Here is a 72,089-nt window from a genome sequence, read left to right as displayed (position 1 = left end):
CGTTCTGGGCTTTTCTTTGTTGGGAGCTTTTTAAAAATTCTTTATTTAAATTCAATTTAATTAACATATACTGCATTATTAGTTTCAGGGGTAGAATTTTGATTACTGATTCAATCTCTTTACTCATTATTGGTCTGTTCAGAATTTCTGTTTCTTCATGATTCAGTCTTGGTAGGTTTTAGGTTTGTGGGAATTTTTTTCCATTTCTTCTAGATTATACGATTTGTTGACATATAATTATCCATAAAAGTTTCATAAAATCCTTTGGATTTCTGCAGTATTAATTTTATTGTCTCATCTTTTATTGCTGATTTTATTTGAGCCTTCTTTTTTTCTAAGTCTAAGTAAAGGTTTGTCAATTTTGTTTATCTTTTAAAAAAATCAACTCTTAGTTTCAGTGATCTTTTCTATTGTTTTTCTTTTTTTATACTACTCTATTTTATTTTTTTAGAGAGAGAGAGGTGCAGAGAGAGAAAGATAATCTTACGTGGGCTCCAAGCCTGATGCAGAGCTCGATCTCACAACCCTGAGATTTTGACCTTAGCCAAAATCGAGAGTCAGACATTTAACTGAGTGAGACACCTAGGCGCCCCTCTATTGTTTTTCTTTTTTTTATTTCACTAATTTCTGCACTTATTTGTTATTTCCTTGCCTCTACTAACTTTGGGTTCAGTTTGTCCTTCTTTTTCTAGTTCCTTGAGGTGTAAAGTTAGGGTTTTTCTTTTATTCAGGATATTTCTTTTTTCTTAATGTAGGCATTTATCACTATAAATTTCTCTATTAGAACTGATTACTGCATCTTATAAATCTTAGTATCTTGTGTTTCCATTTTCCTTTGCCTCAAGATTTTTTTTAATGTTTCAACCCATTGGTTGTTCAAGAGTGGGGAGAGTTTCAAGATGTCAGCATAAGAAGACCCTGAACTCACATCCTCCCATGGGTACAAGTTCACAGCCACATATGGAATAATTTTCCTCCAAAAAGGACCTGGTAACTAAATGAATAGTGCCTGGACAACAAAGATGAAAGATATGCATCAGGATAGGTAGGAGAGGCCAAGACTCAGTCTCACCAGGCACAGTGACCCACAATCAGAAAGAGATTCCAAAACTACAGAACTCCTTCTTCAAGGAGTATAGGGATTGTGCCCCACATGAGACACACCAACCCTTGGGTCTGCCACCAGAAAGATGAGCCCCCAAATGGTTTTAAAAATCAACAGGCATCAAGTCCAAGGGACCCACAGACCTGTAGAGAATAGAAAATGTATTACGGGAATCATGCACAGACCCATCCACTCTGGGATTCAGCACAAAAGCAAAAGTTTGAAACATGCCTAAACCATAATTGAGGGAGACACACTTACTAATCCTAAAACAGCTGCTGGACAGATAGGAAACTGCAGAGACTTTGTCCATGGAAGAAAGCACTGGTGCTCACCAGTTTTGCAATCTCATTCTAACTTGCTGGTTACAGAGCTGGCAGGCACTATTTTTGGAACCCTCCCTATAGCCTACTAGCACCACTGAGTGTGTTCTGCCCTGCACCCACCCTGCATAGCAGCTGTGTCACAATCAGACCAAGCAAGACTACAATGCCATGCCCTCCCCTATGTAGTACCTTGACACAACTAGGCTAGCGGAGCATCCTGAGTCCCACCTACCCAGGACAACAGCCATACTGTGACCAGCCTAGGTAAGTACCCATGACCAGCCCATTACATGTAGCAGTTACACTGCAAGAAAACTGCAATAGCTATAATTATATTACACAAAATAGAATATAAAGCAAAGACTATAATAAAAGACCAAAAAAGAACTACATAAAGGAGTCAATCCAGCAAGAAAATATAACATTTATTCATGTATATATATGCAACCAACAAAGGAGCACCATAATATATAAAGTAAACATAAATGGACATAAAAGAAATTGAAAGCTACACAATAATAGCAGGGAACATTAACACTCCACTTATAGCAATGCATAGATCATCAAGACAGAAAAACAATAAAGAAATATCAGCCTTAAATGACACATTAGACCAGATAAGCTTAATAGATACATACAGAATATTCCATCCAAAAGTAGCAGAATACACATTCTTCTCAGTGTGCATGAAACATTCCCCAGAATAGATCACATGTTGAGTCACAGAAAAAGTCTTAATAACTTCAAAGACATTGAAATCATACCAAGCATCTTCTCCGATCACAATGGTATAAAACTAAAATTCAAATACAGTAAGAAAACTGAAAAAAACCCACAAAAACATGAGAATTAAACAACATACTGCTGAGCAACCAATGTGAGATCAAAGAAATCAAAGAAGAAATTTAAAAAATTCTAAAGAAAAATGAAAACAGAAACACAACATGCCAAAATCTATGGAATTCAGCAAAAGCAGTTCTAAGAGGGAAGTTCATAGCAATACAGGCTTACATCAATAAAAAAGAAAAACCACAAATGAACAATCTAACTTTACACCTAAGGGAACTAGAAAAAGAACAAATGAAGTTATTAGAAGTAAGAAATAACAAAGATCAGATTGGAAATAAATGAATTATATAATAAAAAGATGTCAGAAAAGACCAATGAAAAAAAGAGATGGTTCTTTGAAAAGATAAATGAAACTAACAGACCTTTAAGGAAGCTAGCCAAGAAATTTTTTTAAAAAGAGAAGACTTAAGTAAATAAACTCCAAAATGAAAGAGAGGTTACAACTGATATCACAAAAATACAAGGATAATAAGAGAATACTGCAAACAACTATGTGGCAACAAATTGGACAACATACAAGAAATAGATATATTCCTAGAAACATAATCTTCAAAAACAGAATCAGGAAGAAATAGAAAATCTGAACAGATCAATTATTAGCAATGAGATTGAATTGAGAATTTAAAAAAATCCCCAATTCTTAGCTTCAGCAATCAGACAACAAAAAGAAGTAAAATGCATCCAAATCAACAAGGAAGAAGTCAAACATTCACTATTTGCAATCAGACAACAAAAAGAAGTAAAATGCATCCAAATCAACAAGGAAGAAGTCAAACATTCACTATTTGCAGATGACATGATACTCTATGTAGAAAACCCAAAAGACCACCAAAAAATTGCTAGAAATAATACATGAATTTAGTAAAGTCACAGGATATAAAATCAATGTAAAAAAATCTGTTGCACTTCTATACACCAATAATGAAACAGCAGAAAGAGAAATCCAGGAATTTATCTCATTTACAATTGCACCAACAATAGTAACATACCTGAGACTAAACCTAACCAAAGAGGTAAAAGATCTGTACTCTGAAAACTATAGAACACTGTGAAAGAAATTGAAGAGAACAAGAAATAGGAAAACATTCCATGCTCATGGATTAGAAGAACAAAACATTGTTAAAATGTCTATACTGTCCAAAGCAATCTACACATTTAATACAATCCCTATCAAAATACCACCAGCATTTTTCACAGAGCTAGAACAAACCTTCCTAAAATTTGTATGGAACAACAAAAGACCCTGAATAGCCAAAGCAATCCTGAAAAAGAAAAGGAAAGCTGGACACATCATGATTTGAAATTTCAAGTAACATTACAAGACTGTAGTCATCAAGACAGTATGGTACTGGCACAAATACAGACACATAGATCAATGGGATAGAATAGAAAACCCAGAAATGGACCCACAACTATATGGTCAACTAATCTTCGAAAGAGCAGGAAAGAATATCCAATGTAAAAAAGACAGTCTCTTCAAGAAACGGTGTTGGGAAAACTTGGCAGCTACATACAAAAAACAAAACAAAACAAAAAAAAACAAGACAGAAAGAAAAAGAAAGAAAGAAAGAAAGAAAGAAAGAAAGAAAGAAAGAAAGAAAGAAAAGAAAAGAAAAGAGACTGGAACACTTTCTTACACCATACAAAAAATAAATTCAAAATGTATGAAAGACCTAAATGTGAGACAGGAAACCATGAAAATCCTAGAGGAGAACGCAGGCAACAACCTCTTTGACCTCAGCTATAGCAACTTCTTACTAGGCATGTCTCCAAAGGCAAGAGAAACAAAAGCAAAAATGAATTATTGGACTTCATCAAGATAAAAGCTTCTGCACAGTGAAGGAAACAATGAACAAAACTAAAAGGCAGTCTACGGAATGGGAGAAGATATTTGCAAATTACATCTATGATAAAGGGTTACGATCTAAAATGTATGAAGAACTTACCAAACTCAACACCCAAGAAACAAATAATCCAGTTAAGAAATGGGTAGAAGACATGAATAGACATGCTTCCAAAGAAGACATGCAGATGAAGAACAGACACATGAAAAGATGCTCAGCATCCCTCATCAGGGAAATACAAATCAGAACAATGATGAGATATCACCTCACACCTGTGAGAATGGCTAAAAACACAGGAAACAACAGATTTTGAAAAAAAAGTTAATAGAGGAGAGAAAGATAGCAATGGAGTAGGTGAACCCTTGGCTCATCTTGTCCCACAAGCACAACTAGATAACTATCAAATCATCCTAAATATGACAAAAATCGACCTGAAGAATGACAGAACAAACTCCACAACTAAAGGGAGAGAAGAGACCACATCAAAAAAGGTAGGAAGTGTGGAGACATGATTTATGAGAGAAACAAATAATGGGTGCTGCAGAGGGGAGGGAGCCATGGTTATGGACAAGGGCAAGAGAGAGATAGGAGCACACAAGGGAACACACAAGGAGAATGTTTCCCCAAAGCCATTGGCTTGGAAAATGAAAAGGGCTGAATTTTGTGAGTTCTTCCAGCCAGGAAGGTTTCAAACTGGAGAATTTTAAAGGTCAGTGGGCTTGGTTGGGATAGAGACTGGCGGCACTACATTGTTCCTGGAGAGAAGACAGGAAAATAGCCCGGGGGAGGACAGAATGGAAACAGTGATCTGAAGAACACCTGGGGCACACAATGAGGAGATTATTTGCTCTTCTCACAGCATGTCATTGAGAAGCAATGTTTATAGAGACACCTTTCTGGGAACAAAGGAGTTGGCTGGTGCCATTACCCTCCCCCTCCCCTCAGCATAGACACATACACACCAGCAGGAAGGTGGAAACTGGCTGACTAACTTGCATACACAAAGCTCCACCCCAATGCCAGCACTCTTTTGGAATTGCCCTTTTCCATCATGTTTACCTCAGACCCAGCTCAGCAGGCCCCTTCCCCAGAGGACCAGCAAAAACCCCTGCCCACACCACATTGCCCAGAGGGTTTTCTGGGCTCTCAATTCCAGTGGAGGTGATGACATGTTTCATTTCAAAAGCACAGCAAAGCACACCTAGATAAAACTCATCAGGCCAAAGACAAAATGCTGCCCACTGCAGGCAAGAAGAGCCACAAGAAGTAGCCATCTGGCCTCTGTAGCCAGAACGCAACAGCAGAGTGCACAGAGCACCCACTGGACACACTCCCTGAAGCACCAGGCCCTGGGCACAAGGTAACCTCTTCTTCATAAAGCCATTACTGTCAGGAGCAGGAGACATAATTGGCTTTTCTAACACAGAGAAGAAGGCAGAGACTTAGAGAAAATGTGAAGACAGAGGAATTTATCCCAGATGAAAGAAGGTAAGGCCATGGCCAGAGGGCTAAGTGAAACAGATATATGTAACATGTCTGATGAAGAATTTAAAGCAATGATCATAAGGATACTCACTAGGCTTCAGAAGAGAGTGGAAGATGACACTGGAGAGGCTATGTGTTGTAATGAGCACTGGGTATTATATAAGATTGATGAATCATAGACCTGTACCCCTGAAACAAATAATACATTATAAGTTAATTAATTGAATTTAAATTAAAAATAAATAATAAATTTTTTAAAAAACAAGAAAAGAATGGAAGACATCGATGAGACCCTTACCACAAAGATGAAACAATTAAAAAAGAATAAATTGAAGATGAAGGCTGCATTAAACAAGATTAGAAATGCAATGAACAGCAGGCTGGAAGAAGCAGAGGAATAAATTAGTGACCTAGAAGACAAAGTAATGGAAAACAATGAAGGTGAACAAAAGAGAGAAAAAAAGAATTATGAAAAACAAAATAGACTTAGGGAAATCAGTGACTCCATCAAACATAACATTCATATTACAGGAGTCCCAGAAGAAGAAGAGAGAGAAAGGGGGACAGAAAATGTATTTGATGACACTACAGATAAAGGACTGGTATCCAAGATCTACAAAGAACTTCTCAAACTCAATACACGAGAAACAAATAAACAAATCAAAAAATGGGCAGAAGATATGAACAGACACTTTTCCAATGAAGACATACAAATGGCTAACAGACACATGAAAAAATGTTCAAAATCATTAGCCATCAAGGAAATTCAAATCAAAACCACACTGAGATACCACCTTACGCCAGTTAGAATGGCAAAAATAGACAAGGCAAGAAACAACAATTGTTGGAGAGGATGTGGAGAAAGGGGATCCCTCCTACATTGTTGGTGGGAATGCAAGTTGGTACAGCCACTCTGGAAAACCGTGTGGAGGTCCCTTAAAAAGTTAAAAATTGAGCTACCCTATGATCCAGCCATTGCACTACTGGGTGTTTACCCCAAAGATACAGACGTAGTGAAGAGAAGGGCCATATGCACCCCAATGTTCATAGCAGCAATGTCCACAATAGCTAAATCGTGGAAGGAGCCGAGATGCCCTTCAACAGATGACTGGATTAAGAAGTTGTGGTCCATATATACAATGGAATATTACTCAGCAATCAGAAAGAACGAGTTCTCAACATTTGCTACAACATGGACGGCACTGGAGGAGATAATGCTTAGTGAAATAAGTCAAGCAGAGAAAGACAACTATCATATGATTTCTCTCATCTATGGAACATAAGAACTAGAATGATCAGTAGGGGAAGAAAGGGATAAAGAAAGGGGGGGTAATCAGAAGGGGGAATGAAACATGAGAGACTATGGACTATGAGAAACAAACTGAGGGCTACAGAGGGGAGGGGGGTGGGGGAATGGGATAGACCGGTGATGGGTAGTAAGGAGGGCACATATTGCATGGTGCACTGGGTGTTATACACAACTAATGAATCATCGAGCCTTACATCGAAAACCGGGGATGTACTGTATGGTGACTAACATAATATAATAAAAAATCATTATTAATAAAATAAAAAAATAAAAAAAAATAAAAAAAAAAAAATAAAAAAAAAATAAAAAAAAATAAAAAAAAAAAAGAAAATGTATTTGAGGAAATAACAGTGGAAAAATTCCCTAATCTGGGGAAGGAAATGAATATCCAGATCCAGGAGGCACAGAGAACTCCCATCAAAATCAACGAAAGTAGGCCCACATGAAGACATATTGTAATTAAATTTGCAAAATATACTGATAAAGAAAAAAAAAATCTTCAAAGCAGCAAGACAAAGGAGCCAATAACTTACAAGGGAAAACCCATTTTGCTAGCAGACTTTTTTACAGAAATTTTGCAAGCCAGAATAGAGTGGCATCATATATTCAAAGTACTGAGTGGGAAGTATCTGCATCCAAGAATACTCTATCTAGCAAGGCTATCATTCAGAATAGCAGGAGAGATAGAATTTCCTAGACAAACAAAAACTAAAGGAGTTCGTGACCACTAAACCAGCCCTGCAAGAAATACTAAAGGTGATTGAGTGGAAAGGAAAGACTAAAAGTGACAGTATAAAAGTATAAAAGTAGAAAACACAAAAAACAGTATAAATGAATATTTTTTGTAAAAAAAATGATTCAAGGAACAAACTAAAAATGATATAAAATAGAATAACATATACCTAATACATGGGAATGAGAGGAGTCAAGAATGGGTCCAAACTTATACGACTATCAAGTTAATATACATTTCTATATGCAGAACAAGTTATATGCAAACCTAATGGTAACCATACACCAAAAGCCACCAATAAACATGCAAAGAATAAAAGAAAAGAAATCCAAATATATCACCAAATAAATTCAGCAAAACATGAAAGAAAGACAAGAAGTTATCAGAGAAAATCTCCAGAAACAAGCACAAAACAAATAAAAATGACACTAAATACATATCTATCAATAATTATTTTGAACATAAGTGGACTAAATGCTCCAGTCAGAAGACATAGGGTGACAGAGTGTATAAAAAGAAAAAAACCATCTATATGCTGCCTATAGGAGACTCTTTTCAGACCTAAAGACACCTGCAGATTGTAAGTGAGGGAATGGAGATGCAAAAGGATGTCAAAAAAGCTGGAGTAGCAATACTTATGTCAGACAAACTAGACTTTAAAGCAGAGACTTTAACAAAAGATGAAGAGAGAACTATATAATAATAAAGGGGACAATCCATCAAGAAGATGTAACAATTGTAACTATTTATGCAACCAACATGGTAACACACAAATACATAAAACAATAACAAACATAAAGGAGCTAATTGATAATAATACTAGGAGATATTAGCACTCCATTGACATCAATGGCCAGACCATCTAAACAGAAAATCACCAAGGAAACAATGGCTTTGAATGACACACTGCACCTGATGAACTTAACAAATATATTCAGAACATTCCTTCCTAAAGCAACAGAATACACATTCTTTTCAGGTGCACATAGAATATTCTCCAGAATATATCACATATTAGGCCAAAAAATAGGCTTCAATAAACTCAAGAGGATCAAAGTCATACAGAGCAGCTTTTCTAACCACAATGCTATGAATCTAGAAATCAACCACAGGAAAAAATCTGGAAAGAACACAAATACATGGAGGTTAAATAACATGCTACTAAATAATGAATGGGTCAACCAGGAACTCAAAGAAAAAATGAAACAAAAATACATGGAAAAAATGAAAATGAAAACCAAATGAAAATGAAATCCAAAACCTTTGGGATGCAGCAAAAACAGTTCTAATAGGGGAGTTTATAGGAATACAGGCCTATCTTAAGAAGCAAGAATAAAATAATCAACCTAACCTTATACCTAAAGGAGCTAGGAAAACAACAAACAAAACCTAATGTCAGCAGAAGGAAGGAAACAAATAAAGTTATAGCAGAAATAAAAGATACAGAACATAAAGAACAACAATAATAGAACAGATCAATGAAATGAGGAACTGATTCTTTGAAAAAAACTTAATGAAATTGATAAACCTCTAGCCAGACCTATCAAGGTAAAAAGGGAAGGGACTGAAATAAATAAAATCACAAATGAGAGAGGAGAAATAACAATCAATACCACAGAAATACAAATAATCATCACACAATATTATTTAAAACTATATGCTAACAAATTGGACAACCTAGAATAAATGGATAAATTATTAAAAACATATAAACTATCAAAACTGAAACAGAAAGAAATGAAAAACTTGAACTGACTGATAACAAGCAAAAAAAATTGAGTCAATAATGAAAAAGTTCCATCAAACAAAAGTCCAGTACCAGATGGCTTCACAGGTGAACTCTAACAAACATTTTACAAAGAGTTAATACCTATTCTTGTCGAACTATTGCAAAGAATAGAAGAGGAAAGAAAGCTTCCAAATTCATTCTACAAGGCCTGTATTACCCTGATACCAAAACCAGATAAAGACTCCACTAAAAAGAGAACTATAGTCCAATATCCATGATGAACACAGATGCAAAAATCTTCAACAAAATACTAGCAAACTGAATTCAACAATACATTAAAAAAATCATTCACCATAATCAAGTAAGATTTATTCCTGGGTTGCAAGAGTGGTTCAATACTCCCAAATCAACATGATATATCACACCAATAAAGAAAGGATAAGAACATTATGATCATTTCAGTAGGCAGAAAAAGCAATTCAAAAAGTACAACATCCATTCATGATAAAAACCCTCAACAAAGTAGCTTAGAGGGAACATACCTCAACCTAATAAAAGCCATATATGAAAAACACATAGCTAGCATGATCAATGGGGAAAAACTGAGAGCTTTTTCCCTAAGATCAGGAACAAGGCAAGGATGTCCACTACCTCCATTTTTATTGAACATAGTACTGGAAGTCCTAGTCACAGCAATTAGACAAAAAAAAAAGAAATAAAAGGCATACAAATTGGTAAGAAAGAAGTAAAATGTTCACTATTTGCAAATGGTGTAAAACTATATACAGGAAAACCTAAAAGACTCCACCAAAAATCTACTAGAACTGATACACAAATTCAGTAAATTTGCAGGATATAAAATCAACGTGCAGAAATCTGATGCATTTCTACACACCAATAATGAAGCAACAGAAAGAAAAATTAAGAAAACAATCCAATGTACAATTGCACAAAAAATAATAAGATACCTAGGAATAAACCTAATCAACAAGATGAAAGACCTTTATTGAACTATAGAACATTGATGAAAGAAATTGAAGAGGATACAAAGAAATGGAAAGATATTCCATGCTCATGGATTGTAAGAAAAAATATTTTTAAAATGTCTGTACTACCCAAAGCAATCTACACATTTAATGCAATCCCTATCAAAATGCCAACAGTGTTATTCACAAAGCTAGAACAAACCATCCTAAAATTTGTATGGAACCACAAAAGACCCTAAAGAGCTAAAGAAAATTGAAAAAGAAAGGGAAAACCGGAGGCATCACAATCCTGGACTTCAAGTTACATTACAAATCCATAATAATCAAAACATTATTGTACTTTCTTAACCAGGAAATTAAAGAAGAAATTAAAAAATACATGGAAGAAAATGAAAAGGAAAGCTCGACAGTCCAAAACCTTTGTGATGCAGCAAAGGTGATCATAAGAGGGAAGTGTATATAGCAATACAGGCCTTCCTCAAGAAGCAAGAAAAGTCTCAAATACAAAACCTTAATCTTACTCCAAAAGGTGCTGAGCAAAGAATAGCAAATAGTCTAAAACCAGCAGAGGAAGGGAAATAAGATCAGAACAGAAATAAATGATACAGAAATTAAAAAAAAAAACAGAACAGATCAATGAAACTGGGAGCTGGTTCTTTGAACGAATTAATAAGATCAATAAATGCCTTGATAGACTTATTGAACAGAAAAGAGAAAGAACCCAAATAAATAAAATCACAAATGAGAGAGGAGAGATCACAACCAACACGGCAGAAATACAAGCAATTATAAAAGCATGTTATGAGCAATTATATGTCAACAAACTGGGCAATCTGGAAGAAGTGGCTAAACTCCTAGAAACATATAAACTACCAAGACTGAAACAGGAAAAAACAGAAAATTTGAACAGACCTGTAACCAGCAAAGAAATTCAATCCGTATTTTTAATTTCTGCCAGATTCACTCTCATTTCCGCCCTTAGAGATTCTATATTCTCGTTAATATTTTCATTAATATTTTTTTCAAGCCTACACATCATCGTGACCATTCTTACTCTGAACTCCATTTCTGACAATTTGGTTATATCCATATCCGTCAGTTCTGTGGCAGAGGCCACAGACTCATTATCTTTTCTTTGTTGGGGGGGATTTCTCCTCCTTGTCATTCTGATGAGGAGAGGTTGCGGGGATGCCCAGAGCCCAAACTATGGACCAGGACCCAGGCAGTGTGCACTTGTTTTATAGGGACCTTAGGGATGTGGGCTTCTTGATTTTTCAGCCTGCCTTCTGGGGGAGGGGCCTGCCTCGCTGGTACTCAGGCAACCCTGTTTGGGTAGAGCCTCCCTGTCCCCTGCGAGGGGGGATGGGGATGGGCACAATGTGAGCTGGTATTTCCGGGCTTTTGTTCTCTGGTGGCTTTCCCTGGTGGTTTTCTGTGACTCTTCTGAGAGTCAGAGCAGCAGTGGCCGAATCCCAGCCTCTGTCTCAAAACAGAGAGATCGTAGTCCGCTCTCCACTGAGCTCTCTTGGCCCTTTTAACTCTGTTTCTGTTGGTGCTGCTAAAAACCCTGCAGCGTCCTGGGCTGTGCGCCTCACAGCCGCTCTCCCAGCCCTCACTGCCAGGGCCGGCACATCTCTGTCCTTTGTGCTTCTAACACCACCAGCCGCCCCCGGTTCCCGCGTGCGCTCCCGAGCTCCCTGTTTCAGGGTGGTTCGTGTGTGCTCCGGAGTGCCGGTTTTCAGTCTGGTCCCGCGCACACTCCTGAGCTCCCGGTATCAGTCTGGTTCCAGTGAGCGCTCTGGAGCTTCGGTTTTCAGTCTGGTTACATGGGCGTTCCCAGGCTCACAGTCTCAGTCTGCTCTCTCCCGGGTGGTCTGCGAGTCCAGCCCGCTCCCCAGTGCAAGTGGCTACTGCATCTAGGCGCCTGAGCACGGCGGCTCCCTCCCCCTTCCGTTTATCTTCCTACATCTGTGCATGGATTCACAGCACCCCATGTTCGTTTGTAGAGATCCAGATGTATCTTCCTGCATCTCAGGCTTATTTTGTGGGTGTTCAGGATGGTCTGGTAGATATCCAGCTTGATTCAGGGGACCAGCTGAGAAAGGGGTCCCCTACTCCTCTGCCATCTATTTAATATCTCATGAAATTGTCATGAGTGATATGGTTTTGGAATATAGGTGAGGTTCAGTGGGGTGGAGTCCGGAGCCAATGACCAAGAAAGAATTCTTGAGATGTCTTTGGTGCAAAATGGTGGTTTATTAAAGCACGGGGACAGGACATGATGAGGTTGTAGAATATAGGTGAGATTCAGTGGGGTGGAGTCTGGAGCCGATGACCGAGAAAGAATTCTTGAGGCATCTTTGGTGCAAAATTGATGGTTTATTAAAGCACGGGGTCAGGACCCATGGGCAGAAAGAACTGCTGCCCCAGGTTGTGAGGGGTGGCTGATTATATACTATGGCGTTGGGGGAAGGTAAGGAAAAAGGGAGGTTGAGAAAGGACTTTCATATGTTAAAGAATACTTACAGGATACGGGAGGCCTTGCCATTGTCAAGTTAAAGTTGTTTGCTCCTCTAGTAAGGCATTAACATGAAGATAGTTGGGAACTTCCTGGATTCGTAGAAGTATCTGTCTATGGTCTGCAGGCTATAAGACATTTAGTTGTATTTACATTCCCTTCTGGAAACTAGGTTAGTGATAGAAATGCCTTGTTCTTGTAAAATGCTAAGACATTTGCAAACTGAGGGAGACTCAAGTCTTGCAGGATTGTGGTATCTATAGGTTAACTGTTCCTTTGTCCTTTAGGGCAACCAGGAGTGCCTGAGGAATGTCAAGTACATCCCATGGGGGGGGCGTGTTGCAGGGTGTCAGTTTCTACTTTGTCCTCAACTTGCCTTCTGTTCCCTCATCAGGACCCATGGGCAGAAAGAGCTGCTGCCCCGGGTCGTCTATGCAGAGTTTTATTCAGGGTAACTTACTGACAGGGAGTATTGTTGGGTACAGACCATCCAAGCGGTGTTGGACTCATGGATCGGAAGAATAAACATAGTTAAAATGTCTATGCTACCCAGAGCAATCTACACTTTCAATGCCATCCCTATCAAAATATCAATGACATTTTTCAAAGAGCTGGAACAAACAGCCCTTAAATTTGTGTGGAACCAGAAAAGGCCTCGAATCGCCAAGGAATTCTTGAAAAGGAAAAACAACGCTGGGGGCATCACGTTGCCAGATTTCGAGCTATACTACAAAGCTGTGATCACAAAGACAGCATGGTACTGGCACAAAAACAGACACGTAGACCAATGGAACAGAATAGAGAACCCAGAAATGGACCCTCGGCTCTTTGGGCAACTAATCTTTGACAAAGCAGGAAAAAACATCCAGTGGAAAAAAGACAGTGTCTTCAATAAAATGGTGCTGGGAAAATTGGACAGCTATATGCAAAAGAATGAAACTTGACCACTCTCTCACACCATACACAAAGATGAATTCCAAATGGATGAAAGACCTCAATGTGAGACAGGAATCCATCAAAAGCCTAGAGGAGAACATAGGCTGCAACCTCTTTGACATCGGCCACAGCAACTTTTTTCATGACACATCTCCAAAGGCAAGAGAAACAAAGGAAAACATGAGCTTGTGGGACTTCATCAAAATAAAAAGCTTCTGCACAGCCAAGGAAACAGTCAAAAAACTAAGAGGCAGCCCACGGAATGGGAGAAGATATTTGCAAGTGACACTACAGATAAAAGATTGGTATCCAAGACCTACAAAGAACTTCTCAAACTCAATATGTAAGAAACAAATAAACAAATCAGAAAATGGGCAGAAGATATGAACAGACACTTTTCCAAGGAAGACATACAAATGGCTAACAGACTCATGAAAAAATGTTCAAAATCATTAGCCATCAGGGAAATTCAAATCAAAATCACATTGAGATACCACCTTACGCCAGTTAGAATGGCAAAAATTGAGAAGGCAGGAAACAACAAATGTTGGAGAGGATGTGGAGAAAGGGGATCCCTCATACACTGTTGGTGGGAATGCACATTGGTACAGCCACTTTGGAAAACAGTGTGAAGGTCCCCTAAAAAGTTAAAAATTGAGCTACCCTATGATCCAGCAATTGCACTACTGGGTATTTACCCCAAAGATACAGACAGTGAAGGGAAGGGCCATATGCACCCCAATGTTCATAGCAGCATTGTCCACAATAGCTAAATTGTGGAAGGAGCCGAGATGCCCTTCAACAGATGACTGGATTGAGAAGATGTGGTCCATATATACAATGGAATATTACTCAGCCATCAGAAAGAACGATTACCCAACATTTGCAGCAACATGGACGGGACTGGAGGAGATGATGCTAAGTGAAATAAGTCAAGCAGAGAAATACAATTATCATATGGTTTCACTCATTTATGGAACATAGGAAATAGGAAGATCGGTATGAGAAGAAAGGAAAGAATGAAGGGGGGTAAACAGAAGGGGGAATGAGCCATGAGAGACTGGACTCTGGGAAACAAACTGAGGGCTTCAGAGGGGAGGGGGTTGGGAGATTCAGATAGGCTGGTGATGGGTATTAAGGAGGGCACATATTGCATGGTGCACTGGGTGTTATATGCAAATAATGAATCATGGAACATTACATCAAAAACTAAAGATATACTGTATGGTGACTAACTTAACATAATAAAAAATTATTATAAATAAAAAAATCATTGTATGTTAACTATACTGGAATTAAAATTTAAAAAAGGTAAATTAGAATTGTTTGCGATTAGTAATCTTCTTTTAGTTTTATGGAAATAGATTTTCTTAGTTACTTTTCAAAGTATTTAAAAATAGTATTTTCTTTTTGATGGAAATTAAATATCTCTAAGATGTTTTATTCCTATTTTTAAGAAATTTTTCCATAAATAAATCAGAGCACACAATATGCTAACTGAAAAAAAAAAAAGAAATTGAATCAGTAATCAAAAATCTCACAACAAATAGTCCAGAGCTAGATGGGTTTTCAGGGGAATTCTACCAAACATTTAAAGAACTAATACCTATTCTGAAGCTGTTTCAAAAAATAGAAATGGAAGGAAAATTTCCAAACTCATTCTATGAGGTCAGCATTATGTTGATTCCCAAACCAGATGAAGACCTTACTAAAAAGGAGAATTATAGACCAACATCCCTGATGAATACGGAGGCAAAAATTCACAAGATTTTACCTAATAGAATCCAACAGTACATTAAAAGGATTATTCACCATGATCAAGTGGGATTTATTCCTGGGCTGCACAATCAACATGGTATATTTAAAATTTAAAAATAGAACTACCCTGCAATCCAGCAATTGCACTATTATGCATTCATCCAAAGAATACAAGAACACTAATTCAAAGGGATACATCCACCCCTATGTTTATACCCGCATTATTTACAATAGCTCAAATATGGAAGCATCCCAGTGTCCATTGACTGATGAATAGATAAAGAAGATGTGATATATGGAATATTACTCAGCCATAAAAAGAATGCAATCTTGCCATTTGCAATGACATGGATGGAGCTAGAGCTAATTGAAATAAGTCAGAGAAACACAAATATAGGATTTCACTCTTTTGTGGAATTTAAGAACCAAAAGAAATGAACAAAGAAAAACAAACAAACATAAAACCACACTTTTAAATACAGAGAACAAATGTGGTTGCCAGGGGAGAGGTAGGTGGGGGAATGGATGAAATAGGTGAAGGAGATTAAGAATACACTTATTGTGATGAGTGCTGAGTAATGCATAGAATTTTTGAACCATTATATTGTACACCTGAAACTAATATAAGACCACATGTTAATTGTACTTGAATTTTAAAAAGTAAATAAATTAATTTAAAAAATAAAACTATTTCTCATGTAAAAAAAAGCGGGGGGGGGGAGAGCGGCATTCTCATTTTCACCCACCCCAAATTTCTTCCCCAGTTTGGTATCCCAGGGCTCAAAATTGCTGACACCATGGAGGTGTTTCCTCCTAATTATTCTTAACCCCAGGAGGTTCCTTTTTTTAAAATGCAAGTAGGTCCTGTGAGATCACCTGGGCCCAGATTCTTACCTTTTGTCACATGCTCCAGGGTCTTATCTATCAACCATAAACAAATTCCATAGTTGTGCTACACACACCCCAAATGATATAGAGCAGCACATCTGAAAACCATTTGAATATTTCAAAGAGAAACGTAAAAGTAAAGGATCGTTATAATTCATTGCTAAAGGTGTTTTCAATCACACCCTGCATATTATTGCAAATGACTCCTGAGAAAAATAGAAGACTCTTTAGGTCCCAAAGAAACATCACTAATGGTGAAACTTCAGATTCCAAGATAACATGAAAGGTATTTGAGGTATGAGGGGACAATGCTTTCCCCAAGTGTTCAAAGCCCACTTCAGAGGTTACCACCCACTTAGCCAGTTTCTAGGCCAACTTTGACCACTGGTAGCTTGGGGGAGAAACTGGCATGACTGAGATGGAGATTTCCAGAATCTGAGAACCAGGAGACATCTTGGAAGTTCCTCATTTTACAGGTGAGAAAACTGAAGCCCAGAGGGAGGAAATTGCTCTCTCATTCAAAGTTGAGGAACCCAAGTAGAAAATTATGGTACGGTGGGGCTAAGTTTCAGCAGAGATCAGAAGGTGACAGAGGGGAGAATGATGAAACTATTTTAAGGACTCTGCCCTCTTGGCAGCATTGGCTCCTCAGGAAACTATTCCTGCACAAGCCCTACCTAATCAGACAGAAATGACTATTCATCCTTTCAGCTGGCTGGCCACCTTTCACAAGCCCAGTATACACCCTTCTTTACTGTAGCCACTCTGTCCAGGAGAGGCCTCTCCATCCCAGTCCCTTGACTCAGTGAAAGAAAGTCTAGAAATAACACTTTTAAACTGAAAACATTTTTGCTTTTCATCATAAAATATTAGCCATTAATAACCATGGATCTGGAGTAGAAATAAAATGTGAACCCCAGGCTGGAAGCATAGAAAAGGCATGAGGTAGTAAGGGAATTGAAGGAGGGGCAAGAGGTCTGAGGAGAATATCTTTCCAATATTATCCCCTCTGTTGTCTAACCCTAAAATTTCCTTGCTAATCTTCCTCCCAGGGACATGGGAAGGCTGCATCTTCCTTCATTTAAACCCAACTTAACTCCCACTTCATCGTGTCATGGGACTGCCAAAGGGTAATGAATGAACTGTAGTCTGCTGAAGTTTAATCTATTTCCTTTTTTAAATTTATGCCATTCTGCTCATTCTTAAAACATTTTTATCATGAACTAAGTATTATCAATTTTACCATAATATATTTGTAGTGCAATTTTTTCAAAGGAAAATAGTGGATTTTTTCAACAATATCTCATTTAGCTGCTTTACTAAATAGTCATTTCCATCAGTTATTTTTCTAGGATCCTCATATTCAATATCAAAGGCTCTTTTCAGAAATGCCTACATTTTCATAATAAGAATTGTGGTCTGCTAAAGTTTTATCTCATTATTTGGCCTTGTGGCATTACAAATTTAAAAAGTAAGGAGAGAGGCAGGTGGATGGTGGACAGGATAGAGGCAAACTTGGAGCAGCATTTGGAAGACACAATGAAGAATCCATCCATTGTTGGAATCCTGTGCACAGATTCCAAGGATCTAATCTAGGCTGCTGTGGGACCCTGTCCGATGAATATGCTGGAGTGATATTTGTTCTAGCCCAACAATCTGCTAAGCTAACCTCAGATCCCACTGATATTCCTAGGGTGTGTCTAGAATCAGATAATGGGAATATTATGATCCAGAAACATGACAATATCACAGTGGCAGTGCACAAAATGGCCTTTTGACATCTCATATCTGTTCTCCAGCAGCCTATCATAGGGGACTTATCCTGCCTATGTTAATTATCTTGCAGAATTATTAAAGTTCCAGTAGTTAAGCCATTTATTTAGTGTGCATTGGACATTTTTCTATTAATTTTAGAGTACGCTGCTTTTTGTTACTCAATGGACTGACTCATCAAATTATTAGTAAGAAAGGATCATGTTTTGAAGCAGCAGGTCCAGGTCACTTTGTACATAGAATTTTATTGTGTTCAATAAACCTGGTTGGAGGAAAGCTTGGCTCTTTTCTGGATTCATTAAAAAAAAAAAGTAAAGGGAATACAAAAGAGCCTTTATATGGGTTACATCTGCCAATATTTATTTTATTAATTGTTAAAGCTAAATTTTAAAAATGTTTTTGTTAATTCTTTTAAATAGTACCATAAATACCAATTATATCATGTAAACATAAATTGATAAATGAAAAATATGATGAAATGAGCAATTTTTATGTACTTAAAAATCTTTTTCATATCTGTCCTAATAGAAATTCCTATGTCTGCTTTGCACTAAATCCCTAGACGTATCATATATAATATATCTATGAAAATTCCCACCTTGTGGAGAATGAGATTAAAAAAGGTAAATACAGGGGCGCCTGGGTGGCTCAGTCATTAGGTGTCTGCCTTCCGCTCGGGTTGTGATCCTAGGGTCCTGGGATCAAGCCCCATGTCGCGATCCCTGCTCAGTAGGGAGCCTGCTTCTCCCTCTGCCTCTGCTGTTCCCTGTGCTTATGCTCTTTCTCTGTCTCTGTCAAATAAATAAAAATTCTTTAAAAAATAAAAATAAATAAAAAAGGTAAATACATTTATTATATAATTTACACCTTTCAGATCCTTCGAAAAGCTAACCTAGAAAGATCTCAGAACTGACCATTTAGTAACTTATTATTTAGCAAATCAATTAGGGAACAAACTCACTATTTCCTTTTGAGCAAATTGCACTACAGATACATTAAAGTTGATAATACTTAGTTCATGTAAAAACAGATATTTTAAAAATCAGCAGGCCATCACAAGTTCAAAAAATGAGGTAGATAAAACTCTACTGGGGGGCACCTGAGTGGCTCAGTCAGTTAAGTGTCCGCCTTCGGTTCAGGTCATGATCCCAGATCCCGGAATTGAGCCCCACCTCAGGCTCTCTGCTCAGCGGGGAACCTGCTTCTCCCTTTCCCTCTGCCTGCTGCTGCTCTCTCTCTCTGCCAAATAAATAAATAAAATCTCTTAAAAAAAAAAATCTCTGGGGCGCCTGGCTAGTGCAATCGTTAAGCGTCTGCCTTAGGCTCAGGGCATGATCCTGGCGTTCCGGGATCAAGTCCCACATCAGGCTCCTCCACTGGGAGCCTGCTTCTTCCTCTCCCACTCCCCTGCTGTGTTCCCTCTCTTGCTGGCTATCTCCCTGTCAAATAAATAAATAAATAAATAAATAATCTTAAAAAAAACCTCTACTGGGCTACAGTTCTTATTATGAAAACTTAGGTGACTCCAAAAATAGCTTTAGTTTCTGATGATCAGATCCTTCTGAATACAGCTCACTTGCAGCTGCTGTTCTTGGTGGTGGACTTTTTGCACTCAGATACAATGTGGTTGGCCAGCTCCCTGTACTTCAGCTGTTTGGACCCTAGACAGCTTTGAAGATGACAGTCAAAAGCCTTTGTAATGAGCCAACTGGGGAGACTTTTCTGAGATGCACTGAAAGATACCATTATATCATTATATACCTGGCCTTTTATAAAATACTGATCTCAGGATGCACCTGTCTCAGTGGCATGTATTTTTCTTCTACTCCTTCAAGCTTTTAAAGGCATTTTCACTATAGGCCTTGCATTCAAATGAAGTATTGAGTAAACTCAATATCTAACTAGATAAAATGCAATGCAACAAAGCGGGCCAATAAACCATACCACGTTAAATGTAATTGGGTAGTCTTCCTATCTGGCATGAACCAATTAGAAGACAAGGAATAATCAGACTGCTAGAAGCTTCCTGTGGCTTCTACTAAAGGCACTTTGAACAGGTTGCTGCCTACAGTACCAAATTAATGTAGAGATGTAACTAGCTCTACATATTGCTTGGGGGCTTCATTGCATTACTGGTCTGCATGAATCTTTTCCCAGACCTGTTCTATAAAGCCCCCTCCTCTGCAATGCATTTTTCTTTCGTATCTCTCTAAAAAGCTGCCTGTCTCTGTATTAAGCCCATGAGAATGGGAACACGTGTTTCCTCCATGGTCTGCTTAACTCAACCGAATTCTCCCAATAACCTTTTGTGGTATAGACTCTTTTTAGCCTCATTTTTAGATGAGGTAGGAGAAGACACAGAGAAACTAAGTAACCTATCCAAAGATGACACTGCTAATACATGGAAAATCATGGATTCAAATCTATGTCGGTCTGAGTCTATAGCCCAAGCACTTGAACACTGCCTCTGTCATATTCTGTTAGACTGGTGATGTTGTCTTCAATGAATGGATACCCAGGCAGTCTGAGGTGATCCCACCTTTACAGCAAGCCTTTCCATAGCCTGATCTTTTCTTCAAAGGCTTTATGAGCAGCTCAGAGGTATAAAAGCTAAAACCTCAAGCCAACCTCCCTGCAAAGGTGTATTCTTGTGCAATCACTGGAAAAGTTTGTTCAAGCAGTAGTTAACAAGTTCAACACTTCCTGTGTTCAATTCTTTATTTCAATAGCTGTCTCAAGCATATGCAAACCCATTCCATGTTTCATAACTGCATCCAATATACTGTGGGGGGGAAGGATGGAAAGCAGAGAGTGGAAAAAGATTTCATGTTGGAATAAAACAGCCATTACTTGATGACCCACATTAGTTCTCTACATTTAAACATTGTTGCAGAAACCTGAATGTTGTTCCCACATGTAGAATATCTAGTTATACACCAGAGGAACTGGTGATCCCATCAATCAATGCTTTTGCCTCTAATTAGTTACCAAATAGTTATGTTAGCATTCTTTCCTGCCTCTATTTAGAGATGTTTCCTTGCCATTTGATATTACTGGGAAGAACAAAATATTCAATAAAATAGTAAAGTTGAGGGCTTAATTATAATTATTACTGAAAAGGACAATTTCTTAAACATTGGAGCTCCATGTGAAACCTATTAAACAGAAAATATAATGAACCAGAACTTACACTACCTCTAATCTTGCCAGTTTATTACACTCCCTTTCCCTAACACCGTTATAGATTACACTCCTGTTTCAGTTGGTGTTGTTCAAACAAGGCATTGCTAAACTAATAAGAGTCACCATTGACTAAAAGATAACGATGTCAGGCACTCTACTATACACATTTTAGGAAATAATGTCAATTATCTTTCATGACATTCCTGCAAAGTAAATAGTATTATTATCTTCATTTTTATGGAGGAAGAAACTGAAACACAAAAGATCATCATTTGCCTAAGATTATACATATGTGAAGTTGGAAAGCCAATAATCAAATATATTTCAAAGTGTTTAAGAGTCCAAGGGCAGGAGGGAGGCAAGATGACAGAAGAGTAGGGGACCTCGTTTCATATGGTACCTTGAATTTAGCTAGATACCAATCAAATCATTCCGAACACCTATGAAGTCAACCTGAGATGCAAGAAAAGAGTTGCTGGAATTTCACAAATAGAAAAAACGACCACTTTTTGAAAGGTGGGAGGTGCAGAGAAGTGAATTTAAGGGGTTATATTAGAAGATAAATGGTGGGGTGAAAGGAGCCTCAGTAAGCAAGCTTTCAGGAAGTGATACAGCCCTAGAGCAAAAAATCAGGACTTTTGTAACTCTGCTCCAGTGAGACACATCCCTGACCAAAAGGTGCTCAGGTGGTGAGCCAGGGCAGAATCTTAGGTGGGACAAAGTGGTCTCAGGATCCCCAGGGTCATAAAAAGAAGGGGGGTGCCTGAGCTGGCAAAGTTCCCAAGTATTGGAATGGGGAAACCCGCTCTGGTCAGCAAGCCCGGGAGTGGGCTCTCAGCTCGGTTTGCCATAAACCTCAACCTCGGCACTATGGGGCCACCACCCTCCATGCGAGGGCCCTGCAAAGGGCAGAAATGTGGCGACCCTCCACCTTGCCCCAGGAGCAGTGGGGGTGTGCACACAAACTGGCGACTGCTCTCCATGCAGGAGCTCTGTAAGCAGCACGCCTGCAGTGACCCTCCTCCCTCTCCAGACAAGGTTGGTGCCAGTGCACACCACAGGAGTCTGCAGAGTTTGGTGCACACAAAAGTGAAGACTGCTTTTCCCTGAGGGTTTACTGAAGAGAGGGGGCCATGATCTTTCAGCTCCAGGGCTGGAGATTGGGGCGCGCCCATTTTTATTTTCATCCTCTAAAGTGGCAGGGAACAAAAGCCACATAGAACAACCCAAAGCAGCTTACACTGAGCCCGGCCCCCGGGCAAGGGGTGGTGCAATTCCACCCAGGCAAAGACACCTGAAGATCAATGCAGCAGGCCCATCCCCCCGAAGACCAGCTGGAACATCAGGGGAATAACCTCCCCTCTTTTTTTCTTCTTCTTTTCTTTTTTGGTTTCTGACCTCTTCACATTTGTCTAGTGTGTATTTTGCTTGGGTCGTGGTTGATATTTTTGATTTTGTTCTCTGGTTCATCCATTCTTCTCTGGGAAAAATGACTAGAAGGAGGAATTCACAACAAAGGAAAGAACCAGAGGTAATACTCTCTGCCACAGATCTAATTGATATGGACATAAGTAAAATGTCAGAGCTGGAATTCAGGATAATGAATATAAAATTACCAGCTGGGCTTGAAAAAAGCATAAAAGACACTAGAGAATCTCTTAGTGAAGAAATCTAATCAGGCCGAAATTAAAATGTTCTAATTGAGATGCAGTCTAAATTAGATGCTCTAACAACTAGGGTAAATGAGGCAGAAGAGAGAGTAAGTGACACAGAAGGCAAGATGATGGAAAGGAAGGAAGCTGAGGAAAAGAGACAAAAACAACTAAGGGACCATGAGGGGAGGCTCTGAGAAATCAGTGATACCATAAAGTGAAACAATATTAGAATTATTGGGGTTACAGAAGAAGAAGAAAGAGAGAGAGGGACAGAAGGTATATTTGAGCAAATCATAGCTGAGCACTTCCCGAATCTGGGGAAGGAAATAGGCATTCAAGGCCAGGAGGTAGAGAGAACCCCCCTCAAAATCAATAAAAATAGATCAACACCCTGACATATAATAGTGAAGCTTGCAAATTTCAGAGATAAAGAGAAAATACTGAAAGCAGCTTGAGACAAGAACTCCTTAACACACAATGGTAGAAACATTAGACTGGGAGCAGACCTATCCACAGACCTGGCAGGTGAGAAAGGGCTGGCATGATATAGTCAGGGAAGTAAATGAGAAAAACATGCAGCCAAGAATGCTTGACCCAGCAAGGCTGTCATTCAGAATGAAAGGAGATATAAAAAGCTTCCAGGACAAATGGAAACTAAAGGAGTTTGTGACTACTAAACAAGCCCTGCAAGAAATATTAAAGGGAAATCTTTGAGTGGGAAGGAAAGAACAAAAGTAAACAAGAGTCCAGGGCTGGATGGCTTCTGAGGGGGCAATTCTACCAAACATTTAAAGAAGAACTAATACCTATTTTTCTGAAGCTGTTTCAAAAAAACAGAAATGGAAAGAAAACTTCCAAACTCTTTCTATGAGGCCATCATTACCTTGACCTCAAAACCAGACAAAGACCCCACCAAAAAGAATTACAGACCAATATCCCCGATGAACATGGATGCCAAAATTCTTACCAAGATGCTAGCCAATAAGATCCAAAAGCACATAAAAAGTATTATTCACTATGACCAAGTATTCCCGGCCTGCAAGGGTGGTTCAACATTCCCAAATCAATCAGTGTGATATATCACATTAATAAAGGAAAGGACAAGAACCATAAGATCCTCTCAATTGATGCAGAAAAAGCATTTGACAAAGTATAGCATCCTTTCTTGATTAAAACTCTCCACGGTGTAAGGATAGAGGGAACATATCTCAATATCATAAAAGGCATCTGAGGAAAGTCCAGAGAATACCGTTCTCAGTGGGGAAAAACTGACACCTTTTCCCCTAAGATCAGGCACATGACAGGGATGCCCACACTCACCACTGTTCTTCAACATATACTGGAAGTCCTAGACTCAGCAATCAGACAACAAAAAGAAATAAGTCACTGAAATTGGCAAAGAAGAAGTCAAACTCTCACTCTTTGCAGATGACATGATACTCCACGTGGAAAACCCAAAAGCCTCCACCCCAAAATTGCTAGAACTCATACAGCAATTCAGCAATGTGGCAGGATACAAAATCAATGCACAGAAATCAGTTGCATTTCTATACACCAACAATGAGACAGAAGAAAGAGAAATTAAGGAATCGATCCCATTTACAATTGTACCAAAACCCATAAGATACCTAGGAATAAACCTAACCAAAGAGGTAAAGGATCTGTACTCTAAAAACTATTGAACACTTATGAAGGAAATTGAAAAGTCAGAAAAAAATGGAAAAATGTTCAATGCTCATGAGTTGGAAGAATAAATATTGTTAAAATATCTATGTTACCCAGAGCAATCTACACATTCAATGCAATCCCTATCAAAATACCATCAACATTCTTCACAGAGCTGGAACAAATAATCCTAAAATTTTTTTGGAACCAGAAAAGACCCCAAATATCCAGAGGAATGTTGAAAAAGAAAACCAACACCGGTGGCATCACAATGCCAGACTTCAAGCTCTGTTATAAAGCTGTAATCATCAAGACAGTATGGTACTGGCACAAAAACAGACACATAGATCAATGGAACAGAATAGAGAACCCAGAAATGGACACTCAACTTTATGGACAACTATTCTTTGACAAATCAAGAAAGAATATCCGATGGAAAAAAGAGAGTCTCTTCAACAAATGGTGTTGGGAAAATTGGACAGCCATATGTACAATAATGAAACTGGACCATTTTCTTACACCATATACAAAAATAGACTCAAAATGGATGAAAGACCTAAATGTGAGACAGGAATATATCAAAATTCTACAAGAGAACACAGGCAGCAACTTCTGTGACCTCGGCTGCAGCACCTTCTTGCTAGACACATCTCCAAAAGCAAGGGAAACAAAAGCAAAAATGAACTATTGGGACTTCATCCAGATTAAAAGCTTCTGCACAGCAAAGGAAACAGTCAACAAAATTAAAAGTCAACCTATGGAATGGTAGAAGATATTTGCAAATGACATACCAGAAAGAGGGCTACTATCCAAGACCTATAAAGAACTTCTCAAACTCAACACTCATAAAGCAAATAATCCAGTCAAGAAATGGGCAGAAGAAATGAACAGACATTTCTCCAAAGAAGACATACAAATGGCCAACAGACACATGAAAAAATGCTCCACATCACTAGCCATCAGGGAAATACAAATCAAAACCACAATGAGATACCACGTCACACCAGTCAGAATAGCTAAAATTAAAAACTCAGGAAACAACACATGTTGGGGAGGATGCGGAGAAAGAGGAACCCTCTAACACTGTTGGTGGGAATGCAAGCTGGTACAGCCACTCTGGAAAACAGTATGGAGGTTCCTCAAGAAGTTAACAATAGAGCTACCCTATGATCCAGCAATTGCACTACTAAGTATTTACTCCAAATATACAAATGTACTGATCTGAAGGGGCACCTGCACCCCAATGTTCATAGCATCAATGTCCACAATAGCCAAACTGTGGGAAGAGCTGAGATGTCCATTGACAGATGAATGGATAAATAAGATGTGGTATATATATGTACAATGGAATATTACTCAGCCATCAGAATGGACGAATACTTACCATTTACATTGACATGGATGGAATTGGAGGGTATTATGCTGAGTGAAATAAGTCAATCAGAGAAAGACAATTAACATATGGCTTCACTCATATATGGAATATAAGAAACAGCACATAGGATCATTGGGGAAGGGAGGGAAAACTGAATGAGAGGAAATCAGAGGGAGAAAAACCATGAGAGACTCAACTGTAGGAAAATTAACTGAGAATTGCTGGAGGGGAGCTGGGTGGGAGGATGGGGTAATTGGGTGATGGGCTTTAAGGAGGGCATGTGATGTGGTGAGCACTGGGCGTTATTCTCAACTGATGAGTTATTGAACATTACATCTGAAACTACTGATGTACTATATTTTGGCTAATTGAATTAAAAGAAAAAGAGTCCAGCAGCAAGATATTCTTTTTAGGTATGAATGTGCATTAATTAAATTTTAAGATATTTATAAAACTCATGTACCTGTGCCATTTCATAAGGATTTTAAGTCATGACACTAATTGAGATTTTTGATCTTTTGCAAAGGTGGAGCAGGAATGAAATTGTTTGACTGACTTTTCTCTCTTGATTGACTTCCAGCATATTTTTCCAGCATATATTATTTCTGTAAGACATTTTGCCCTTTTATATTCTTGGTAGCTAAGGCCATGTCTCTCTGTGTACACTAATGGGATAAATGTATAAAACCACCATCTGAGTAATTCAGCTACCTTTGCAAAGGATGTGGATGAGGAGACAACCATTTATCCTGTGGCAGTAGCTATAGATTACAAAGGTTAACTACAGAAGTAGAAGAGCTGAGCTGCAATCTGTCAAATGTACTATGCACAGATACAGTCTGAGCTGAGGCTGAGGGCAAGAGACTCTGGGTTCCAATTGTTGCTCCAATGCTGTCTCTAGGATCAGAGTAAACTAAACTTAAACTGTCATGTGTGCAACAAGATGACTACTGAATTAGAGTGAATTAGGTTCTAGTCACTGGAACAGCCAAGAGTCAAGAAAAACCATTTACATCAATGGGCAGCTGTCTTCTAAGAAAACCAACTTTAGATTGGGAAACATGGGGCTCTGAAGCAGGTGGAAAAGCTCAGCACTTGATTCAGAAGACAGAACTATATCATCCTCCAGCCCCATGAAAGCAAGAGATGAAAGGAAGAAATATTCACATTTTTTATTCATGTGGTAAAAATAATAATAATATAAATAAATAAATAAATAAATAAATAAATAAATAATAAATAATAAATAAAGCAGCTCCTTTCTATTCTCTCCCACATCAATTCCTGCCTCCACTATTTCTGTTTACTAACTGCTTGTCCTCTTACAATTCAGGTCCAACCTTTGTGAAAATACACCTGAATTCAAAACCTACTATATAGAAACCTGTGATGGTTGAAGCATGTGCAATATACATCTTCCCTTCTATGACTCACTAAATAGAGTTTATTATTTTTAACTTTTTTTCCCACCTCCAACAATGATACTCTGTCCATGGATCATTCGAGGTCAGTACATCTTGAAGAAGCAGGAAAATCTTGTAGCACAAGGACCCGTAAAAGCTGAATACGCACTCCAAGATATGGCTCCCCCTCTTTTTAACTCTCTTAAGATCTTCACACACTTTTAGTCACAAAGTCACTCATTTGCATTCTTACCTTATTCCTTCTATGAACCTGTAAGTCCCTGGAGGACAGAATTCTCTCTTCCTTGTCTCCCATATTCCCAATGCAGATCCTTAGACTTAACAGGCTCTTGACAAATGCTAGCTGAATTGGAGAAATGCTTTATCCTTTCCCAAGTGTCTGTCCTAGCCCAGTTTCAAAAGCATTTTCTTTGGTGAACCATCTTTCCTAAAGCAGTGATTCTTAAACTTGTTTATGCATCAGAATCATCTGGGAGGCATGTTAAAACAGAGTACTAGGCCACTCCCCCATGTTATAACTTAGTAGGTCTAAGATGGGGCCTGGAATTTGTATTTCTAAGTTCCTTGGTGAAGCTGATGCTGCTGACTCAGATACCACACTTGGAGAACAAATGATTTCAAGTAAAAGTCCTACAGACTAATTACTCCATCAAGACATCACTCCTCTAGAGACATCAATAATATTTACCCATATCCAGGAAACAAAGATCATACATAAAAGAGACCCAGAAGACAGATGTTGGAAATAAGACACTAAGTCACACACCATTAATAGAGAGAAGCAGTCATAGATACACCCTTACTTTTCAAGACTATGACATAAGAACATCTCTTGGCCTAACTGAATCTGAATCTCTGTGGGCAGGGCCCAGGAATACTCACTAATCACTAAGGGTGATCCTCAGCCTCATGACTCAAGGACCACACTTTAAAAGTCCACTGTACCTACTCACAAATAATTACCAAACACCTGAATAAAGTTCTGTATGTTGTCCTAAGTTACCTTCTTTTCTAAGTGGTACCTTCTCCTGTGTGACCAAAAAATGTTTCATTTCCTCTGAGTCTGTTTCTTCACATGCCAAGTGCAGCTCCACCATGCAGCATGCTCTAGTACTGCTCTAGGCGCTGCCATTAAGTCATCATTTTCCTTTCCCATAAAAGTAACTGCTTCAGTGAGAACTTAGTGATGTTGTTTTTTTTCCATTTTTCCAGGTTTATTGAGCTATAATTGACATATCACGTTGTATAAGTTTAAGGTTTACAACACAATCATTTGACATATCTGTATGTGGTGAAATAATTACCACAACAAGGTTAGTTAACACATTAACACCTCACATACTTACATTTTTTTATGGTGAGAACTTTTAACATCTGCATTCTCAGCAACTTTCAAATATACAATACAGTATTGTTAACTAGAGTCACCATACTGCATATTACATCCTCAGAACTCATTCATTTTATAAATGAAAGTTTGTATTCTCTGACCACCATTTCCCCCACATACTGCCTACCCCTGGGCCCTGGCAACCACCAATATGCTCTATTTCTATGAGTTTGGTTTTTTTTAGATTCCACATATAAGAGAGATCATACATTATTTGCCTTTCTCTGTGACTTATTTCACTTAGCATAATGCCCTTGAGGTTTGTCTTTGTTGTCCCAAATTGCAGGATTTCCTTCTTTTTTTATAACAAAAGAATACTCTATTATATATGTGTATTCTATGTGTATGTGTGTACAATATATACAATAAAATTTTCTTTATCCATTCATCTGTCAACAGACACTTAGGTTGTTTCCATGTCTTGGCCATTGTAAATAATGTTGCAATAAACATGAGGATGCAGGTAGCTCCTTGAAATTGTGATTTATTCCTCTGGATATATACCCAGGAATGGAATTGCTGGATCATATGTTTGTACCACTTTTAATTTGGGGGGAAACCTCCATGCTGTTTTCCATAGTAGCTATATCAGTTTACATTCCCACCAATGTGAACAATGGGTTCCCTTTTCCCCACATCCTCCACAGGGCTTGTTACCTCTTGTCTTTTTTTTTTATGTTCAGTTGGCCTATATATAGTATATCATTAGTTTTTGATGTAGTGTTCAACAATTCATTAGCTGTGTATAACACTCAGTGCTCATCACAACTTGTCTTTTTGATAATAGCCATTTTAACAGGAGTGAGGTGATTGCATTTCCCTAATAATTGGTGATGTTCACTTTTTTATGTACTTTTTAACCATTCAAATATCTTCTTTGGAAAAATGTCAATTCAGCTCCTTTGCCCGTTTTTATTTTTTATTTTTATTTTTTAAAGATTTTATTTATTTATTTGACAGAGAGAGAGACAGCCAGCGAGAGAGGGAACACAAGTAGGGGGAGTGGGAGAGGAAGAAGCCGGCTTCCAGCGGAGGAGCCCAATGTGGGGCTCGATCCCAGATCGCCGGGATCATGCCCTGAGCCAAAGGCAGACGTTTCATGACTGAGCCACCCAGGCGCCCCCTTTTGCCCATTTTTAATCAGATTATTTGCTTTTATGCTATTGAGTTGTATGAGCTCTCTATATATTTTGGATATTAACCCCTTATCAGATATGTACTTTGCACATACTTTTTTCCAATTTTGTAGATTCATTTCATTTTATTGATTATTTCTTTTGTTGTCCAGAAGTTTTTTAGTTTGATGTGTCCTTGTTCAGTTTTGCTTTTACTGCTTGTGCCTTGGGAGCATATCCATGAAATTATTGCCAAGGCCAATAAAAAGAAGCTTTTTCTTATATTTTAATTCTAGCAGTTTTATGGTTTCAGATTTTACATTTAAGGTTTAATTCATTTCAAGTTATATCTGTGAGTAGTATATGATATGGGTAAAATTTTACTCATTTACCTGGAATTATAAAATTTCCCAACACTATTTATTGAAGAGACTATTCCCTGTTTAGTATTCTTGGTTCCCTTGTCAAATATTAGTTGACATATACGTAGATTTATTTCTTGGATATCATTCTGTTCCACTGGTCTATGTGTCTATATTTATGTCAATACTAACTGTTTGGATTACATAGCTTTGTAATATAGTTTGAAATCAGGAAGTGTGATGTTTCCAGATTTGTTCTTCTTTCTCAGGATTGCTTTGGCTATTTGGGGTGTTTTATGGTTCCATACAAATTTTAGGACTTTTTTTCTATTTCTATGAAAAATGGTATTGGAATATTGACACAAAATGAATTGAATCTGTAGATGGCTTTAGGTAGTATGGGCATTTTAAGAATAATAATGCATACAATCCATGAACATAGGATATCTTTCTATTTATTTGTATCTTCAATTTCTTTCATCAATGTACTAAAGTATTAAATGTATGAATCTTTCACTGTCTTGGTTAAATTCATTCTTAAGTATTTTATTGTTTTTGATGCTATTGTAAATGGGATTATTTTGTTTATTTTTCAGGTATTTTACTGTTAGTGTGTAGAAACATAACTCACTTTTCCATGTTGATTTTGTATCCTAAAACTACTGAATTTGTTGATCAGTTTTAACAGGTTTTTTGGTGGATTTTTTAGGGGTTTCTATGTAGAAGATCATGTCATTTGTAAACAGGGACAGCTTTACTACTTTCTTTCCAATTTGGATGTCTTTCTTTTTCTTGCCTGACTTCTCTGGTTAGGACTTCTTGTTCTATGTTGAATAGAAGTGGTGAGAGTGGACGCCTTGTCTTATTCTTGACCGTAGAGGAAAATCTTTCAAACTTTCACCATTGAATATAATGCTTTGTGGGCTTGTCACAAATGGCCTTTATTATGAAGTACTTTCTCTATACCCAATTTGCTGAGAGATTTTATCATGAATAGATGTTGAATTTTGTCTGATGCTTTCTTGTGCATCTATTGCAATGATTATGTTATTTTTATCTTTCATTCTATTGATGTGATTCATTAGATTATTGATTTGCATATGATGAACCATCCTTACATCCCAGGAATGAATCCCCTTGATCATGGTGTATGATCCTTTTAATGTGCTAGTCCCTTGAGATGCAAAGTTAGGTTGTTTATTTGAGACTATTCTTTCTTCTTGATGTATGCCTTTATCTTTATCAACTTTCCTCTTAGAACTGCTTCGGCTGTATCCTGTATGCTTTGGTATGTTGTGTTTCCATTTTCATTTGTCTTAAAACAGTTTTTTATTTTTTAATTTTTTTGATCCATTGGTTGTTCAGTAATGTAAAGTTTAATTTCCATGTATTTGTGAATTCTACAGGTTTACTTCTGTTCTAGATTTCTAGTTTCATGCCATTGTGATTGCAAAAGTTACATAATTTCTTTCTTTTTGAATTTGTTGAGACTTGTTTTGTGACCTAACATATGATCTAATCTAGAAAATATTCCATGTGCACTTGAGAAGAATGTGTATTCTGCAGCTGTTGGATGGAATGTTCTATATATGTCTTTTAGGTCCATTTGGCTCAGCATGGAACCCAACAAGGGACTCAATCTCATGACCCTGAGATCATGACCTGTGCCACATTCAGGAGGCAGACGCTTAACTGAGCCACCCATGCATCCCAATGCATTGTTTTTCTTATGTTATTTTGTCTGTGTGTGTGTTCTTGTAGGTCACTAAACTTTTTTAAAATGATTATTCTGAATTCTTTTCAGACGATTCATAGTTCTGTTTCTTTAGGGTGAGTTATTGAATTGTTATTAGTTTCTTTTCGTGGTAGTACAGATACACAATTCTCTGTGATTCTTAATTTGTTACATTCGTATCTGCACAATTGGGTAAACTATCTCCTCTTCCAGACTTTACGGGTTCACTTTGCCAGGAAAAGACCTTCACCAGTCAGCTCAGCTTGGGGTACTGGATGGGTCAGCTGGTAGTATCAGTTGGAGAATGTCATAAAAAAGATATAACAACCAATTGACCCATAAGCCAGACCCAGGCATTCGGAGGCAACTCACCTCCTCCCCTGTCTTTGGACTGTGGGTTCTACTTATCTTTCCCACTCTCAGAGTCCACTCCAAAGACATATCTTGAGATTGTGATGTGATGTTGAGAATACCCACATGATATATGTGCCTGAACCTAGTTAGGGCTTCTTTACAAACTTTTAAGATTTGGCTGGCAGGTGTAGAGATCCATTTCTTACTGACACCCAGGGCAAACTCCATATGTAAGTTCCCTTTGCTTATTAAAACTCCCACCTACTAACCCGGAGTGGCCTGCCTTTTTCTTCAGTCTCTCCCTGCCCCAGTGTATGGGAAGTGGTTTAAAATTACACCAGGGAAGCTCATGGGAGGGATTACAAACAACAGCATCCATAAGCAGGAGGGCTTTGCTATCAGGGTCTCTCGTTGGGTGAGGCCACTGCCCATGCTCTGAGGCCAGGAGGATGACACTGGCTGGGTTCCACATATAAGTAATTCCACTGGACAGGCTTCCTGGTAAGATGGGGCTTCTGGCTATGTTCTGCAGCTACACGGGGCCACTAGCTGGGCTTTGAAATTACCTCTGTTTAGGTGAACTCACAGGCTGTGCTGCCTGACAGGGTGGTGCCATGGGGTTGGACTCTGCAATTGGGAAGGACTGCAGACTAGATTCCACAATCATTCCCGGTCAGGTGAGGTCTGTTTATCCAGTCATGCTCTCCAGCCAGATGGTGTCACTGGCTGAACTATGCGTAGGAATAGCCACAGGCAGGTCTTCATGGTTAGACAGAACTTCTGGCTGTGCTCCACTGTTGAGCAAGGTTGCTGGCTGGGCTTGCTGCCTGTTCAAGGCTATAGGCTGTGTTCAACAATCAGGCAGGGCCATAGGCTGGATTCTGCTGCAGGACAGGGCTGTAGACATGGCTCTGTAGCTAGGCAGTACCAAAAGCTGTGATCCAAAACCACCCAGGGTCACTGTTCACACTCCTTGGTTATGTGAGTCCAAAGGCTATATTTAATTTAACAATTTATATTTGACAATTGGGTGAGGTTGCCAGCTTGACTCCCTGCCTAAGCAGGGCTGTGGGATTGGCTCCACTGCTGTCCAGGTTCTCTGTCCAGGTGTCCTTCTCTATGGGACTAGAGGATATACTCAGTGGTTCGGTGGATCTGTGAATTTGCTGTCTGGGCCTGTGAATTTGCTTTCCTACCCAGGAAAAGCCATAGAAGGGGCTCAACAGCACATATGGCTCATTGGCCAGAGACCGAAATTAGGCAAAACTGCCAACCAAGTTCCTTGGCCAGATATGGCCACCAGTTCAGCTTTTGCACACAGGCAAAACTAACTGCTAAGATCTCTGTTCAGGCACCACTGCAAACAGGAATGTTGTCTGCCTAGATCTGAGCACTAGCTGTTGTAAGTCCTGCTCCCCCTTCTGTCTCTATCTGTTGTCTGGTGGTCAAGACCTGAAGATTTCCCCAGTGATCCCTGTGAAGTGAGACCCAAGTGGGCCTCCTAGGAAGTGTCCCGACAACACTAGGGAAGCTCTCGTCTTCCCAGTGGAGAAACCGTAAGCCGAGGGGGTACTTCTAAGTGCAGCGCTTAACCATCCTGGGGGAGGGGCAATGCAATCATGGTGTCACTGCTCTTCTTACCTTTTTAATATAGTCCTTGGTCTCTATGATCCCGGTGAGGCCTCAGCCTCAGCCCCAAGTCCTGGGATTTTCACAATGGTGTCTTGCCTATGGATAGTTGTTAGTTGGTCTTCTTGTGAGGGAAACTGAAGTCAGGAATGAACTATGTCACCATCTTGATGACATCACTCCTCCAGATTTGCAATAAATTGATTCAGGACCCTAGATTTCAATGCTTATAGTGGGCTTATTAGAAAAAAGTGAATCTAGTGACTAGAAGAGTACCCCTATATTATATATTTAAAAATCCAGGGTAAAACTACTCTAGATGGGCAAATGTTTTTCTCATCTTGTATCTATATGAGTATTCGCTTAGCAACTACAAGTCTTTCATCTCTTGCCATGTACTTCTCATCTGCTCCCACTCAGTTTAGCACTTACACTGCCCAGACTGGAATCAATACATTAATGTAAAGAATGGTTACCAGATGAAACTGAAAAATGGAAATTATTGTCTACCCCAGCTCACCTGACAATATTCATGCTTCCTTTAGACTCTTTGAAATGGGACTTAGTGGATTAGTGCACAAATGCAGAGGTTGCTGAATCTATCATGGATTTACAACATCTTTCTCAAATTTGCAAGTGGCAATACTGAAAAGAGAGCAAATGTGTTGGATGACAGAATCAGGATCCAGAGATCTGATAATGAGCAAATTTGAGCACATCAGCAAACAGTATGGTTCCCCATACATGAAACTTAGGTCCAAAGGATCTGAGAATTGTCATGAAGAAAAGACAGAGGTACAGGAGCAGGCATGCAACAGCTGACTTCAAATACTGGAACAGGTATTAAATATGCTGTGTGAGTCTCCAGCATACAGTCCTAGGAGTGTTGGCTAGAAGTTACAGGAAGGCAGATTTGGGCACAGTATAATCAGCAGGTCACTGCAAGGGGCTGAGTAACTCTATTGGACAATTGTTTCAGGCAAGAGGTAAAGCATTGGTGATCAACATGGTTACTTCTAAGTCTCAAATCCTCTGGCTACACTAAGGCCTGTGATTGTGTTACTTCACTGACACTTGATCAGAGTTGACCCACCTATTCTTTTGCTTATGGAAGTTTATGCTCTAGCAAAGAAAACAGCTTCCACTACCTGTGATTATTTAAATATGTAATCCATCAGAAAGGGGTGGTAACATAATACTTGAGGTTTCAAGTGGGTATGAACAGCATAATATTTTTTGTAGGAAAAGACATATGTATTAACAGACTATAGCCTGGATGGTTATACATCCAAACGCTAACAATCCTAATTGATGGGATGATAGGGATTGATTTTTACAGTTTGAAAGTTGATAAAAGTATTAAGGGCAGGGAATGGAACACTCTAATTTATATGTATTCCTTGTGCTCACCATGAACACCAAAAGTAATTGGTTCATAAGACAGTGAATTCTGTTCCAGACAAGAACAAGAACAGAGATTCAGAGTTGCAGGTCATTAGCAGGTATTAGATATCTGAATTTATGTTCAATAGATGTGATGTGCTTAGCACGATCTGTGCTAGCACATGCCTCCTTCCTCTTTCTCCCATCCAACACTAGGGTCGGGTGTCTCCTCCTATTAAGTTGAAAAGTACATTCCAGAAAGCAAGACAGCCCAGTTTAAATATCCCAGCCATTATTTGCCTTAGATCACTTCAGACCCTGTGTTTTCATTTTCTCACTTCTAAGATAAGGAGTCTAGTCCATGTTACCTCCTCTCCCAAGGTTCTCCTGGGAGAACCATGATTCCCACTCTATGGAAAAGTACCTAGCATTCCCAAGTCAGAATCCACTGCACATGGACAAAGGAGGGCCTTTTCCCTGTGACTAATCTCCTAAAGTGGCTTTCCTTAAACCATTTTGTTTGGCTAAAAAGAGTACCTTTGTTGTACTTTCATTCCTTATAAGACCACCAAGAATGGACCACCACAGTCTCAAAACAATGACTATATTTATTATTTTATCACTACATTAGAAATGAAAATAAACTGGGAAGTTGCAAATGCATGCCACTTCATGAATGTTGTGGAACAACAGATACATCCACTGTAGAAAGTTAAAAGTGGCTTAACTTTGGGGGATGCAAGGACTACACAAAGGTCATCAATGGTAAGATTGACAGCACCTGCCAGATGGAATGTACATATCAATGGAAAATTTTAAAAAGGGAACATTGGCTGGGAACACAGGTGGGAAGAAATCAGAAGATGCCTAAAATCTCTACAAATACACAGGTTTATAAAAAAAAAACAAGCCCCAAACTAAGACACTAAAGCAACATTGAAATTTGCTGTTTGGAGGAGATCCCCATTTTACGATGTTTGAACACACTCTTTCTCTTGTTGGATAGCTGGGGGGGGAAACAAACACAAAAAACCATTAGGATTAAGTTCAGTTTTCTTCTAAGAGTTCTTTGCCAAGTTATTGAAGCCTGCCATATCTGCTTTAAATTTAGAAGGCTAAGGCACTAACCATAAATCCCCAGTCGAGTGTTGTGTGTGCAGGCACACGCGTGTATGTAGCATGTGCATGCACGTTAACCACCTGAACATTTATGAGAACCTGCATGGTTTTTTTTTCTATTTGAGAGGCAGATTTATGTTGTTGCCATTTTTTCCATAGATTATTCTGAGACTGAGGAGGAAGCGAAGCATTTTCCTCAGATTTATCTATCACTATATACTTAGGAAGTTATACCCTTTCAGATAATTCTAACTGTGGAACTCAAATAACAATGACATGACAAAAAGTGCCCCTCAGGTTTGTGAATATGCTTGGAGTTTTTCTTTTAGGCTATAACTCCCAAGGCCAAATCTGATCCTTTGGAGTCTGGGAACCTTGAGTGCCCCCAAGATCTAAACTTTTTCTCTGCCTTATCTTGTCATCAGGTAGAGAAAGCCAACACTACAGCTTGTGTGGTTCTTTAGGAACGAAATCGTGGACCCAGATTGCTAGATGCAGAAATGCCTAATAACCATAAAGTGGAAAAAACTAAGATTTTTCTAGCACTAAGTCTAATATTCCAAGATTGGTTATAATGAGATTTTTAGTAATTTTCCAACAAGAAACTAGTTTCTTATTCTCCCATTACTTCTTGGGTCTGTCATGTGAGAACCACTTACATAACTCAAGTAAGGAAACAACGATTTGATATTTTTAACTGTTGCATTAAATACAATGGTACTGTAATTATTGCTTAGTTAGTGGCAAAATTTACTGGAAGAGTTTATTTACTGAGCCTATAAATGTTCATCATTGTTTTTCTCCACCAGAAACCCCCAGCCCCATGACTTACTTTCCTGTGAAGGGAGAGTATTTTTTTCTTCAGTATTGGTTTTCTTCAGTTTTGACCTGTCAAACTTCTCCACTTCAGATAAGTCTGGCTTATCACTCATCTTGACTAAAAGAAAGACTGAAAAAAACTTTAATTTAAAATCGGCAGAACTATTGTCATACTAAGGTATCACAGCCAAAAATTCTCATATTTAATATCAAAGCATATTTTACCTGCTGATTTTCAACAAGAAAACAGCACACATCTTAGAAAAGTCATGTTTTTATTAGAATACTTTGAATTACACATCACTGCCCCATTTCTGATAAGCAGTAAAAGCCTGAATCAGAATGCACTAAAAACCAAGATGCTCTAAAATCCAGTCAATATGTCTGACTCTTTCACAATCATAGCTGAGGTCAAATGGAGGTGACAGAAGCACAAGAAGAGATAGAGATAGAAGAAAAATAAGGACTGTGTTTAACCAGCTAATGACTTTGTAACAAGAGATAGCATTTATTTGAGCGAATTCACATTGCATTCAATTAACTTGGGGCATTTTTCTGGGGGAGTAGGAAGCAGCACACAAAAAAGGGTGGCATAACTTGTACTAGTTTCTTTCCATTTTATCTGCCCAAAGATAGATTCGGGAGCCGCAGTAAGAGAGGGAGGGGATTTAATCCAGTCATAACTAATTACATGTCTCCTACTAGCTCGTTATGGCACCAATTTGTAAACGCTGTACGAAAACACAGCTAATTAGAATCAGACCAAGGACTTCAGCAGAATGGGATAAACCAAATAGAGCTGATTTTTATTTCATCATGTCTTCTCTGCAAAAGGAGAGGTTAGATGAGGTGCCCTGTGACCATTCTGGATTTACTGGAGCAGAGACAACAGAAGACCCCAGAGACCGGAAAACAGAGCTGTCCCGCTCATGCCTGGCCCCACCGTGGTAGAGGTAAGACGCGTCTAGTGCCCAGAGTAGAATGGAGAGGCCCCCCAAGCAGCCAGAAGTCCCGAGTATGCCTCCCTTTCGTCGAGGTCACCCTAAGACCTCCTTTGACGACCGACCAGTCGCCAATCTCCAGAGGTAGGAAAACAGGAACTAACAAATAAATCATGAAAGGCTGGGCGCGTGGGCCATTTTGTCAGGAGCAGTTTGCTTACATTTTAAAATAACCATCATCTCTGTCGGGCGCGCAGCCCACCTTTTGGCCACAGGAAGGGAAAGCGCGAAGGGCCGGCCCCCGAGGGCCCATTCCGGGTGGCACCCAAACTCCTCTTCCTCTCAGCCTCGGGCCTACAGCCACAGCGGACCTGCCGCTCTGAGGGGCCGCCCCTCGGGCCTTCAAGGACCCACCCGGGGAGGACTCGGCAACGCGCAGAAGGCGGCGCCACAGAAGACAAAGGCGCGGGCTCTCCAGGAGGCGCGGTTACAAAACGCCAGTCCCAACCCGCCCCACCAGTTCCCGAAAGACCGACCCCCTCCGCCCCGCAGCCACTGCGCCCCCCGTCCCTATAGTCTTCTGGCTCCGCCGGGACCGCAGGCCCTCACCTGGTGGCTTGAAGACGGGTGAAAGGCTAACGGCTGGACCAACGGCAACCCACACACCGGACGCGGTTAGCCTTCCCGCGCGCAACGCTGCGGTTATAAGTCGCGGAGCAGGCCCCGCCCCAGACCCCCCAGCCATCGCTGATTGGCTGAGAGATCCCAGGCCCGCCTCTTCGCCCCTCCCCCTCCCTCCCTCCGCTTTCTTCTGGTAGGCTTGAGCCCGCTGTCTCCCCTCAGGACTTCTGGGCTCTTCAGTGCTTGATGACGTCATACAGGAGCCGCCTCCCCAGACCCTGTCGAAGCCCTCTCTGATTCGCCGAGGGATTGCCCGCCCGTTTACCAGGTCTCTCCGACACTACTTTTGCGCTGAGGATCCACTTCCTTCCTTCCCAAGTTAACTCTCTCCGCCAAGATAATTGGGACCTCTACAATAAGCAAGCACTTCTTTCTTGCCCAGTTAGGCTCCAACGTCTGGAACTGGCTTTTTATAGCCGTAGAGCCTAAGTACGCCGTGATAACCAAACAATGGTTCGGAAGCAATGCTCAGTGGTGTCTAATCCTTGGCCAGGTCATGGAGGAGGGGAGCTCATTGAGAGGGTGGGCAGTTCAGAGTCATTCACCCCCACAGCTGAGCATTTCTATGCCAGTGGTGCTCTCCTATGTAAAAGTCACATTTTCAATTTTCTCAGCCACTGAACATGGTAGTAGTCAGTTTAGGGTAATCACAGGAGGATCTACTGAGGCTATTCATCTTTATCTCCCCAATCCCTAGCACTTTGCTTGGCCCACAGGAGACACTAAATACCTGTGTATAGACTGAAGTACTACATCTATGATAGAGCAGAAATTTTGGACAGCAGCACCACCATGTTAGGGGAGAAAAGTGAGGATCCAGTAGTTACTTGAAAGGACTGTATGTTCAAAGTCATTTCTGGATACTCACCCAGAACCTTAGAGCATTAAGGTAAGATGGAGATAGGACTATGTCTTTAGCTTGTATCCCATATTTGCCATATGGTTCATGTATGGTGGTAAAGATACTCTACATAGATTAGCACCCACTCTCTCCACAAGGATTTCTCAAGCCCTCCCCACTTCTCTCCATTCATTCCCTTTCTATGTTCTTGTAGCTCTTTGTGTTAATCTTAGAATTTTGTATGTTTATTGGAGAAATTTTTAAAGTAGAAAGCCACCCTCATTCAACAAATAATATTTATTGAGTACCTACAATGTCTCAGGCACTAAATATAATAAACACCAATGTTTCCATGGCTCAGAGTTGAATGTTTTTAACATTTGGGTTTATTTACTGTCTTTTTTTAAAGAATAAAAATAGTACAGAAAAATTGAGGTTCCCTTGACCCTTGCCCCGTATCCATTTACTCTCCCACTTCCCCAGAGGTAGTTCAATCTTGAATGTAAAGTATAGTTTCTAGACCATTTTTCTATCATTATAGATTTATGCAATCTCTGTTTCCAGGAATGACATGGTATATTGTATGGACCAGTGCTCCAGGTGTAAGACTGAATTTCCACATTACTTGGGGTCAACAGGAAGTTCCAGATACCCACCCACCCCACCATAGCCCAAAATTCAAAATCTGCCTTGAATCTATCTGCCTTAAATCCATCAGAACTCACCTAATGACGATGTTTATCCTCATTTTTGCCAGTTACCACAAGAACCCCGTGATGTTCCATGATACCCCTCAACTCCCTCATTTTAACCTCCATAAGGCTGTGACCACATCCCCTCTCTAGTTTACTTCTCACACCCCTTCCCTATTCCTAAAACATAATGCACCCTCAGTAATTCCCCTATATCCTCAACCTCTTCTCTCAATGTGTCCTTTATTGTCATCCCCTAACAGAAACCAGGCTCTCCCCCTGAGGACTCTGTGTCCCTTGAAGCCCACTCAAGAGGAGCGTATGATTTTTTCTCTCCTACCACCATTGTACCACAGAACCTGAAGGCTGAATAAACGTCTTTCTTGCTTCTCTTTCTTGCTTTCTTGCTGCCTTAGATAATTCCTCTCCCACATCCTTGAAAACTGTCAGCTTTTGGCAGTTTGTCACCAACTAGCTTTTATTGTTGTCATCTACCAAACTTCAGTTTCCCATCTCTCCTTATTTCTCGAAGATTTTAGCTCCTGGAACATGGTCACTCTCAATGAAGTAGTACTGTCTTAATTCCTGGTGGGCTCAAGAACCACCATTCTGACACACTGACTCCCTCAGTTCCTTGAACATTCTCTTTCATGACATTGTCTTTGACCCTATCTCAGCTACTCACTCACATGGCCATACCCTAGGCTCTGTCATAGCAATTTTAGCAACTCCTCCATAATCTCAATTTCAAAGATCCCTCTAACTATCACCTCCTCTCTTTTCAGCTCACTCAGAACCCCACATTCTTTCAAACTCACCAAAATCTCTACCGCATAGATCTTACCAGATTTCATCATCTCTTGCTCCCTTATAGTTTTCTCTCCCTTCTTTCCCCAGCTCAAATATTATGTTCAGTCTTCATTAACACTTGTTTACATATACCCTGTACTCTCCTTCCCCTCTCTCACTTTGTATTGTTTCCCTGGCAAAATCATAACCCTGACTAAACCCAAATACACCTCAAGGAGCTTGAACCCATACAGCTAACCCTGGCTGGAGGAAAATGCACAACCACATGACTAACTTGAACTTGACTAATATGAATTTCAATCTGGCCCCTTAATGCTGCCCGTCAATTACTCAATAGGCCTCCTCTCCCTTAACTTTCCAAATGTTTTAGGTTATGATTTTATACCTTTTCTCACCTCAAATTCCCAACACCACCTCACCACCACAACTTTTCTGTTACTTTCTATTTTACTAGAAAATTGTAGCTATCAAAAGAGAACTTTCACTGACTTCTACCACCACATCACTCCACCTACCCACACCTGCATCTGCATACATAGCCTTCTTGTTGATACCTTCATTAGCCAGAGTTCTCCGGAGAAACAGAATCAATAAGATGATAGATGATAGATAGATAGATAGATAGATAGATAGATAGATAGATAGATAATGTAGGGGATTTATTATAAGGGATTGACTTACTTATGTGATTATGAATGCTGAGAAGTTCCACCATCTACTAAATGCAAGCTGGAGGCCCAGAAAAGCCAGTGATGAACTTCTAGTCAAAGCCTAAAAGCCCAAGAACCCAGGGCCAGGGGGTGGCCATAGGGGATGGGGGGCAGGCAATGGTATAAGTCCCAGTCCGAGTTCAGAGGCCTGAGAACCAGGAGCACTGATGCCAAGGCCAGGAGAAGAAGAATGTCTTAGCTTAAGCAGAGAGAATAAATTTGACCTTTCTCTGCATTTTTTTTTCTATTTGAGTCCTCAAAAGATTGGATGAAGCCTACTCACATTGGTGAGGACAATTATTTTTACTCAGTCTACTGATTAAAATTCTAATCTCTCCTGAAAACACCCTTGCAGACACACCCAGAAATAATATTTTACCAGTTATCTGGGCATACCTAAGCCCAGTCAAGCTGACACACAAAATTAACCATCACAGAAATTGTCTAATATAAATTAGCCAAAAAATCTTTAATATGAGTGAAATAGAAAAGAATATGCTTGAAAGGATGCCAAAAAAATATCGAGGACCTTTAAAATGTGCTAATATATATAGAATGCTGCTAAATTTTAAATGCTTTTTACAAATAAGAAAACAGTTGTGTCCTAAAATTGACTAAAGACATTTCTGGATTATTTGGGTTGTGAAAATATAAAAAAGAAAACTAAAAAAGATATTTTAAAATCTCAGGAGGAATTAAACTAAGCTACCATAAATAAATTTTGGTAAAGTGGATTTTAGATAACAATGTCATTAAATGAATTAATAAAGAAATAAGTCAATATATGGCATGAAGTAAGTCAAATATTTAAAAGACTGGAGAGAGAATATCATTTCAAAAAGACTGTAAAGGTCTGTAGTACATATTACCCTATTAAGTGTTAAGCCAAGGACTTGTGTAAGTCAGGGTTCTCCAGAGAAACAGAACCAGTAGGATATATTTCTTTCAAAGAATTTTATTTATTTACATTTATTTCAAGGAATTGGCTTATGCAACTGTGGGGACTGGCAAGCCTGAAGTCCACAGAGCAGGCCAGCAGGCTCATGCAGGAATTAATGCTGCAGTCTTGCAACAGAATTTCTTCTTCCTTTGGGAAACCCTAGTTTTTGCCCTTAAGAACTTTCAGGGAAAAAAGTGGGGCACCTGAGTGGCTCAGTTAGTTGAGCATCCTACTCGGTTTTGGCTCAGGTCCACCTCAGGGGCATGGAATTGAGCCCAGCGTTTAGCAACCCACCCTTCCCGCTGCTGAGCCCCCTGTTGGGCTCCATGTTCAGCCAGGAGTCTGCTTGCTTGGGATTCTCTCTCTCCCTCTCCCTTTTCCCCCTACCCCCCCACACACGCTCACGTGTTGTGTTGTCTCTCTCTCTCTCTCTCTCTCTAAAAATAAATAGATGAATCTTAAAAAAAAAAAGAACTTTTAGTAGATTGGATGAGGCCCATCCACACCATCGAGAATAATCTTTATTTAAAGTCAACTGATTTCAGATATTAACCACATCTACAAATACCACCATGCGAATGTCTAGATGGATGTTTAATAAATAACTGAGTACTATAACCTAGCCCAGTTGACACATCACTTTAAAACACCTTCATCAAGAACCCTCTCTGGAAGACCAACTAAATTCCTTTTGAAATTTTTACTCAAACAATCTTAAGTCTGCTCTAGTGATTTTCAATATACAGATTGCCACACACCATTCTTCCAGTTCAATAAGAATTTATTGAATATCTACAACGTGGTAGGTACTATTGGAGTGTCTGTCCCCAAGAGGCTCCATAAATCTGAGGTTTTGCAGGCAGTAAGTTTATTTGATCTATCATTACCACTTATTACCTTTAAGCAAATGTGTCGGCATTCAAAGGATGCATCTGAATAGACTACTGAAAAAGTTTCACCAATAAGATTTGATAGGTTTCTTGGGGCGCCTGGGTGGCGCAGTCGTTAAGCGTCTGCCTTTGGCTCAGGACGTGATCCCAGCGTTCTGGGATCAAGCCCCACATCAGGCTTCTCCGCTAGGAGCCTGCTTCTTCCTCTCCCACTCCCCCTGCTTGTGTTCCCTCTCTTGCTGGCTGTCTCTCTCTCTGTCAAATAAATAAATAAAATCTTAAAAAAAAAAGATTTGATAGGTTTCTTGTCTATCAACATATCTTTTAGAGTTCAGCATTAGCAGTCCCTTTACAGTCTCAAAAGTTTCCTCTACTGTGTTGATTGTAAATTTAAGAATGACTTCATTATTATATGAACACAATGAGGCCATATCAGCCCCTCTATATCCTGGCTTTTATATGATATATATTTCTTATCTTTCAAGTCTATACTGTTCTGTTTTTACCTACCCTTTCTTATTTATTTATTCACTTTTACTATACTCATTGGTCTTTGCTAAAAATCACGAAGTGAGACCAAAATAAGGATGTTTGCTGCGTAAAAGCCAAAGTGTAATGGGGATGGTGCAGCCTCATTTTGTTGACCATTTGTAGTGGCATTTTCTTTACGATCTATGTAAGTGAAGTTGCACCTTAAGGTAAAACTATAATTGTTGGTGTATCACAATTGCTGACCTGAGGTTATATGTAACAAACTTTGTAGCCACTCTCTTTCCACGTAATTTTAGTGCTGGTAGCCATGTTTTAAAAAATACTGATACCTGGCCTCTACCCAGCAGTCTGCTGCTAAATATTTAATAACTGCCCTGTAGAAGAGGCTGATATATAGACTTTGTTGATTTTCATGGTATAAATACTCTCATGATGGCCTATTTTATTTTCTTTTTCCTCTTTCTTTTCTTTTTTCCCCATTTTTTATTTAAATTCAATTAATTAACATATAATGTATTATTAGTTTCAGAGGTAGAAGTCAGTGATTCATCAGTCTTATATAACACCCAGTGCTCATAATGCCATCCCCTCACCCTCCTCCCCTCCAGCAACCCTGTTTGCTTCCTGTGATTAAGAGTCTCATATGGTTTGTCTCCCCCTCTGATCTCCTCTTGTTTTATTTTTTCCTCTCTTCCTCTATGATCCTCTGTCTTGTTTCTTAAATTCCACATATGAGTGAGCTCATTAATTGTCTTTCTCTGATTGACTTATTTTGCTTAGCATAATACCCACTAGTTCCCTCCACATCGTTACAAATGGCAAGATTTCATTTTTTTGATGGCTGGGTAATATTTCACTCTCTATATATACAGCATTTTCTTTATTCATTCATCTGTTGATGGATATCTGAGATCTTTCCATAGTTTGGCTATTGTGGACATTCCTGCTATAAACATTGGGGTGCAGGTATCTGATGGCCAGTTTTAACCTATCAATGTGAAATAATGAATTCAATCAGCTGGTAAAATTCCTGAAATTTTTCTAACCAGATCTCATGAGCCGGTAGGAGTTGACTTCAGTGGACCACTGCCTCTACCCTGATCCTATTTCACAATAATTGAATCAAGATAAATTTGTCTCACACAGAGCTTTTGTAAAGTAGTATTTGACCCCAAGGTTTATAACTAGACTGTACTATTTCATAGCAGTGAAACCTTGGGAAACTACCTCACCTTTCTTCATTTGTAACATGGGGATATTAATTGTACTTACTTCCTAGGATAATTATGAGGGTTAAAAGAATTTGTGGGGGTGCCTGAGTGGCTCAGCTATTAAGCTTCTGCCTTCGGCTCAGGTCATGATCCCAGGGTCCTGGGATCGAACCCCGCATCAGGCTCCCTGCTTAGCGGGAAGCCTGCTTCTCCCTCTCACACTCCCCTTGCTTGTGTTCCCTCTCGCTGTCTTTCTCTGTCCAATAAATAAATAAAATATTTAAAAAAAGAATTTGTGTATGACACAGCAGTGTCTAGTATGTTAGTTATTGTTATTCTCTCTTAATTCACTTTCTTCATCTCAGCTGAACTTCTTTGAGAGGATTGTCCAAATTTGACTCTGGCTACCATTTTAATGTTAATCTTTGACTGATTGGTTATCCAAAGCACCCCAGGAATTCTGTGTAGGAAAGAATTTAAGATGATCTTAGATTAAGAATTCAGACTGAGAACAAATAAGAATTTTAATTAAAACAACACGTAAAAGTCATAGAGCATTGCATTTCATTCCTTATCCTAGGCTGGGGTGCGAGGGGGTAGTGAACATTTGATCAGCTAGAAACATTTCCTATTCATCAATATTGTGAACCTAAATTAAAAATGCTAATGACAGGGGCACCTGGGTGGCTCAGTTGGTTAAGCGCCTGCCTTCAGCTGGGGCATTGATCCTGGGGTTCTGGAATCGAGTCCCGTGTTGGGGGGGGTCTCTACTCAGCAGGGAGTCTGCATCTCCCTCTCCTGCTACTCTCTTCCTCTCTCTCTCTCTCTGTCAAATAAATAAATAAGATTTTTTAAATGCTAATGACACACTCCTCAAAAGATGCTTTACTCCATGGATTAGGTACAGGTGTGGACTTAATGGATACTGAAGACATAAATAAATACCTTAAAATGAATTTCTGAAGGATAGATTACAATTTCATATTCACTGTCCATATTATTGAAAAGCTTAATCTCTTAAGAAAACCCTATTTACTTAAAATAAAATTTTAGAGCCCAAAGTCACCTTTGAGATTATTCTTTAATCACTTAAAAGGGAAGGACTTTTGCTAATTACGTCTTAGGTATAAGCAAGTTCTGAATGAGCCCATGGAATTTTCTCAAATATTCTTTGGCTCCCAGTTTTTTAATGGATTTTTAAAATTTGCTGAGAATTTCTGCTAATCAGACTCTAAACAAGAAGAGACTTAGTTAACAGGAAAATAAAGAAAAAATAATACAAGTTTATTTTCTAAATAACATCATTAGACCAGCTTGGAAATGCCCTCCTACAGCAACAAAGCTTATAAAATCTATGTGGTTTATTTAGATAAATGATCCATACCCCCACTTACTGTGTAGGCTACTTAACAGAGTAGCAATTAGGCTCCCAGCTTTGAACATTTTACTCTGTGGCTCACAAATCAGGACTTTCATCTTCTTAAAAGTGTTTCTAAATTACAAAATTTATGTGAAATATCAGGGAGAGAAAGGAAAAGAACCAACTTTTTTTTAAGTTCTATTTTCACACAAGGTACTGTGGGTAGTAATTTCCATATGCTCTCACATGAAGCCCCATGCCAACGATTGACGTTAGGTTATGTAATTCATTAAAGCCTTAGGATTAATACCTCATGAAACTGTTTTTACACACTTCAGTCTGACTCCCAAACTCTTGGCTAATGTTATTAGACCCATGCTGCTTATGAAAATGCAGGATAAAAAGAAAAGAAAATGCAGGATGAATGCAGTATATCTATAAGGGCATTATGTGTTTAGGTATCTGCCTTGTGCATGCTTTTGTGAGCTCCACCAAGAGTAGAAATCAAATATTAGTCATTTTTATATCTGTCACCAAACATTATTCCCCAAACGTAAAAATGCCCATTAAAGTTCTATTGACTGAACTAGTGGCATCAAAAGAAAGTGTTAAGTCTGGAATAACTAGAAATATTTTGACATTACTATATAATTGTATAATTACAAGCCCTATCGGCTTTCTAAAAACTGGCTTTTCAAAACCCATACCAAATTAAGTATAACTTAATATACTATACCATCTCAGAACTTAGTAGATGCGAAATAAGTGTTAGTCTTTTTATGGTGTGTATTTTACACGTAAAACACATTTAATCCATATAAAATGCATTTCAAATAATCAATAGCTACATGTGACTAGTGGCTATCTTACTGGAAAGTGTGGTTCTATATTATTCGGTGTATGTTAAATTTTTCATAATAAGATTTTTATTAATAAAACTCAGAAAATAAGAATTTATGTATGATGAATTCCTATAAATATTTCTGCAAGTTTGGAGGCCTGTAAATTATATGAAATTTAAGTGGAGGAGTATTTTTCAAACATAATTTATATTACGAAATTTAAATACAATAAACTTTTAAAATTTAAAAGTGAATAAAAATATAAAGAAGCCAATCATGATTACTCCCCTACTCGGCAATATCAGCAGTCTTCTATGTCTTTATGACTACACAAACACTCACATACACACAAATATAGTAGTATGTGTTGTCTGTCCTGTGTAAGACTGGAGGACATGAGAGGGAAAGGGTTCTATGTCCTGTAAAAAGAAATAGGTCTGGTTTTCACCCCAGTGCTCTCTCTATGCAGACTCACACCTACCATTTATTCTGCTGAATACATTTCTTAATCAGCCTCCAGAGAAATCAAGACACTATTTTCCTTGACATTGCCACAGTTCCTCAGAGGTCAAAGAATAGGGAAGAGGAGGGAAGGAGTACACCAGTGAAATGCAGAAGAAAGAGATATTTGTCTCCAAGGCCTTAGATGGTAACTATCACTCTAATTCTTCTTCCCCAAAAGCTGTTGTCATTTAACTTGTGAAACAACAAACCATACCAGTTGGGTGGCCTGTCCGATATTATACAGATGGCCCACACAATCAAGATTCTAAACTTCTCTAAAAGTGAGGTCAGAAGAGAAAGTCAGATCGAAATTGGGTTGAGAGTTGGTGGTAGTGCTCATCAGAGTGACAGGTGAGGAGGTCACCCAAAGTCAGAACTGCTGATTGGGTCTTTGAAATCTCATTTGGGTTCCAGACCATGGAGATAGACTGTCCTCATTACTCCCCCACAATTACTACTTGATCCATGACTCTGGTCATGGGCCATGTGACTTCCCACCAGACAGTGTGGGAAATACCTATACTGGCCAGACCATCACTTTCTGTTCCTTTTTCTTTCATAGAAGCAGTTTGTGTGAGTACTTCAAAGGTAGCAGGAATATGAATGGGTTCAAGGACCCCTGTGTGTGTGTGAGTGTGTGATGGGCAAGACTGAGTGGGGAAAGAGGTCAATCTTAGGGCCCAGGGTGTTGCAACCCCTGACCTTTGCTTGCTTCTTCTCCCCCCATGGTCCTGCAGATTCAGCTGCTGAAGCAGATAAAACATGACATTATGGGATCCTTCTGTGTGCTGTGCAAAACTCAGCATGACCTCAGCTCCTTCATGGTAGACCTGTGGCTCCAGATGGTGAGTACCTGCTTCCTCCCTCGGCAGCCCCAAAAAGCCACAGTTGGGTAGGGGGTTTAGGTGGTGACTGAGCACTTGGGCTCTTCCCTTTCAGGAAATGCTGTTCTGCTTCTGTGTCAATGGAGTGTTCAAGGAAGGTGAATGTGCAGGGAGCCCCATCCTCTGATGCCCTCCTGCTCCCTCCCCTGCTGGGACCCCTCTGAGAACCCTCCCAGCATCTCTGATCCCTTCCCTTCTCTTCCTATTCCCTCTGTGTTTTTCAGTCCCCACTTACCCCCCCATGACCTGTGTCATTTTAAAACCATCAATTCAATTAAAATTTAGAAGCACTTTCTATAGTTCCAAAAGAAAAAAATTAAAATGTGAGAAGCAAGGAGAACATATATGCAAATAATATCGCAGGCTTTGTACTAATATGCTTACACATAAAGGACTTTGTCTAATCAGGAGTGAGAGAGACAAAGATATCAATAGTTAATTTAATTAAAAAGCAAAATGATTGTCCAATAGATGTCTGCAGAGGCTAAACCACATTGTCTAAAGATATGAAAATCCAGAGATGTCTCAATGAGTGAAAAATCCAATGTATATATTTTTAAATTTTGCAATCACATGAATCACTGAATATATACATATATGTTTATGTGTGTGTATATACATGTATATATGTTTGTGTGTATATATATATAAGACTTAAATATTTTAAGATAGGTAAATACCTATTTTATGCATCTAGAAAATATGCACCAATCTATTTACAGTGAGTATCTTTGGGTCATGGTGAGGAGATCATATAGATGAAAGATGCAGGATGATTTTATTTTCTAAGTACATACTTAATATTATTTAATATTTTGTAAGTAGACAAATTTATTGAGAGAAACACTTAAAAATACAGCTTGGCACTTTATGTATGTGTATATGTTTTTGTCCTAATACTTCCCTCACCCCAAATGTCTACATTATTAAGTACTTATTTCTCTTCAGCTCACTCAGAAGTTGGATGTCTTCTCTCAGGGCATAGAAACCCAGGAAGAGACTGCTGCAAGGAGGGTGAAAAATACTAGAAAGTTCTGGCTGATGCTCTAGAGTCCAGGCCCTTGTCTCTCTTCTCTCCCTTTACAAAGTCTTTTGGTCAGACCTTCAGAGCTACAATTCTGGTCCTGACCACCAGGGGGAATGTTTCTACATAACTTTTTTCCCCCCAAAAGGAAAAGGCATGATTTTTTTTTTCCTACTCTCATTCCAGTATCCCACCAAACTCTGTTTGCTATTTCTTTATAAATTACTGGTCAGACTCTAGTGTGACCTCTCTGAGATAAACTGGAGTTATTTCCTGCGTGTGACTATTTTCAGATCTTTAACTTTGCTCTTTCTTAAGTAAATCTGAAATCATCATCATCATCATCATCATCATCATCACAGAAAGCTTATTAAAGCTGTGCATGGTGGGATCATGCCCATTCTATAAAGCTCAGTTCCAGTGTCTACATCCCCACGTAACGTCTGAATTACTCCAGAAAATTTTCTACATTTTCTTAAGCCTTAGCAACTTCAAGGAGGGCGAAGAGTGGTAATTCTACAGATAAGAGCCTTTTTGTGAGGAATTCTTGAAGGAACAATGTAATGCAGCCCACACAGAGCTTGGCCGCAGCTGACCCTCAGAGTTCTCTTGCTTTGCAGCTACAAATATCTGTGATCCAGTCCTCTTACCTCTACTTACTGCCTCTGTGGAGATCCCTAGGTTGGCAACAGTTCCCTGAGTATTAGGCTGGTAGCCAATTCAGGGAGGCAGTAAGAACAGGAAGTTAAGTCTCCTCTGGCTGCCAGGACTCTCCTCTCTATGTCCTTGGGGAAGGAATTATCTGTAAGAACTCCATCTTACTTGTGTGGCCTTGATAAGGATTTAGGGCCTGTTCCTACTTTCTTAAAGAACTGTAATAAGATCTGCCACAAACTCCCAGCTCCAGACCCCACAGTGTCTCTTCACAAACACCCTTTGAAGACAGTGGTGACAGGTCACTGCCTTCAGGTCACACCATAGGTGAGCTGATCAACATGAGGCATTGGCCTCAGATCCTCATAGAGCTGGAAGGATTCTAGGCAACCTCCCCCACCCTAAGCCACAGCACACCCAGCCAAGCCCTCTTTAGGTGGCCTGGCAGGGGAGTAGCGAGGGCCCAGGCTATTTTTCACTCTTTTGAAGAAATGGGCTGAGTTGGCACTAACACACCCATCCTGGTTCCACATGGAAAACCTCCACTCCTGTGGCTATACTGATACAGCTATGCTGTGACTAAGCTGAGATGTTCCCTTTGGTTGAGGGGAAGTCCTGAGTCATATAATCCTCTCTGGTCCAGGATTTGAGGTCTGAGGAGGATCACTTGGGGAGAAGTATTAGAAATTAACATAATTGGGATGCATACTAGAGGAAGGGAAGGGGCAGAGAACCCACTATTACCCTTGAATTTTCACATCAACCATTCAGGGTATATTGTATTATCCCCATAGAGGTTTCTCTGGGTTTGGTTTATGGCCCATTTTATGATATATTCTGGAATGTTGCATGGGTTGTCATATACAGTGTTTTATGTAAATTAAGGAAATTTTGCTATTCATGTTGTTTAAACCTTCTGTCACTCAGTGAAGTGTATTAAAATTTCCCACCTGGACTGTGGATTTGTCCATTTCAACTTTTACTTCTGTTATTTTTTTACTGTGTATATTTTCTCCATTTATTTCTATCAGTTTTTGCTATGTATATTTGGCTCTATATTAAAAGGTGCATACAAATTTAAAATTATTTTATTAATTTTTTTGTTGAACTAAACATTTTATCATTTGCAATCTCCCCTTTTCTCTAGTAATGTTTTTACTTGAAGTATATTTTTACTCTTATGAATTGTAATACCAGCTTTCAGACACTCTGTGTTTAAGTGGCATATCTTTTGCCATCTTTTTTCTTTCAAATTTTTTATATTTTACATATGTCCCTTTTAAGGAACATCTGATTGAATGATTTTTTTAAAAAACTAGATTCTGGGTCACCTGGGTGGCTCAGTCCTTAAGCGTCTACCTTCGGGTCAGGTCATGATCCCAGGGTCCTGGGATCAAGCCCCGCATTGTGCTCCCTGTTCAGTGGGAAGCCTGCTTCTCCCTCTCACATTCCCCTTGCTTGTGTTCCCTCTCTCGCTGTCTCTCTCTGTCAAATAAATAAATAAAATCTTAATAAATAAATAAATAAATAAATAAATAAATAAATAAATAAATAAATAAACTAGATTCTTTTTAAAGATTTATTTAATTACATGAGAGAGAGAGAGTGGAGGTGGAGAGGGGCAGAGGGAGATAAAGAATCTCAAGCAGCCTTCCCGCTGAGCATGGAGCCTGACTCAGTGTTTGATCTCATGACCCTGAAATCATGACCTGAGCCAAAATCAAGAGTGGAACACTTAACTGACAGAGCTACACAGGTGTCCCTAATCTAGATTTATGATCTCTGCCTTTTAATTTGAAACCTTCAGGCCATTTACATATAACATAATTCCAGATATAATTTAGTTTAAATTATCTTACTGTTTAGCCTACATTTATTTTCCTGTTCTAATTTCCTTTTCCTCTATTTTATGTGTTCAATATTATTATTTTTTAATTATTCAATTTTTACCCATTTGGCTTGGTAGTTTAACATTCTTTTGTCATTTTTGTAGAGTTTACTCTTTGGATTACAACATATACTTTTGCTTTATTACAGTTAAATATAAATTAGTTCTTTTGCATTTCATGGGATAACACTAGTACTTTTCATAGTTCAACTCTATTAATGCCCCTACTAATTTATTGTTATACATTTTAATTATATAATGTAATATATTTGTATAATATAATTATATATATAAATTCTTCAAAGAAATTATCACTATATTATACAGCCAATACTTACTTAGATTTTCCTCCATATTTTGAAATGTCATTATTTTTCATTCTTCTTGCATCTGTGTACCTTCAACTCAGATCATATTTTTTGACTCGAGCATAAATCTTTAGTTGAGTTGGCTGGTGACAGATTTGCTTAGCTTTTGTTTGCATTAAAATGTCTACTTATTTAACTTCCATTTCCAAAAGATAAGTTTTTTATAGACACAAAATTCTAAGTATGTAGTTATTTTACTTCAACACTATGAAGGTAGAATTTTACTTTCTTTGAGCTGTCATTATTTCTGTTTAAACATCATATGTCAGTCTTAATTTTGCTCATTTTAAGATAGTCTGTTGTTTCTCTCTGTCCTCTTTAAATATTTTCTCTCTTTATTTGGGTTTCAACAGCTTTACTATGAGGGACCTGGGTTTGGTTTTCCTCATACCCCATTATCCTTGGCATATATACTGCTTCTCACATCTGTGACTTGATGTCTTATGTTATTTTTCAAAATTTGTCGAACGTTATATCTTGAAATACTATTCTGCACTGTTCTGTCTCCTTTATAGGACTCCAATTAAACATGTTTGATATATTTACTGCATCCCTTTTAAATTTGTTCCATTTCTTTCTATAAAATTCATCATTCTGTCTCTCCATCCTTCATTCTGGATATTTTCTTCAGACCCTTCATTTATTTCTCTAACTCTCCCTTCAGTGTGTCTCATATGCTTCTAATACCATAATTGTTCTTAATTCCAGGTATTGTGTATTTGAGTTCTAGAATTTTCATTCATTTTTTATATTTTTTATATTTTTAAATTCTTGGCTAAAATTTTCAAATTTTATATATTCTTGACAATTATAAGTATGATTATTTAAAGTTTATATCTAATAATGCCATTATCTGAATTTCACGTGGATGGTTTTTAATGTCTTTTTTCATTCTTTGATTAAAAATCATATTATCTCTTTTTAAAACTAGTTATTCTAATTTTTTTCGGGGAACTATATGTAATACATTGTAGATGTATTTACTTCAGTCCTAGAATGAAGTTATCTTTCTTCATGAAAAAGATTTTTGTTTGTTTTTCCTGATGAACTGCCAGACAGAAACAAACAACCCCCAATCCCTTTAATCCCACTGGTGGTTGAGATTATTAATCTGGACTTCAGTCCCTTGGGGAACTGATCTAGTTCTAGTTTGCCCTTACTTGCCTGGCATAGTTCTTGGAGGTCCCTGTGTAAGCCTGAGTGGTGTGCCGGGATCTCCTCCCCTTGGAAACTCCACTTTCAACATTTATGTACTTAGCCCTATGACTCTGTAGAAAATCTGTCACAAATCTGCCAGCATTTAAGCATTTTACGTGTCTCCTTAGGAATCATCAATTGCTGCTAAAAGAAATGTAGCCCCAAACATTGAGATTGCCTTCTGGATTTTTTTTCCCTCTGATCTTTGCTCTGTAGCATCTTATGGCATGGCTAGCTCTTTGATACCTTCAAATAATATTTTACTTTAAATGGTTTTTCACACTTTGCTAGTTGTTGTTAGTTGGAAGTTTGGCCCAATTTAGCTCATCTGTCAGTGCTGAAAGCAAAATTCTAAATTTATTTCTTTTTCATGCTTAGTTTGGCATAGTTGTTATTATAATTGCTATCTTCTGCATTGTGCTTTTTCTAATATCTAGAATATAAGGTAACAAGAACAGGAAAACTCATGTAATATGCATTTTATTAAGTTTTCCAGATGGATGTGTCTGGCCAGCGCAGAGTCAGTACCTTAGATATTTTTCTTGTTTTATTGTATTACAAGTGCACGTCATCATCTTATCCTCCCATTTTGACTACTTGCTCCTTTTTCTGAGGCCCTCAGGTCAGTTCCAGCCTTAAGCCACTCTCATATTTCAACCATTCCACTGACAATAGATTCTGGATCCCCACTCCACTGTATCTTCCTGTTCTATATGAATATATTTTTATTAGAGGCAACGCTATTCCAAATATAAATTCAAAAGATAATTGTTTAATCAACATGTAAACTTTTTAAATTTGTGGTGAGCTGGTGAGTAAATAGCCTCATTCCCTCACTCTTGAATAGCATAAAAATAGGTATATATATATATATATATATATATATATATATATTTATAAATGTCACTTATAAAAATTTCTTAAAATTGAAAATATTCATATTTTGACCAAAATAACCTACTTATGGGAATTATTACATGGAAAACTATAAAATAAACAGAATGTGTGTATAATCTTTTTCATAATAGTTTATTATAGCAAAACCTTGAATTTGTTGAAATTTGCAACTGTACTGGTAGGTTAAAGTTTGTGACAATTAAGATTTCAACTGAAATGATAATCTAAAGTACAAATTATATGAAAATAATAAATAATTATTTTTATATTTTTAAAATATAAAAAAGATATGTTTCAGATTAATCCTAGTTATTTTTTCCTGAGTTTCCAGCTCAATGAAATTCAACCCTCAGTTCTTGCTTTGGTGAATAAGTGACCTTAGCTTAAATTTCTACAATGTCTTTAAAGAAAAAGCATATTAATTTGGCAAGTGATAAAAATCTATTAAATATTTCTAAACATGCAATGACATCAAAAATTTGTTAAATAAAAAGTGCAGGTTACACATATTTTTACTGTATGATTATATTTAATATATATCTATATGTATAAATGCATAATATGTCTCATAACATACAAACATACAATACCAAATATATTAACATATCTTTCCCCCTCATTTGTTTGTTGAAGAAACTGGTTCATTGCATCCCAATGCTGAAACGAGAACTTAAAAGACTTCATCAGATTCAGGTTTGATGCTTTTGACAAGACTTCTTCACAGACAGTGCCTATAACATTGCTCATGATGTCTGATTGTTGTGTGTGTGTGATATTTACCAGCCATTTATCACCATTGTATAGGTTCCTTACTTAATTATGAGTTTTAAAATGATGATGCTCAAATTCTGTCATGCCTTCTTATATTAGCTAGAATACACTTATAAAGAGAAACTCCATCATCAATAAATTTGCTATCTTTATGTACAGCATATACAGAAAAAAAGAATAAATATTTTATTTTTCCTCTTTATTTATAAATTTTCATAAAACTAAGTTGATTTACTGGCCTTCTCCAAATGTCAACAATAAGGTTTCTTGTTGTTGTTGTTGTTGTTGTTGCTGTTGTTGTTATCATGATGAACTCACCTTTTAACATTTTGATGGGCTTCAAATCCTTTAATAGGATTTTTATAGCAAAAGACTGACAAGATTTGACTTATGCTTTAAAATATCACTCTGCCTTCTGAGTTAAAAATAGATAGTGAGGGAGCATGGGTGAAAACAGAGGGATCAGTTGGAAGGCAATATAATACAGAAGGTTGACGTTGGTAACAACTAGGTTGGTAGCAATAGAGGGGGTAAGAAGTAGCTAGACTTTGGACATATTTTGAGGGCAAGCCAAGAGAATTTTTTGATAAGTTATATGTGGAGTATGAGAGAAAGAAAGTACTCTACGTTAATTCCAAGTTTTGGGCACTAAGCATATGGAATTTCTGGTTCAAATACTTTAGTTTCACTTCCATGTGCCATACAAGGAAAATATCAAAAGTTGTGAGTAGCAGGACTTTTCTGACAGCAGGTCACACAGTGAAAGTAACCACTTCCCAAAGGAGTTAATCCAAGGCCTGTTCATCATCAGTACATCTTGGAGGGACCAGGAATGAATAGATCTCTACTTATAAGCATGCTCTGAGACAATGTGGAGTAATTAATGTACAATGTGCAACACACAAACCTAGAGAATCTTAAATGTTAAAACCAAAGAAAATCTGGTTTCTAACCTTCTAATTGCCTTAATCCTCCCTCCCCCAAAACCACTAGTAATTCTACCAACTGGTACATTGTTTCAGCTGAATATAGTAAAAATAAAATACCCATAGTTACTCTATCTTTGGGAGAGATAATTGAGAAAAATCTCATTTCTGTAGATCCCAGAAAAAACTTCCAAATCTTGCCACATGGTGAATTAGATATGTTGGTGGTAGCAAGTGTGGGGCCCAAAAAAGAAAAACTGTAGGAGTGAAAAGTGTGAAATATTTAAAAAAAAAAAAACCATGTTTGTATGCATACCTGAAGCCACAATATCTGATAAAGTAGACTTTAGAGCAAAGAAAATTAGAGACATAGAGGATATTACATGATGGTAGAAAGATAAATCCGCCAGCAAGACGTAACAATCTTTAATGTGTACACATCCAAACAACTGAATCTCAAAGTACATGAAGCAAAATCTGATGAGGCTGAAAGAAGAAATGACCATACCCACAATTATTGTTGGGGTCTCAACACCACCTTGTTTTCCAGAAGTAATAGAATTACTAGAGAGAAAATCATCGAGAATGTTGAAGAGCTGAATAATACAATCAATACAGTATCTACATGACATATACCAGAATATTCTACCCAACAACAGCAGAATATACATTGTTTCAAGTTTCCATGCAACTTCATTAAGATAGACCATCTCCTGGGCCATCTAACAAACCTCAACAAATGTAAAAGAACTGAAATAGAGTATGTTCTCTGACCGTAATAGAATTAAACTATATATCAGCAATGGAAAGCAAACAGAAAAGTATCTAAACACTTGGAAATTGTAGTTGACATCTATCATTCCAGTTCATTGTTCAGATCCTTGTTATAAAAGACCAGAGATTAGAAACATGAGAGACTATGGACTATGAGAAACAAACTGAGGGCTACAGAGGGGAGGGGGGTGGGGGAATGGGATAGGCCGGTGATGGGTAGTAAGGAGGGCACGTATTGCATGGTGCACTGGGTGTTATACACAACTAATGAGTCATCGAGCCTTACATCGGAAACCGGGGATGTACTGTATGGTGACTAACATAATATAATAAAAAATCATTATGAAAAAAAAAAAAGAAATAATTGTCTCCTCTGCTGAAGGACATATCAGGTTGAACAAAAGAAAGCTCCCTCAGGATATTTCAGCATACTGTTGAGAGTAAGACTGGAAGGAGAGGGACAGTTTCGAAGGCTGTTACAACAGTCTCACCTGACATTAAAGCTTGTACTATACTAAAAAAGGAAGTACGGCTTGCTGATGTTAATGAAATCAGTTTGGTAGTTTATTGGATTTGGGAGGTGAGAGAGGTCGCCTATCAGGTCGTGGTGCAGTTGTTAGATTAGAGAGGCCTGAAAGAAGGCAAGATTCAGATGCCTTCCTAGGGTATAACTCATGAATGTTCATACTTCTGTTCTTTATAAATACCACTCCATTTTCTAAATGGTTCTGCATAGTTAACTTCTACTTCAAGATTTCCTCCCTGATTATGCCATCTGTCAAATAAAGCTCCCATATCCAGACAGGTAGAGAAGTTTGCTTTCTGGGGTTTGTATGATTGTTCTATTCAGACAGGTTGACACTTGGCTTGCCCTACCATGATGTTAGGTGAAGATGAGGTACATGGTATGAGACCACTGATGTGTCTTCAAACTTGCATGTTTTTTCTTAATTTTAAGATAAATTTGATTTTAAACTTATTTTTTATTTAAAACAAAAATGATAGCTCTCCTTAAAGAAAAATAAAGGGGGGGATTCTTCCCAGGGTAATTTTGGCAAAGGGAGTCTTCATTATGAACATGTGGGTATGAGCTTCATCCTTCCCATCTTCAGAAGGATGATGGAAACACGGCAATGAGGGATTCCCAGTAGGACCCCAAATAAGACAGTAAGTGATCAGGCAGCCTGTTTTGCATGCAGCAGCCCCTGGGACTTTGCAACTTTTTTGTTCTCCATAGTGTTTTTCTCCTCTCACTGAAAGTGAAGAGTGATAGAACTGGAATAACAACTGAGCAATCCTAATTATAGACCTGGCTTTACTGAGGTGAGAGTATATAGAAGGTTTTGTAGCATTTCTATGCATTCCTGTATATTTATGGGCAGTCCGTTCTATCCACTTCCCCACAGCACTCTCTCTACTTTCCAACCCAGTGTGAAATGGCATGATGAATACCAAGACAGAACATTTCCAGAGAGAGATGTGGAGAACACACAGGATGGAAACCCAGGGGGCTGGTTCAGGATCACAGAAAGTATCCTGATAAAAAATAGGGAATGTCGTAAAAAAAAAATAGGGAATGTGCAGGAGGGGCAGATCAAGGGGAGTTGTACTGGTCTCATTTAGAGATGCTAGGAACTTTGTTAAGGACAAGAGGAGTTAACATCCTTGATCATCTAAGTGCAGATTCACACAAACAATTCAAGGGGAACAGATTGACTAAAGGAAGGTCACAGAAAGTTGACTAAAGACAAAGGTGGAAACTACCTCCAAGGATATGGAGCAACTCCTCACTAGATGCTACAGTTTGGCTCAAGCTGAGTGTGGAGGTCTATTCTCTCTAAATTCCTTGTCAGAAAAACAGGTAGTGTTTTCAACACATAGGATTTCCTGGAGCCTTATTAAAGGAAAGTCATTTTAAATATCTAAATTTGATTATTTGGGAGTTAAATATTCAAATGGGGAGAATGGAAAATTAGAGAATCCATGTCTGGCAAAAGAAAAAGTTAAAATCTTATCAATAGTCCCTAGCTTGGAAGCCTTTTAAAGCTCAGTAGAAGGTTGGAATAGAACACCAGGTTGGGTCTGTTCTACAGTCTGAATGCCCTGTTGTCTTCCTTCTCTCCCATCCCTTCTTTTCATCCTTATATTCCTTATGGAATAAAGTATAACAAGACATGGCTAATAAATTCAATCCAAAGCCATTGCAGTGTCCCCTTCACCATGGTCGATGTAAGAGAGGATAGTGAAGCCGGATGAGCAGGCACAAGGAAGAGGGAGAGAGAGCTCAGCACCGGCCACTGGCCTCTGACACTATTGCTGTTGCCTTCAACCCCTGTAGTTCCATTACTTTAAAGATGGGGCTGACTTCTTTATTCAGGATGCTAATGCTGCCTCTGCATTGAAGGATATCAGCTACAAGATTTGTGATGAGGAAAATCAAAAAGTATGTGTTGAGGGGCGCCTGGGTGGCACAGCGGTTAGGCGTCTACCTTCGGCTCAGGGCGTGATCCTGGTGTTATGGGATCAAGCCCCACATCAGGCTCCTCTGTTATGAGCCTGCTTCTTCCTCTCCCACTCCCCCTGTTTGTGTTCCCTCTCTCGCTGGCTGTCTCTATCTCTGTCAAATAAATAAATAAAATCTTTAGAAAAAAGTATGTGTTGAGGATATTACCCATACCTAGTCCCAGTGCAGGAAGACAGGCCAGTGACCAGTCATCTTAAAATGAGAGTTCCTAGTGCTTATCCTACCTCTCCTTCTTGTACTTATCTATCCATGTCAATCCCTCTGCTGTACCCTACTCTGTACAGAATAAATTGGAGCCAGAAGAAATGGAGCAGCTAAAGGTAATGAAAACTCAAGGCTCATTGTGTGCCGACACCCAGACTTACTGCTTCTTCCCCCAGCCCCCAATTTCCCTATCACCATGACAGACCCACAGTGGCTCTCACCATCTTTCTCGACAGCTGACCATGAGCAAATGCTATGATAGCTCTCAAAAAGCTCTTGACCTCCATAAACTCCACTTCAATCCAGGTACAACTGATAGCAGTAATTCTAGGGGTCTGCCTGGGAGGGAGACTGAGGGATGGTAATGAGGGAAAGCTTGGTGCTGTCCCTGGATCCCTCTCAGCCTTCTGATGCCTCCTCTCACCTTTTTGAAGAGTTGATGGACCATGATATAGGTATAATCTTGAATTGAAGAAACTGCATGGCTGCCACTCTGCAGATCATTGAAGAGAATTAACCCGAGGTGAGGCTTTATGTCCACTGCTGGTATTATGGTACAGGGTGGAACACATGGGGTAGAGAGAAGATTTGTCTCTGAGGCCATAGATAGTAACTGTCACTCTAACTTCTCCAAAAGCTTTTGTTCTTGAACTTGGCACAAGAACAAACTGTACCAGCGAGATGGCTCATCTGACATTATACAGATGGCCCCCATAGTCAAGATCCTGAACCTCTCCAAAAATGAGGTCGGAAGAGGGAGCCAGATCAAAGTTGGGGTTGACAGTGGGAGGTAGTGCTCATCAGAGTGATGACAGGAGGCAGGATAAGATACAAGAGCAGGAGGGAGGGTCCAGGTGTCTCTTTATTCCTGGGACATTTTTAAGGTTTCTTTTCCATATTTTTCAGGTGCAGTCAGCCTGGGAGTTGGGCAAGATGAAAGGGATGAATCTTGAAGAGCTGTGGCTGAAAGGGAACTCTCTGTGTGGCACCTTCCCAAACCAGTCCACCTATGTAAGGTCTGTAGTAATTTCTGTCACCCTTCCTGGGGACCTCTGTACCTTGGGAGCATGACTTACCCCCTCTAGGAGTACCATAGGGCCCTCTCTCCTCTCTCTGTGTCCCTTACCTATGCATAGAGGTCTTTTCCTTCCTATGACCTGCTCACTTGTTCTCCTGGTCTGGGCTCTGTTTCCACACTCTGCACCCAGCTGTCTCTAGCCTTCTCCTGAGAATGCTCCAGGAAGCCTGAGTCCTCCTCTCCAGGACCAGAAGTGACCACCTTGAGCCAGATGCTATGACCTGAACTGACAAGGGTCCTCCAGCCAAGGGCCTCATGCTGAGACAGGCCTTTTTACTCCCTGCTGAGATGGGGTGTCCCTCCTCACCCCAAGAGGAGCCTTCTTTCCCTTGAAACAAATGGGTCCCCTCTCTAATTCCAGACTGCCATGATGGCTTTCCTGCCCCATGCTGAGGGCTGAGGTCCTGGGGGGCTCTTACTCAAGGTCTTCTTTCTCTGACCCAGTGTCAGGAGCTGGGCCCTCCTTGGGAGAAACCAGGGTTTCCTGAGTCAAGAGGCCAGAAGTGGGTGACTGCCAGTGAGCAGAGGGCTTCCTGAGGCAGGAATGAAAGGCAGAGGGCAGAGGTGCTTGAGAAGAGATAACAGACCTCTCAGAGGCACTTCCCCCTCTCTTCCCTCCATACATCACATCCTCCTGACTGGTCCTTCAGAGGAGCCCTGGGTAGCCCTACATGACTATAATCCCTCAGGCTAGGAACTGACTGAGAGAGGCACAGGTGCACTGGGGCCATCAGGATGGAAGGAGGTGATCATAAAAGGCGGCCACAGACCCTCGGCCCCATTCTAACCTGGGGCTTCACCCTCTACTCCTCAGGAAGGTCTTCTACCCTGTGGCTGCCTTGTTCCCCATGACCAGCTCAGATTGAGCTCATACAGGTTATAAAGTTTCAGCCAGCACCAATGGGCCCCCAGCCCAACACCTGCACGTTTTCCATTCCTACCTTGGGTGCCAGGGCCAGCCAAGGAGATGAAGGAAAGGACTGCAGGCAGAGAGCCATTTCCCCCTTCTTCTCTATTCCTGCCGGATGCCCACCACCATGGTAGATCTTCTTTCCCTTCCCTTTGCTTTGCGTTCTCTCCCTCCTTTGTCTCTACTCCCCTATGTCTCTCTCACCTCTACCCTCCTACCTTCACCCCTTCTTCTGTCTCCATCCCACTCCCTCTTCCTCCCTGCCTCTTGGGTCTTGCCTCACTCACCTCCCTGCCCCAACATTCTGGACCATCCCTGGGGGGGAGGTGTCATGGTCCTGCAGAGTGCTGGACCCCTAGTGAGGTCTTCCTCTGGTCTTCCACCCCATTCCCTTTTCTTTCTGGAGCCTTCAGTGGGGACTTGGATGAAGGAAGGGACTTGGGGAGGGGAAGGCAGCCCTGGAGCCTGCGCTCCAAATGTTTCTTCTTGTGGTACTGGAGAAGAGACTCAGGACAGTCTAGGTGGGAGCTACGCAGGAGGAGGGAAAGACAGAGAACCTTTACAACCTAAAATGCAATTCATTTCTTTCTATTTTTGGTCTTGAGGAATGCCATCAGGTTTCCCCACATTGTTACACCTGGTAAGTGCCTACATTCATCATTGTCCCCTCTTATTAACATTGACGACCTCCACACCAGCCCTGAAGCTTTTGGGGACTTACACAGATTATGTTTTTGTATCTGACCTTTGGCCCATTGAGGTATATAGACTCCTGACAAAAGCATGGCTATTCTTCCTGGAAAATGTCCACACACACGCGCACACATGCACACACACACACACACACACACACACACACACCCTCACTCGCTCACTCTCTGTCATTACCTATTTACCCAAAGTTGCATATAATAATAGAGGCTTACAGGACCCTCTGTTGAAGACTCCTACTGTAGTCTTGCTGATAGAATTTTGGGAGCCATTTCACATCTGACCTCTGACCCTTGTTCCCCTGCACCTATCCATGCCCCTTTCACCCATTGCAACCTCCGTGGTCTGCACTTCTCATTTCCTCTTCCCTTCCTCAGGATGGTCAGGTGTTACCAACAAGAACTGTAATTGCGTTGAAGCCTCCGAGATAATAAAACCCTGTAAGGTGAGGATGAACCAAGCATGATTTGGGATTTTGCAAGGGATGCTTTGTCTACCACATACTTTCAAGGTGTCTTTTGATTCCAGGAAAGCTATAAAGGATCTGAGACGCTTAAGAATCTAATCCTTCAGGGGCGCCTGGGTGGCACAGCGGTTAAGCGTCTGCCTTCGGCTCAGGGCGTGATCCTGGCGTTGTGGGATCGAGCCCCACATCAGGCTCTTCCGCTATGAGCCTGTTTCTTCCTCTCCCACTCCCCCTGCTTGTGTTCCCTCTCTCGCTGGCTGTCTCTATCTCTGTCGAATGAATAAATAAAATCTTTAAAAAAAAAAAAAGAATCTAATCCTTCAATGCCTGCTTCAGTAAGTACCCTCGGGACCATGAGGCAGATGAGGGCTGGAATGGGCCACCCAAGCATAGGCCTGCTCATTGAGGGGAGATTTCAAGTCTCCATGGGGGCCCAAACCACAGAGATAGCCTATGGCCTTTGTTCCTCTTCATGTATTACTTGGTCTATGACTCTGGAGACTGATAGGGTCTCCTCAGTGCTTACCACAATGAGGCCTACTTCTCCCTGACCATTCCCTTCAACCTTGAAGATGCAGCCTTGTGTGTATCACAGCTCAGACTCTGCTTCTGGGCCATGTGTCCCCCCGGCAAATACAGATCAGCTCCTGGAAACATCTACACTGCCTGGGCCACCACCTCCTTTTCCTCTTTTTTTTTTTTCCTAGAAACAGCTTGGAAGAATACTTCAAGGATAGCAGGGATATTAAGAAGGTCAAGGACCGGGGCGCCTGGGTAGCGCAGTCGTTAGGCATCTGCCTTCGGCTCAGGGCGTGATCCCGGCGTTCTGGGATCGAGTCCTACATCGGGCTCCTCTGCTGGGATCCTGCTTCTTCCTCTCCCACTCCCCCTGCTTGTGTGTTCCCTCTCTCACTGGCTGTCTATCTCTGTCAAATAAAAAAAAAAAGAAGGTCAAGGACCTTGGTAAATGTAAAAAGCAAGAAGATCAGCATGGGAAAGAGGGCATGAAGGGAGCATATATAGGGGCCAAGGGCCTGACCTTTCCTTCTCTTTCCTGCACAAACCTGCAGGTTCAGCTGCTAAAACATACAAAGTATGACATTTTTTACTCCCTCAATATGTTGCCCAAGACTCAGCATGACCTTAACTCCTATGTAGCAAACCTGAGCATCTAGATGGTGAGCATGTGTTTCCTCCCTTGGGCAGACCAAAAAAAGTCAGAAGTGGGTAGGAGGTTTAGAAGGATACTGAGAGGCTTAGTAACTGTTCGCCCCTTTCAGGAAACAATGCTCTGTTTTTATGTCAATGGGATTTTTAAGGAAGGTACGTATCTGTAGTGTCCCCTCCCCAGATACCCCACTATGTCCTTCCCCTGGTTGAGCTACCTCCCAGTTCTCCCAGCTTTCCAAGTTGCTCCCTTCCCTTCCCTTCCCTTCCCTTCCCTTCCCTTCCCTTCCCTTCCCTTCCCTTCCCTTCCCTTCCCCCCTTCCCTTCTGATTCCCTTTGTGTTCTCCCATCCCCACCTTGCCCCTAGACTATTCTGGTCTGACATACATCCATGACTTTCTGACCCAACACAGCTCACATGTTAGAGGCACAAGCTGTGGCATTTTATAGCTCTCATCTCAGTTCCTCACTCTGTGACCTTGGGCCAATTATCTAACCTTTCAATTTCCTCATTTACAAAACAGGCTAGTAATACCCTTATCTTGGGCTGCTTTAAAAAATGAATCAAGTGAACATGTGTTTGTCAGAGGATCTGATACATGTTGGGGGTCCTATCCCTGGGAGTTGATTATCCCTTTTGTTACCCTCTCAGTCCATGAAGCCCCCTCCTATCACCCAGTGAAAAATTGTCCCTGTCTGGCTATCATCAGGGTACTGCAAGACTATCAAGTAAGTCCCTGAAAGGAGAATACTGCTTGTGTGAAAAATATGTACAACTCTAAGGGGATATTATTGTTTGTTGTCATTGAAGTGGAAGGAAATTCTCAAGGTTCTGTCCATGCTTTCACTCTGACCTTCATCTTGACTTCTGATAACAATTCCATGTAAGTGCTGTGTTGTGGGTGAAACATGGGAACAAACACCCATCCCAGCTTGAGGACAGTGGTGTAATAATGTAGTGGTACAGCCTAGAGTTTTCCTCAGTGGAAAGCCAAAAGGTAGACCTAAGAAGAGATCTAGGTTAGTAGTTAAGAGTGTGGACTCTGGAGTCAGAATACCAGATTCTTTTCCTGACCTCAATACTCACTAGCTAGCTGAGTGACCTTGGTCAAGTTATAACACCTCAGTGACTCACTGTCTTACTCTTAAAATGGGGATTGGAGTGTCCATTCCTTGTGCCTCTGTAAGGGATAAATACATTAGAATTAAATCTACAAATCTAGTGAAGCTGGTAGACAGTCACTCCAAAATTGGGCTCTCTGGGCAGTCAGAGGTACCAGCCAAGGAATCCAGGGGTCAGGCACAGTAGGAGTATGGAAGGAATCTGGCTGTTGGGTGGCAATGGGAGCAGGATGGATTTTGGGGGTGGAGTTGTCCATTTCTCCAGTTGTCTAAGGGTCCAACTTTCTTCTAGTCTGTGCATTGTGATTGATGAACTGATTGTGGAGAATGCCAGGACCAAAGAAACTCAGAGCACCTTCTCCATTCCAGTGCCCTCACCCTCCACAAGCTACATGCCTACCTTCTCCCAGAAGCAGCAGGAAATGATGCAGGCTGTCTCTACTCAGTCTGGGACAAACCTCCAGTGGTCTCAGAAGTGAGTGTTTAGAGTCTCTAGGGATAGGAGGGAGCTTAGAGGAATGAAGGAGGGAAGGAGTGAATAATAGGAGCTTGCAGTTAATTTGTACAAAATAACTATTTGGATGTTGTGCTTCCAAAAATGCAAGCTCATGAAAAATATATATTAATTTTATTGTGATATATGTAAATAATTTTAAAACAGTATAATGTTCAGATGACATGAGCATGTATATGTAAAATCCTAAGGAAAATACCAAAAAGCTATTAGAATTAATAAACAAATCCAACATTGTTTCTGGATACAAAATCAATATACAAAAATAAATTTTATTACTATACACTAGTAATGAACAGTCAGAAAATGAAATTAAATAAATAATTCCATTTATAATAACGTTGAAAAATAGCATACTTAGGAAACAGACCCATAAATACAGATAACAAATTGATGGTTACCGGAAAGGGGGGGTGGGGAAGTGGTCAAAATGGGTGAAGGGGAGTGGGAGGTACAGGTTTCCAGCTGTGGAATGAAGAAGTCACAGGGATAAAAGGTACAGCATAGGAAATATGGTCAATGTATTATAATAGCATTGTATGGTGACAGATGGTAGCTACAATAATGGTGAGCATAGCATAATGTATAAACTTGTCAAATCACTATGTTGCACACCTGAAACTACTGTAACGTTGTGTGTCAACCATACTTCAATAAAAAAATGTAATAACATACTTAGGAATCAAATTTAACAAAAGAAATAGAAAATATATACTCCAAAATCTGTAAAACACTGTTGGAGTAAATCGTAAGAGAAAGAATCCCATGCTCCTGAATCAGAAGACTTAATATTGTTGAGATGGCCAAAGTAATATACAGATTCAGTGCAATCCATATCAAAACCCCAGCTTGTTTCTTTATAGAAATTGGTGAGTTAATCCTAAAATTCATATGAAAATGCAATGGACCCAGAATAGACAAAATGTTCTTGAAGAACAAAGTTGGAAGACTCATAATTCCCTATTTCAAAACTTACTATTAAGCCAAAGTTATCAATACCACATGGTACTGACTTGAAGATATATAGATTAATGTAATAGAATTAAAGTACACAGACACATACACACACACACAAACCCTCACCTTTATGAACAATTTATTTTCAACCATAGTGCCAAAAATATTCTGAATTAAGAATAGTCTTTTCAACAACTGGTTAAGGAACAACTGGACATCCACTCACAAAAGAATTAATTTGTACCCCTATCTCACACCATTTACAAACACAAATTACCATAAAAATCTTTAAAAAGGTGTCTGTGCCTGCTGCTCCATCCTGCAGCTACCGTCTGCCTTCTCACCACCCACCATGGCCCTCCTGCTCTCCAGCTGCATCCTGTCTTGGGTCGCCATTGCTTTCCACCCAAGCCTCGCTGCCATGACTCCTACCAGAGCCAGCTCCTGATAGATCCATGTGGAGATGGGGCCCCCAGAGCCCATCCTGGAAGTCACAGAAGCCTTTAAGAGAGACACCAACAGCAAAAATAAATAAATAAATAAATAAATAAATAAATAAATAAATAAATAAATAAATAAATAAAATTAAAAATAAAAAAAAAGAATCTGGGATTTTGTGCCCCCAGGATGATAATGGAAAGGATTATGTGCTCCCTAGTGTTCAGAATGTGAAGGCCCAGATTGCTGCAAAAAGTTTGGACAAAGAATATCTGCCCATTGTGGGACTTGCTGAATTTTGTAAGGCATCAGCAGAACTAGCCCTGGGTGAGAATAACGAAGTGTTGAAAAGTAGCCAGTATGTCACTATGCAGACCATTTCTGGAACCAGGACCTTGAGGATTGGAGACAGTTTATTGCGAAGATTTTTTAAGTTTGGCCGAGATGTCTTTCTGCCCAAACCATCCTAGGGAAATCGTACACACATCTTCAGGGATTTTGGCATATAGCTACATGGTTATCGATACTAAGACCCCAAGACATGCAGCTGGGACTTCAGAGGCACTATAGAGGACATTTCAAAAATGCTACAGCAAAATGTTCTTTTGCATGTCTGTGCCCACAATCCCACAGGAATGTGCTTTCGCCCTGAGCAATGGAAGGAAGTAGCAACAGTGGTGAAGAAAAACAATCTTTTTGCATTCTTTGGTATGGCTTACCAACGCTTTGTCAGTGGTGATGGCAACAAGGATGCCTGGGCTATGTGCCACTTCATCTTCACTGAACAGGTCATTAATATTTGTTTCTACCAATCCGATGCCAAGAACATGGGCTTATACAGTGAGCACGTGGGAAGCTTCACTGTGGTCTGCAAAAATACTGATGAAGCCAAAAGGGTGGAGTCACAGTTGAAGATCTTGATCTGTCCCATGTATTCCAACCCTCCAATCAGTGGGGCCTGCATTGCCTTGACCATCCTGACCAGCCCTGACCTGTGAAAACAATGGCTGCAGGAAGTAAAAGGCATGGCCCACCACATCATTAGCATGTGGACTCAGCTGGTCTCCAACCTCCAGAAGGAGGGCTTCCCCCACTACTGACAGCACATCACTGACCAGATTGGCATGTTTTGTTTCACAGGACTAAAGCCTGAACAGGTGGAGAGGCTGACCAAGGAGTTCTCCATCTACATGACAAAGGATGGCTACATCTCTGTGGCAGGGGTCACCTTGGACAATGTAGGCTATCTTACCCATGCCATTCACCAGGTCTCCAAGTAATTTCCCTGGTGAAAGGGAACACAGACAACCTTCCTGTCTACAACATCTGCTGTTGTGAGATTCACATGGAGGGGAAGGAGGGTGGATGGTGGTGAGCAGGTCATTTCTTTCAACCACAGTACTTAACACTCAACCATTGAATGTGTTTCTCAGAAAATAACATGTAGTGAAATAGGGCAGAGGCATCTGTGGCTGATGTCTGAAACTTTGTCTCTCAAAACCAAACTCCTGCTCATCTTTAACTCCAGCTGTTCAAAAAAAGTTTACGTGTACAAGAAAGACATAACTACTGAAAAAAAACCTGTCAATCATGCCACTGCAATCAATATTTCAGAATTAACTGAAGCACCTTATGGTGCTGGGGGCACCTCTGCAGATCCAGCATGAGAATAGCACCTGCAAGAGGCTTTGTGGGAAGACCTAGTTCTAACATTAGCAGTCAGCTTCATGTTTGTCCACCTGTTGAGCAAGCTTATCAAATAGACCTTGTTTCAGAATCATGTTTCATGAAAACCAGCAAGTCTGCTGCGACTGCAGTGAGGAAAATAAAAGATGCTGTTTCCTGTCTTATTTAAGAAAAAAAGCTCTTCTTTTTAATACTTTCAGGCATTTTAATGTTCTCTACTCCTTTATCATTGCTGTTCTTTTCTTTAGGCACAGAGGATATATAACTAGTCTAGATTTTCATCCTATTCTACTGCTTGATTGACCATCAACCCCATCCTATAGGATTTACTTACTTGAATAATGAAGAATATAATTTACTGTTCATCCAATATCCTCACCTTCCTTGTCAAAGAATATCAGAGAGTAGGTAACTAAACTTAATTTCAGCATCCTCTTCAATGATCATTTAATTGTCTCCTGTCAGGATGTTGCTTCTGGCCATTTGGACTTCTTACTTCATTCAGTGATGTTGTGTAGTCTCTCATCTCACATCATGAGCTGGTGATGCAGGGCAGAACCAGGAAAGAGGGTATCTGGGCTTTGGTTTAACCTTTGTGTGCTGGCAACCGGGCTCATACTTCACAGTTTGGAAAGATAACCACCATCTGCTCTGATCATGTAGACTTACTTACTGCAGCCTGGTTTCTCTGTTAAAGCTACTGCAGACCAAAAAAAAAAAATTTAAAAGAGGGGTGCCTGGCTGGCTCAGTCAGTAGACCATGAAACTCTTGATCTCACGGTCATGAGTTCAAGCCCCATATTGGGCATAGAGCTTACTAAAAAAAACTTAAAATATAGGGGTAAACTCTTTGTGACCTTGAATTAGGCAACAGTTTCTGAAACATAATGCAAAAGCACAAAAGAAAAAAGAAAAAAATAGATCAATTGGACTTCATCAAAATATAAAATTTTTGCATCAAAGGAGACTAACAGCGTAGAAAGACAACCCACAGAATCAGAGAAAATATTTGCAAATCATATCTGATAAGGGATGGGTATCCTGAGTAAAGAAAGAACTCTTAGAATTTATTGTTTTCAACTAACATCTTTATTCCTGGGGATGGAAGCATTTTCTTTTTTATGTAAATTCAATTAAGTAACATATAGTGTATTATTAGTTTCAGAGGTACAGTTCAGTGGTTCATCAGTTGTATATGACACCAATTGCTCATTACATCACTATGTCACGCCCCCACCCTCCTCCCATCCAGCAACCCTCAGTTTTTTTTTCCTAGCTTTCAGTGTCTCTTATAGTTTGTCTCCTCTCTGATTACTTCTTGTTCTATTTTTCCCTCCCTTCCTCTATGCTCCTCTGTTTTGTTTCTTAAATTCCACATGAGTGAAATCATGTGATAATTGTCTTCCTCTGATTGACTTATTTCACTTAGCATACTACCCTCTAGTTTCAGTCACATCATTTAAATGGCAAGATTTCAATTTTTTGATGGCTGAGTAATATACATATATACTACTTCTTTATCCATTCATCTGTGGTTGGATATCTGGGTTCTTTCTGTAGTTTGGCTATTGTGGACATTGCTGCTATAAACATTGAGGTGCAGGTGCCCCTTCTGATCAATACATTTGTATCTTTGGGGTATATACCTAGTAGTGCAATTTGTGGGTCATAGGGTAGCCCTATTTTCAACTCCCTCAGGAGCCTCCATACTCTTTTCCAGAGTGGCTGTACCAGCTTGCATTCCCACCAGCAATGTAAGAGGGTTCCCCTTTCTCTGCATCCTCGCCAACATTTGTTGTTTTCTGAGTTGTTAATTTCAGCCATTCTGACTGGTGTGAGGTGGTATCTCATTGTGGGTTTTTTTTTTAAGATTTTATTCATTTATTTGAGAGAGAGAGAGCGAGCAAGAGAGAGTACAAGCAGGGGGAGTGACAGAGGGAGAGGGAGAAGCAGGCTCCCTGCTGAGCAGGGAGCCTGATGCGGGACTTGATCCAAGGACCCTGGGATCATGACCTGAGCCGAAGGCAGATGTTTAACCAACTGAGGCACCCAGCCACCCCTCTCATTGTGGTTTTGATTTGTATTTCCCTGATGCCAAGTGATGTTGAGCATTTTTTCCTGTGTCTATAGCCATTTGTGTATCTTCTTTGGAGAAATGTCTGTTCATGTCTTCTGCCCATTTCTTGACTGGATTATTTATTCTTTGGCTGTTGAATTTGATAAGTTCTTTATAGATTTTGGATACTAACCCTTTTTTAAGATTTTATTTATTTATTTGACACACAGAGAGAGAGAGACAGCGAGAGAGGGGACACAAGCAGGGGGAGGGGGAGTGGGAGAGGGAGAAGCAGGCTTCCTGCTGAGCAGAGAGCCCAATGTGGGGCTTGATCCCAGGACCCTGGGACCATGACCTGAGCCGAAGGCAGACACTTAATGGCTGAGCCACCCAGGCACCCCAACTGAGCCACCCAGGCGCCCCTGGATACTAACCCTTTATCAGATATGTCATTTGCAAATATCTTCTCCCATTCCATAGGTTGCTTTTTAGTTTTGTTCTTTCCTTTGCTG

General features: G+C 39.6%; 2 protein-coding genes and 2 pseudogenes across 2 annotated transcripts; 3 read left to right on the top strand and 1 right to left on the bottom strand.

Moving 5' to 3' along the window:
- Positions 1–17,957: 17,957 nt before the first annotated feature.
- On the top strand, positions 17,958–18,244 carry LOC123787062 (ragulator complex protein LAMTOR5 pseudogene; annotated as a pseudogene).
- Positions 18,245–36,099: 17,855 nt separating this feature from the next.
- On the bottom strand, positions 36,100–39,107 carry TMSB15A (thymosin beta 15A). The gene is made up of 3 exons (XM_045789483.2): positions 38,998–39,107; positions 37,461–37,577; positions 36,100–36,515 (listed from the first exon to the last, which is right to left on the bottom strand). Exons 2-3 carry the CDS (start codon positions 37,558–37,560, stop codon positions 36,478–36,480), a joined length of 138 nt encoding a protein of 45 aa, XP_045645439.1. The 5' UTR covers positions 37,561–37,577; positions 38,998–39,107; the 3' UTR covers positions 36,100–36,477.
- LOC123787053 (nuclear RNA export factor 5-like) lies at positions 38,377–61,543 on the top strand. The gene is given in 10 exon segments (XM_087860070.1): positions 38,377–38,400; positions 38,735–39,015; positions 59,838–59,973; positions 60,083–60,188; positions 60,509–60,588; positions 60,709–60,778; positions 60,907–60,995; positions 61,110–61,130; positions 61,132–61,218; positions 61,379–61,543. Coding segments are annotated over 10 exon segments (1,059 nt in total).
- Positions 61,544–67,749: 6,206 nt separating this feature from the next.
- On the top strand, positions 67,750–69,115 carry LOC123787065 (aspartate aminotransferase, mitochondrial-like; annotated as a pseudogene).
- Positions 69,116–72,089: the final 2,974 nt, after the last annotated feature.

This window comes from Ursus americanus, chromosome X (genome assembly GCF_024610735.1).
Source record: "Ursus americanus isolate L20-20 chromosome X, mUrsAme1.1.p, whole genome shotgun sequence".
NCBI lineage: Eukaryota > Metazoa > Chordata > Mammalia > Carnivora > Ursidae > Ursus > Ursus americanus.
The sequence above is the reverse complement of the archived record's forward strand: the minus strand, read 5'-3'. Positions and strand labels throughout refer to the sequence as shown.

Excerpts from the sequence above, each read along its gene's own strand:
- TMSB15A (XM_045789483.2), bottom strand. The coding sequence starts at position 37,560 with ATGAGTGATAAGCCAGACTTATCTGAAGTGGAGAAGTTTGACAGGTCA. Across the intron at positions 36,516-37,460 it reads TACTCTCCCTTCACAGGAAA|CTATCCAACAAGAGAAAGAG; the intron begins GTAAGTCATGGG and ends TTCCCCCCCCAG.